Source organism: Ictidomys tridecemlineatus, chromosome 2, assembly GCF_052094955.1.
Source record: "Ictidomys tridecemlineatus isolate mIctTri1 chromosome 2, mIctTri1.hap1, whole genome shotgun sequence".
Classification (NCBI taxonomy): domain Eukaryota; kingdom Metazoa; phylum Chordata; class Mammalia; order Rodentia; family Sciuridae; genus Ictidomys; species Ictidomys tridecemlineatus.
The window spans coordinates 6,647,076-6,708,714 of NC_135478.1; the positions used below are offsets into that span (position 1 = coordinate 6,647,076).

General features: G+C 39.8%; 3 protein-coding genes and 2 non-coding genes across 5 annotated transcripts; 3 read left to right on the forward strand and 2 right to left on the reverse strand.

Moving 5' to 3' along the window:
• Positions 1 to 12,150: 12,150 nt before the first annotated feature.
• Positions 12,151 to 17,286, forward strand: LOC144370752 (olfactory receptor 7E24-like). The gene is made up of 2 exons (XM_078031810.1): positions 12,151 to 12,179; positions 16,344 to 17,286. Exons 1-2 carry the CDS (start codon positions 12,151 to 12,153, stop codon positions 17,284 to 17,286), a joined length of 972 nt encoding a protein of 323 aa, XP_077887936.1.
• LOC144375524 (U6 spliceosomal RNA) lies at positions 14,356 to 14,457 on the reverse strand. The gene has a single exon (XR_013435593.1). It is a non-coding gene; the product is annotated as a U6 spliceosomal RNA (small nuclear RNA).
• Positions 17,287 to 31,441: 14,155 nt separating the features above from the next.
• On the forward strand, positions 31,442 to 32,389 carry LOC106145474 (olfactory receptor 7E24-like). The gene has a single exon (XM_013366056.3). It carries the CDS (start codon positions 31,502 to 31,504, stop codon positions 32,387 to 32,389), a length of 888 nt encoding a protein of 295 aa, XP_013221510.4. The 5' UTR covers positions 31,442 to 31,501.
• Positions 32,390 to 39,020: 6,631 nt separating this feature from the next.
• On the reverse strand, positions 39,021 to 39,126 carry LOC120892059 (U6 spliceosomal RNA). Its single transcript, XR_005736730.1, has one exon. It is a non-coding gene; the product is annotated as a U6 spliceosomal RNA (small nuclear RNA).
• A 19,711-nt stretch (positions 39,127 to 58,837) lies between these two features.
• LOC106145475 (olfactory receptor 7E24) lies at positions 58,838 to 59,740 on the forward strand. Its single transcript, XM_013366057.2, has one exon. The coding sequence runs from the start codon at positions 58,853 to 58,855 to the stop codon at positions 59,738 to 59,740; it is 888 nt and encodes a 295-aa protein (XP_013221511.2). The 5' UTR covers positions 58,838 to 58,852.
• The last annotated feature ends 1,899 nt before the right edge of the window (positions 59,741 to 61,639 follow it).

The following is a 61,639-nucleotide window of genomic DNA, read 5'->3' on the forward strand; positions in this document are numbered from 1 at the left end:
CACCTCCACACCCCCATGTACTTCTTCCTCTCCAACCTGTCCTTGGCTGACATCGGCTTCATCTCCACCACGGTCCCAAAGATGCTCATGAACATCCAGACTCACAGCAGAGTCATCTCCTACGTGGGCTGCCTGACACAGATGTCTCTTTTTGCCATTTTTGTCTGTATGGATGACATGCTTCTGACTGTGATGGCCTATGACCGGTTTGTGGCCATTTGTCACCCTCTGCAGTATTCAGTTATTATGAGCCCTCGCCTCTGTGGCTTCTTGGTTTTGGTGTCTTTCTTGCTGAGTCTTTTGGACTCCCAGCTGCACAGTTTGATGATCTTAAAAATTACCAGCTTCAAGGATGTCAAAATTTCTAGTTTCTTCTGTGACCCTTCTCAACTTCTGAATCTTTCCTGCTTGAACACCTTCTCTGATAACATTGTGAAATATTTACTTGCTGCCATATATAGCCTTTTCCCCATCTCAGGGATCCTTTTCTCTTATTACAAAATTATTTCCTCCATTCTGAGGATCCCATCCTCAGGTGGGAAGTATAAAGCCTTCTCTACCTGTGGCTCTCACCTGGCAATTGTTTGCTTATTTTTTGGAACAGGCTCAGGAGTGTACCTTGGATCAGCTGTGTCACATTCTCCCAGAAATGGTGCGGTGGCCTCTGTGATGTACACTGTGGTCACCCCCATGCTGAATCCTTTCATCTACAGCCTGAGGAACAGGGACATTAAAAGGGTCCTGATGAGGCTGCAAGCAGGATGGTCTCATCTCACCCCTTGTGGTGTCTAGTTGCAATATGTTTTGGAAAATGCAGAAAAGCTAAATACACGGTTTTGTCAATATGCCCCTGTGTCTAATTTCTCACCAAGTTTTATAGTAGAATGGTTGGAACTCATGTTGGGAAAGGATGTTTGGAAGTTTTCATGTTGGAAACAAATTTTTAGTTTGGTGAGATAAAAAATATTGGAGATAGTTGATAGTGACTGTTTCACAACTCTGTCAATATTTAATGCCCCTGAGATATGCAATTGGCAATGGAATGGTAATTAATGATTCCAAGTATTTGTAACTTAAAATTTCCATAATGAAAGTGGACTTTTAAAAACCACTATGTTTAAAACACAATTAAAGAAATCAATAGTACAAATGGACTTTTTTTCCTATTTAAAAAATGCTTAAATGATATTAGCTGATGTTCATTTTTTACCCTTCTTCCTACCAAATCATTATTAGGACATCTTGGAGTCAGGTATAAATTACAGACCAAAGTCAGATGGTTATAATTAATATGGAAATGCTAAACTTGCAACTACTCAACTGAAATATTATTGAACTCAAGTTACTGTTTTCATATTTTTATAATTTTGCATTTTTATATATCCTTATTTAAATATATGATGTATATTTGAATGCAATGACCATCTCTCTTTCATTTCTGCTTCTCCAGAGCTTGTACCATGTTAGGCACAGAGGAAATAAAAAATAAAAATGCATTGAACACTAGCTGTGTGCACATGTCCTGGCCTTCCTTGCTCAGTGGGGTTTCAACTCCCTGGTGCTCTCCTGTCTGTACCTTCCTCCTGCTGAGGAATGTCCCACAGAGCCAGAGACTAGACTGAGCATCTCTTGTTTGGGTCTGTGTCATGGACACCAGAACCCCATACTTCCCTTAGAAGCATCTACAACCTTCAATTACTCAAGAACAATGGCAGGAATGTCCATGAACCTAGGAGAAGAAAGTAGAAACAGAGCTAAGTGACAGGAGACCCTTAGAGCTTTGCCTGAGACACATTGTACTTTCATATTATTCCAGTACAACAGTAGAATCCTTTGACAATTATTCTGAGTAGTGCATCTACTATTTTTTAATGAGTGAATGCTTAATTAAAAAAAATTAAAGACCAAAAATAGTCATTAAAATGTATACTTCAGATGGTTCAAGTAGTAATATCTTGTGATTTATACTTTAACCTAATAAAAATGGATCTTAAATGCTGGTGTAGCTATTAAAAACTCAGAAGTGAAAGAAGTAATTGAGTACACAAGGTTCTTCCCAATTTCGGCTAGGTCCAAAATCTTAAGTGATCTTCATTTTCTTTTCTTCATTTTCCTGCATTAATGTTGGGAAGTCCTTAGAGATGGCATAACATGGACCAATTAGTCTAATGTGAGCTCTGTGTACTGACCTTTCAAGGTCCTATATTAGTCCACAGTCAGCCTGTGCCTGCAGCCCTTCAGTGGATAGTTCCTATCCAGTGAGCTGTGTGGCTGTGTCTCCTGCTGTGGTTTTGCATCATCTGAAGCTCCCAGCTAACAGCATATTCCTGGGAATACTGGGCACAGAGATTGAGTCTTTGTTGGGCACCAGGTATGGGTGGGTCTTGGGATGTACACTTCTTTTTTAAAAAATATTTTTCAGTTGTAGATGAACACAATATCTTTATTTATTTTTTATGTGGTGCTGAGAATCGAACCCAGTGCCTCACACATGTGAGGCAGGCACTATACCACTGAGCTACAACCCCAGCCCAGCACGTGCACTTCTTTGTCATGAGCCAGCAGAGAACCAGCACAACCCAGTAAGTGCAGAGGGAGCCTTGGGATACAGGAAGGAACTATTGTTTCTGTATCACAAGGACAAACATCACTTTGAGTATCCAGATAGGTAATTCCAGCGTGTCAATTTTCATGTCTGTTGCTTGTGAATCTTATGATTTTATGTTAGGGAAGATATGATTTGCATCCCCCTCCCACTGGTTCTGTTTCCCATAAAAATATCACCCACAACAGCACAAAATGGGTTCTTTAAAAGGGTTCCCAAAGGTCTACAAAAGAACTATGGTGGTGGCGATATGATGATGAGAAGAATGAGAGAAGCTATAGCATCTTGATCGGAGGTGCAGGGCTTCCCAGGCTCAGGTGCTGAGCAACGTGGTCTATGCAGTCTGTTTCATTTCATGTATATCACCCTGCTCCAGTTATGCATGCCCAATTTATTATTCCTTTACAGTAATCAATGAAGAACATTATATTTATGCAACTTCCTCTTGTTTGTCAAGTAGGAAAGAGCGAAGCCTTGTGTGCACTGGGCTGTCTGGCCATGGACACAGGGCATCACAGGAGAATCCATGCAGGCTGTCCCATCAACAAGCCAAACAGCCCTTTCTCTTCCCTGTCACTGGAGAAAGAGAGCCTTGTCCTCGGTGCTCTTCCTTGTGGGATTTCTGGGGATCACAGGGGAGAACAGTGGGGGCGCCTGCTGCATGCACTATGGAGGAACAGCCACAGGGCACAGGAGAGGTCACAGTAGGGGAGGCTGATGATCATTCAGCACAGATGGTGCTTGGGCCCCTCCAGAACCTCCATGAGCTCACCACATGCCCCTCCATGCTGGAAAAGTGTCCTCTTAAAGGAAAACCTAATATTTAGTCTTGATATTATTCTCACAAACCTGGAATATTTTTAAATGTATACCCAAGGTGTAACTGTAGTTAAGACCTCATGACATAGGTAGAATCCTTTGTTGGGTGGGAAAGAAAAAAAACATGTTGTTGATGGGTCTCAGATTCTGTCAGTCCTCTGTGAAGTAGGACAGGTCACTAGTGTCTGGATTCAGAATTGTATCTGAATTGATTTCCCATTGATGCAACTGTGGTAAGGAATAAATAGGTACTAGCTGCTCTTTGGGTCAGAGTGTCTACATTATTTCCTGTACTGTTCTGTTTGCTGTTATCCAATTCAATCACAGTGAGAATTGAAAAGTAATGAACCCACGATTGGCTTAAGTGAGGAATTGGAATTCACGTTTCAGAAATGACCAGGCTGATCATGAAGTAGAAATGAGGTGGTTGGAAATGAGACCTGAGATTTGGGCCTGTCCTTGTGAGATAGTCCTATACTATGAAACTTTTGGGTTGAGATAACAAAACCATGAAGTGGTTTTCGTAAGCCAGATGGTATACAGAATTAAGAAAAAGAAAAGGAGCGAGGAGCCTTTTAATACAGCAAATATGTTAATGATATTATACAGCTTGATACAAATAAAACTGCATAAGATTAAAGTATTCAAAGTGTTTCTTATCACTTAATTTTTCAATAACATCTAATTGTGCCACAGTCGTGGTCAGTGTTACTATTGATTATATGCATTTACTCAACCATATTTATTGATATTTGGACTTTTCTAAAGACAAGGCTACTTATTTTATATTATCTGATCTTTGAACAGTAAATTTAAATCCACAGAAGAGGAAAATGAGGAAATCAAAGAATGATGGAACTCTTTGATGGTCTAATAGCCATTCTTTCTGACTGTGACTCATCACCCTCAGTTTATTTATCAGAGATTGGAGTTCAGATGGTGTCTTAGAAGGAATAAGTCAACAATATTATCTCAGTACTTAGAATTTAAAAAAAGGTAAATTGGACTGGTTCTTAATTAATTTTTATAAATATAGTTTTGTTCTCAATAGGAAAGCCATTATTTGTTCTCTATTTTCCCTCATACAGTAGACTATATTTTACTGTGATCATGAACATCTTCTTTCTAGACCTGAGTTTCTATCTTTGCTCAGTTCAATGTCTACAAATAGGTAGAAAAGAGGTGTGAAAAAAATTGTCACAACTTCTTAGAAGCAAACAAGGTAAATTGAACTGGTTTTTTAGTAACTTTTATGAAGATTATTTATTCTTCATAGGAAAATTATTACTTCTCCCCCACTTTTTTCTTAAACAGTAGACTATATTTTATTGTGATCATGAACTTCTTGTCTTTTCTCCTGGGTTTTTAACTTTGTTCAGTTCAATGTCTCCAAACAGGGTGTGGAAAGAGGAGTGAATGACGGAGAGAGCTACAGTGAGAGTGTGCAAGACTGTGTGTTTTACTACTGAGAACTATGCTGAGAGTGTGTGGATCTCTAGTGTGAGCAGCTTCCTAGTGAATACCTGAATTCAAATGGACAGAGTGAGGGGGGACTGATGATGTTTTGTTGTTGTTGTTGTTGTTTACTCTCTTTGCCTTTCCCAAAGGTGTCCAGAAACACAAAATGTAACGGGCATATCAGAATTCCATCTCCTGGGCCTCTCAGAGGATCCAGACCTGCAGTCCCTCCTCTTTGGACTGTTCCTGTGCATGTACCTACTCACAGTGCTTGGGAAACTGCTCATCATCCTGTTGGTCAGCTCTGACTCCCACCTCTACACCCCCATGTACTTCTTCCTCTCCAACCTGTCCTTGGCTGACATCGATTTCTCCTCCACCACGGTCCCAAAGATGCTCATGAACATCCAAACTCACAGCAGAGCCATCTCCTATGTGGGCTGCCTGACTCAGATCTCCCTTTTTATCTTTTTTGGATGTATGGATGATCTGTTTCTGACTGTGATGGCTTATGACAGGTTTGTGGCCATCTGTCATCCTCTGCATTATCTGGTCATTATGAGCACTCGACATTGTGGCCTCTTAAATTTGGCATCATTTTTGCTGAGTCTTTTGGACTCCCAGATGCACAGTTTCATGACCTTAAAAATTACCAGCTTCAAGGATGTGGAAATTTCTAATTTCTTCTGTGACCCTTCTCAAATTCTGAATCTCTCCTGTTCCGACACCTTCTCTGATAACATTGTCAAGTATTTTCTCGGAGCCTTCTATCGCCTTTTTCCCATCTCAGGGATCCTTTTCTCTTACTACAAAATTATTTCCTCCATTCTGAGGATCCCCTTCTTAGGTGGGAAGTACAAAGCCTTCTCCACCTGTGGGTCTCACCTGGCAGTTGTTGGCTTATTTTTAGGGACAGCCTCCGCAGTGTACCTTGGATCAGTTGCATCACATTCTCCCAGAAATGATGTGGTGGCTTCTGTGATGTACACTGTGGTCACCCCCATGCTGAACCCCTTCATCTGCAGTCTGAGGAACAGGGTCATTAAAAGTGCCCTGTGGAGGCTGTACAGCAAGTCACTCTGATCTCAGCAACTTTAGAGTCCAGTTGTAATATAAATTGCAAAAATTCTGTAAAGCTACACCTCCAGTTCTATTAATCTGCATTTTCAGTAATTATAAGGATTTTAATAATAATGGGTTTTTAGTGCAATGGGTGTAGCCAATGTTGGGAAGAAATGTTTAGGAATTCTTTATGTGGGAATAAAGTACCACTTTGGAAAAATAAAAGATTTTGATAATGATGATGAATATTTCATAAAAATACTGATGTGATTAATGCTGCTGTTGATCAATATACTTGGGAATGATGGAAATTATCATTTTAGTAACTTAATTTTACTGGAACAATAGTAATTGAAAAGTTAAAATGTTTTAAAATTTAAGTTAATATTATAGAACAGCCTCTTCATTAGTAGAGATGAATGACAAATACTCATTCATGTTCATTTTCTCCTCCTCTTCTTCATCATTAATATTAGGAATCCTTTTTAAGTATTGATTAAATTTTCTATTTTTAAATAAAAATAGGCAATTTTGGACTTTTGACCTTTGTTACCAGAAAGTAGGATAGTGTATTCATTTGGATATATATAGTTAAAATGAAAATGAATAGAGAGAAATAAAAATGAATTAGTATGGGTATAGCACTTCCTAATGATGCATGAATATCTATAATGATATAAGATGGTAAAGAATGTTACCAAAAGCAAGTTAATTTTCAAAAGGTTAACCAGGATTTGTACATATCAGAATTCAGGAGGATATAATGATTCAAGGCAGAATTAATGAAATTCAAATGAAAAGGCTTAATCTCAATATGAGTGCATGGGTTTTGCATAAAGAAGAGAAAATGAACATGATACTTCCAATTACACTGATTTTTAATAACTTTCTAAAATTTTTATTAAACCAAACTGGAAATTATTCAGTGGATATAGTTTTATATTTCAGACTTTTCTCTGATAACATTGCCAAGTATTTTCTTGGAGTCATATAGGGCCTTTCCCCATCTCAGGGATCCTTTTCTCTTATTATAAGATTGTTTCCTCCATTCTGAGGATCCCATCCTCAGGGGGGGGGGCACAAAGCCTTCTCCACCTGTGGCTCTCACCTGGCAGTTGTTGGCTTATTTTATGGGACAGCGTTTGGAGTGTACCTTGGGTCACCTTCATCACATTCTCCCAGGAAGGGCTCAGTGGCCTCAGTGATGTACAGTGTGGTCACCCCCATGCTGAACCCCTTCATCTACAGCCTGAGGAACAGGGACATTACAGTTGCTCTGAAGAAGCTGCACAGCAGAAATGTTTAGTGTTATCACATGTAGAAGCCACTTGCAATGTTTGCTCAAAAATGCATTAAAGCTAAATGTCCAGTCATGCTAATCTGCATTTTCAGTAATACTAATGGCTTTATTTCTCACATTTTTAGTGCAGTGACTCTAGCTAGTTTGGGAAGGTTTGTTTGGGAATTTTTTTACATTGGAACAAAGTATCACCTTGAAATAATGAAAAGTTTTAGAGTTGGTTGAAGGTGATTGTGTCATAGGCACATCCATGTGATTAAGGCTGCTATTCTACATAATTGAGAATGGTGAAAATATGACTTTTTAAAACTTCCATTTATTTTTTTTTGTAACAATAAGTATATGAGTGTAATAGCAATAGTGAACATTCTTAAATTTTGGAAGTCAATCAACAAACCTACACCCATATATTACAAAGTAATTCTCACTTGTGCAAAATAGGGCGACACATACAAATTTTTAATGGATTGTCACAAAAATAAACTTACCAGTTTAATTACTTCTCTCTCTGTATCTGTTAAAGCATTAAAAACAATTATTTGTCTTGCACAGATACACTGAAAAACACTATTCTACAACAAAGGAGTTTGTATCATTATCCTAGAATGTAATAAGGCATGTAAAAAACCTTCCTAATTTCTTTTTACCAGAATCAATGGATTTTTTTTAAGGAATGAAAGATATTTCTTCTCCTGTTTTTTTTTTCCTGAAAAGAACAAGCTTTATTTTACTGTGATGATGGATTAGTTTTTTCTAATTTCCATGTACTTCCAATATTCAGTAGAATGTCTCTAAACTAGGAGTGTATAGGTGGAGATAATACAGAAAAAAATAATTAAAGAGTACTAAGAAGATACAGATTGTCACAACTGTGAAATACTAAGGTATATGGAACAGAGGTGTGAATAAATTACGTTGAATATTAGAATTAACAACATAAAAAGAATTATGCTTCTTATTTGCTTCATTTCTTCCATCTTCTTTTTTTATTTCAAAGATGTCCAAGCAATGACCCAGACCTGCAACCCATCCTCTTTGGACTGTTTCTGTCCATGTACCTGGTCACGGTGCTTGGGAACCTGCTCATCATCCTGGCTGTCAGCTCTGACTCCCACCTCCACACCCCCATGTACTTCTTCCTCTCCAACCTGTCCTTGGCTGACATCTGTCTCATCTAACCATGGTCCCAAGATGATTGTGGACATCCTAGCTCATAAGAGAGCCACCCCCTATGTGGGCTGCTTGACACAGGTGTCTCTTTTTACCATTTGAAGTATGGATTATATGCTTCTAACTCTGATGGTTTATGTTCTGTTTGTGGCCATCTGTCACCCCTGAATCCTCATCTCTGTGGCCTGTTAGTTTTGGTATCATTTTGTTTGGCTTTTTGGAATACCAGTGGCACAATATGACTTTATTGCACTTTGCCTACTCCAAGGGTAGAGTAGAAATTGCTAATTTCTTCTGTGAACCTCTCAGCTTTTTATTCTTGTGTATTCTCACATCTTATCTAATAATATTGCCAGGTATTTTCTTGATACTATATATTGCCTTTTTCCCACCATAGACATCCTTTGCTCCTATTATAAAATAAGATGAGCTCCTCTATTCTGAGGAGCTCATAATCAGGTGAGAGGCACAAAGAATTCTCCATTTATGGGTCTCACTGGGCAATTGTTTGCTTATATTTAGGAAGAGGCAGTGGAGTGTACCTTGGATCAGCTGTCTCACATTCTCCCACGAAGAGTGCAGTGGCTTCAGTGATGTACACTGTGGTCACCCCCTGCTGAATCCCATCATCTACAACCTGAGGAACAGGGGCATTAAAGGTGCCCTGAGAAGGCTACACAGCAGGACCATATAATCTCAGCACCTTCAGAGTCCAGTTTCAATGTATGATTCAAAATGAAGCAAAGCTAAACATCCAGTTCTGTTAATATGACTTTCAGTATTAATGATCTATTTAATTCCTCACATGTTTTTAGTGCAATACCTGTAGCCAGTGTTGGCAAGGAATGTTTGGCAATCTTTATATTGTTAATAAACTGTCACTTTAAAATAATGAAAGATTTTAGAGATAAGGATGAGGTACATTTCATAAAAATATTTATGTGATACATGCTCCTGATCAATATATTTGGGAATGGAAAAATGATAAATTTTGTAAGTTAAATTTACCAAAATAATAGTAATATAAAACTAAAAGTTTTTTAAAAAATAAATTAAAAATTTATAGAAGAGAAGAGCCCCTTCATTAGTAGAGATGAACTGATTAAACACTTGGTGATGTTCATTTTCTACTCTTGTTCTTCATCCTTAGTATTAGGAAGCTCTTAGAGTTGCTGACATGTTCAACTACTTGGTAAATAGGAGCCCCATGCACTGAGATGCTAAGATCGTACTATAGTCAGAAACCAGCCTGTGCCTCCAGCCCTTCAGCTTGAGGACCCCAGTCCTGTGTATCTCCCTGCTGTGGATGTCTGTATCAGGAAGCTCCTAGCTGAGTCTGAGTGGATATCCTGAGGTTGATGTGGGGGCCACTGGGCCTCAGGGATTTGCGGGCTTTGGAACTGCCCTCCTTAGTCCTAAATCAGCAGAGCCCCAGTGTGAATCAGTAACTGCTGTGGAAGGCAAGGAAGGGTGGAGGAAGGACATTGCCTAGCATTATTTCTTCACCACCAGGAGGAGCATGCAGTTTGTCTACTCAGATGGGAGAACAAGGTGAAGACTATCAGTGATGGTACTGTGAGTTCATGTACCTGGTTGTGGTGAGCACAACAGAAGGCTCATGGAAAGCCCTGTTTTACTCCCACACACTGTCATCCACAAGAGAATAAAATGTGTGCTTAAAACTATGTAAAACTATGTCCTCAGCATTCCAAAAACACGAATGAAAGTGATGAGGATGAGGATCAGGATAAGATTAGCATCTAAACATTATGATCGTTTTTTGAGAGATCCCTGAGTACCACACTATGAGTTCTGCCTTATTTGTAGATAGTTTGAATTCCTTTGCAAAATATTCCCCAGGTAAAAGTGCCAGTTATTTCATTTTAGAGAATAAAGAGGACCACAGGTGTTTATGTAACTTTTAATATTGACTAGCTGAAAACACATTTGAAATGCACTACTGTGGTTTTGAGGCACATGGCACCTGGGCAGGCCAGTGCTGGCAGGTTGTCCCTTCCACAAGCACTCCTGTGTTGCACTTTCCTGTCATGTCAAGATTGGACCCTTTTCCTGGGCACTTCCCTTGGGATTTCTGGTAGATTCCAGGACACAGAAGGCGGTGGCATCAGGTGCTCCAATTCAGGAAGAACATCTGAGATGAGACAAAGATCTTGGGTCAAGTGGTCTCAAATCTTCCAGCAGAGACCCCTGGGTTTCTCTACTCCAGGACACCCTTGCAGCTGCCGTGTCTTCCTGCATTCTGGGAACCAGCCCTCTCCATCTGATGAGGAGCAAAGCAGGCCTGGGTTTCATTACTACCCAGGGCCTCGGAAATAGTTTATAAAAGCCTATAATCTGCTTCAGTTTAAAAATGTTCTGATGGATTGGAAACAGTGAAAAAGACCAGTGCATCAGAACCAGAGATTCACAATTAAATTTTGGCTGCTGTTAGCTAAACTCATTCCGTATTGAACAAAGGGCAGTTAGAGAAAGGCAGTTAGTCAGCTTCTCTGTACTCAGTAATGTTATCCAAGATGATTTCCAGTTGATATAATGACATTGAATCCAGATTAAACGGAAAACCTGTGCTCCCGATGTGACTGAGATGTGATAAAGGTGTAAAATACAGGCACAAATGGTAGAGAGTTATTATTACTATGGAAAGGCTCATCTTCATACTCTTCAACTGAAATATCTTGTGAATGACCTCACTGTGGTCATATTTCTGTAACGTTACCTTTCCATAATCCCCTGATGTAAGTATTTGCTGTATATTTGGGTGGAATAACCATCCCCCTTTCATTTTTGATTCCATACAGCCTATACTATCTTTGACACAGGAGATGAAAAAAATGTGTTAAACACTGAGTAGACCCTTGCTCTGTGCACAGATCCTGGCCTTGCTCAGTGGGGTTTCACTGGTGCTCTCCTGTCTGTACCTTCCTCCTACCCAGGTACGACCCACAGAGCCAGAGACAAGATGGAGCAGCTCTGGTTTGTGTCTGTGTCATGGACACAGGAGCCCCATACTTTACCTTAACAGCATCTACAACCTTCAATGACACAAGAACAATGGCAGAGATGTCTGTGAGCCCAGGAAAAGCAAAGTTGGAGTGAAGGGAAGTGACAGGAGACACTCAGAGCATTTTAGAGTTTCACATCAGTCCAATATTGCAAAGTCATCCTTTGAAAATCGTATTTATCAGTAGACCCACGATTATCTTGATGACTAAATGCTTAATTTTAAAAAGTGATTAAGTTAATGTCACAGAAGTATATACTTATTAAAGTTCCCACAGCAAATTTTTGCTCCTTATACTTTAATAATATTACATCTTACAAGCAGATGTATTTTTAAGTCTGAGAAGGGAAAGAAGTACATTGAATAAATACACAGGAGAGCTCCTCATTAGTGTTGGGGACCAAAATTATTTTCTTTGCCTTACCCATTGATGATAATGGAAAGTCCTTGGAGATGGGCATTTCATGGACCAATTAGTCTAATCTAATTATGAGCTCTGTGTATTGATCTTCCAAGGTCATATATAGTCCGCACTCAGAATGTGCTTGTCGTCCTTCAGTTGATGGTTCTTGTCCAGTGAGCTGCATGGCCATGCCTCCTCCTGGGGTGTCTGCATCAGGAAGCTCCTGAGCACATGATCTGTTCCTGTGGACACAGTTGCTCCTTCCCTGGGCTCCACACTTGGTAGGGTCTCAGGGTCAGCACTTTTTGGTCATGACCCTGCAGGGAAGCAGCGTAACCCAGTAAGTACAGAGTGGTCCATGGAAGTGGGAAGGACTGTTGGGTAGTGTTACCTCAGCATAGGGACACTCACCACAGAGTAGCCACATGGGAGGACAGCAGCATGCAGCTTCAACCTTGGGGTTGTGGGGTTCAAGCTTTTGTCTCCGGTGGGGAGATCAGAAATTCAAAATGTGCTCTCTACCCACACTGGTCCTAATTCACGCAGAAATCTCACCCACAATAGTACAAAATGAGTTCTTCAGAAGTGTTTCCTAAGCTCTTAAAAAGGACTAGGGATGTGATACGGGTGATGATGAGGATGACAGAAGCCAGAGCACCATGAACTGAGGTGCAGGGCTTCCCAGGCTCAGGTGCTGAGGAACTTGTTCTATATCATTTCATGTGCACCATCTCACTTTAGTTATGTATATACACTTCATCATTATTACATAGAAAAGGAAGAATTGTGTTTTACGTATGTAAATTTTACTCCTTTGCTAGATAGGAAAAGATGCAGCCTTATTTGCACTGGGCTGTCTGGCCATGGACACAGGCCATCACAGGAGAACCCTGGCAGGCTGTCCCATCAGCAAGCCCACCAGCCATTTCTCTTCCCTGTCAGTGCAGAAAGGGAGCCTTGCTCTCGGTGCTTTTCCTGTGGGATTCCTGGGGATCACAGGGCAGAGCTGTGAGTGTGTGTGTGTGTGTGTGTGTGTGTGTGTGTGTGTGTGTGTCTGCTGCATGCACAATGGAAGAACAGCCACAGGTCACAGGAGAGATCAGTAAGAGAGGCTCATGGCCATTCAGCATAGATCATGCTCCTGGCCTCCCTCCATAGCCTCCTTGAGCTCACCACATGCTCTTCCACGCATGAAAACAGCCCTCTCAATCTCAGAGGAAACCTAATATTAGGTCTTGATTTCATTCCCACTCAAAAAACTGGAAAGAGTTGTAAAATGTACCTGAGATTTACCAGTGGTTGAGATCTGTGGACTTAGGCTGAAAACTGTTAAGTGGGAAAGTTAAAATATATATATATATATATATATATATATATAAAAGATAAATAGATACTTGGTGCTATTCTGTGTATACTATGATATATGTGAGTAAACTCTGGGCAAAAATTTCTAGACATTATTGTTACTGTTAGCACACTAGGTTGATCCTCATGCCACTCAGCAGATGCATTCAGTGGTCTGAAGTGACCGTTTTTCTGTTTCTGGATGGGACACTTTACTTTTGCCCTTACAGATACATGTGCTGTGCATTTTAGAACAGTTTTCTTTTTCCTGTTTCTTACACTCCAGGTCCATGCTCTGCTTGGCACAGGAGGCATCTAGAGCAGGTCTGTTGGACATTAAACCCACCCATCCTTTCTGTCCTAAATTGACCAAATGAATATGGATGGACAGACTTGTGGCCTCCTGTCTGAACCTTCATTCCTTTTAGCAGTGCCCATGGAAGTTAAAATAGTGTCTTTCTCTGTCCATGTTTTGGACACAGGGACCATTTAGTTTTATTTAATATCATCCACAATAGAAAAAGTTTCAGAAATCATGATGGAAATCTTCATGGATTTGAAGAGTGGCAATGAGGCAGAAGCTGAAGGCACTAAACACTGGAGCCTTCCATGAGGCACAGGTCAGAGATTCACCTCATTCCAGCCTCAATGCCCTTGACTGTGGCTTTTCTCCATAATGCCGATAGTTACCTAATCATGGAATTTGTTTATTGAAATCCTAGTGACCCAATATTTATTGAGTTTCAAATTTCCCTTTGATGCTGCACATGTTGTGGAGATGGTGTTATAATCTGTGTTTCCCTTAAGCAGTGAGCAGGGAGAGGAGGAGAGATTCGCACACTGTGCGCACACTGACAGGTGGGATGTGGGTCTGAAATGCTGCCTTCCTGACTCCAGCCCAGGGCACCAGCTCTTCCGCTGCAGCCAGAGGGAAACAATGTTCCCTGCACAAGTTATATTTCTTCAGGAGTCTTCAAGGACAGCATATTACTACTTGGGCTGATGCTTCATTTTGCTGATACATATCAGGATTGAGAAGATGTAGGTGATATTGTCTGCTCTAATAGAGACACAAAAATAAGTCATGAATAGCATATTTCAACATGCATTTTTTCCCATTGTAAATCAGACTTCTGTCCCCAACCAAGACATAATGGAACATTCTTTTCTTTTTTAATATGGAAAACTTCATGAATTAGCATGTCATCCTTGAGCAGGGGCCATGCTAATCTTCTCTGTTATATTCCAATTTAATATATGTGTTGCTAAAGCAAGCATATTCTTATTTGAGTGATGAATCAATTGGCAGGAATATTTTGAAATCATTGCCATATTAATAAACTCTCCAACTAAATGACAGTGTCCTTTCTTCAGGTAGCACTTTGCATCAGATAAAACCTGAATAAGAGAAATGTACTTCACAGAGGAATTATCACCTCAGGTTAAAGTAACCTGGTATATTTTCATGGGCAATAGGTATTTTTTGCAGAAAACTTAGATGAGTATTTTAGGTACTTTTAAAGCAATTTTGTAAAGGAAATTTTATGGTATATAACCCTGGAATGAAAATACCAACAGAAAATTACATCTTCCTATTTCATGACAGTAATGTGTCTGGGAGACAGGTTTGCAGGAGAATGGAATCAGGCAGAGATACCAAAATTCAAATTTGTTATATAATGATTCAGATCTCTTGCCAATGTTAGTCCTGGCACAAGTATTATCAGATTAACATATTTTAATATAGGTAATGGGTATTATAGACAAGCAGAGTAGATAATACTCATGGAGCACGTTCTATGTCAGGATGTTGTTAGACAATGGATATCAAATCTGGTATAAGAAAGGACCGTGGAGAACTTCACATGTGGACATTGAGATACAGTTGGTGTTGGTCTGACATCACTGTGCATAGATATTCTAAGATATACACAGGGTCACTTAATAGTGGGAGAGAATTATTTACGTTATGCAACTTAAATGATTTCTTAAAGTAATTTCCTGATGAGAACCATACAAGGTTGGAAATATTACCCCAATTTACAGTTGAGAAAGTTTTGAAGAAGTTGTTTTATTATTCATTATTGTATTCTGTTTTGTGCTGTATCCAATTCAATCATGGTGAAAAATGAAAATGAACCCAAGTGAACTTCATGTAGCCTAAATAAGAGAATTGAAATCAAGGTGTCAGGAATGACTGACCAGAAAGTCCATGAAGAAATAAGAAGATTGGAAATAAAACTTGAGTTTAAGGACTTTCTTTTTTCTTAGATTATAAACAATAAACTTGATGGATTGAGATCATAAAACCATGAAGTAGTTTTGGAAGGCTAGAGGAAGTACAGGATCAAGAAAAAGAAAAAAGTTAAGTGCCATTTTATATAACAGGTGCTTTGCTGATATTGTATTGGTTGACACAATAAGCCTGCGTGAAATAAAACTACTCAAATGAGATTTTAGACACAAGGATTTAAAATTTTTTGACAGGTACACTGCACACCAGTGCAACATATGTGGTTAATGCTATTATTGATTACGTGCACTGACTCAATCATGTTTATCAAATCTGAAGCTTACCAATAGCAAGGTTTCTTATATCATGTTATATAATTTTTAAAGAGAAATATGTACAATGGAGGCAAATGAGAAGATCAACGAATGATGAGACCCCTTGCAGAAAATGGATCATACTGCTTTCTGGTTATGATGCATCCTCCTTGATTTAATTGTCAGGAAAAGCAGTCGTTACATAGTCAGAAAATTCTTGTCAAAAGAATTTGTTCCAAGGCCTTAAAGCCAAATGAGGTATATCAGCTGCTTCCTAGTTTATCTTACAGGAAAGTCATTACTTATTACCTGATTTTTCTTAAACAGTATGCTATACTTCATTGTCATCATGAACTTCTTTTCTCCTCTGCTCCTGGATTTCTAATTTGCTTATGAAAATGCTGCAAATGTGAGTATGTAAAGAGGGGTGAATAATGGAGAAAGAATTAAAGAGTATGTAAAGACTGGGTGTCTGACTACTGATAACTGTTGTTGAAGGAGTATGGACCTAAAGTGTGAGCAGCTTCCTTGTACATACTTAAATTCAAATGCTTACAGAATAAGAGGTGCCTGTATACATATTTTTTTAACACCTACTTTCTTTTTTCAAAAGGTGTTCAAGCAGTATACTAGCACAAAACGTAACACCTGTCTCTGAATTCCAACTCCTGAGCTTCTCAGAGGACCCAGACCTGCAGCCTGTCCTCTTTGGACTGTTCCTGTCCATGTACCTGGTCACAGTGCTTGGGAACCTGCTCATCATCCTGGCCATCAGCTCTGACCCCCACCTCCACACCCCCATGTACTTCTTCCTCTCCAACCTGGCCCTCACTGACATTGGTGCCATCTCCACCACAGTCCCTAACATGATTGTAAACATTCAAACTCACAATGAACTTATTTCCTATGTAGGATGCATGACACAGATGTCTCTTTTTGCCATTTTTGTTTGTATGGATTATATGCTTCTGACTGTCATGGCCTATGACAGGTTTGTGGCCATCTGTCACCCCCTGCATTATACAGTCATTATGAACCCTCGCCTCTGTGGCTTCTCAATTTTGGTGTCATTTTTGTTGAGTCTCTTGGACTCTCAGCTGCACAATTTGATGATCTTACAAATTACCAACTTCAAGAATGTGGAAATTTCCAGTTTCTTCTGTGACCCTTCTGTACTTCTGAATCTTTCCTGCACTGACACCTACTCTAATAACATTGGCAAGTATTTTCTTGTTGCTGTATATGGCTTTCTTCCCATCTCAGGAATCCTTTTCTCTTACTATAAAATTATGTCCTCTCTTCTGAGAATCCCCTCTTTAGGTGGGAAGTACAAAGCCTTCTCCACCTGTGGCTCTCACCTGGCAGGTGTTTGTTTATTTTTAGGAACAGGATCTGCAGTGTATCTTGGTTCAGCTGCATCACATTCTCCCAGAAATGGTGCAGCAGCCTCTGTAATGTACACTGTGGTCACCCCCATGCTGAACCCCTTCATCTACAGCCTTAGGAACAGGGACATTAAAAGTGCCTTGAGTAGGCTGCAGAGGTGGACAGTCTGATCTTTGTCCCTGTGGCATGTGGTTGCAATGTGTATGGGAAAATGCAGTAAAGCTAAATACCTGGCCCTGTCAATATGCCCCTTATGTGTTAATTTCCATAGAGTCCCATAGTAGAATGGTGCAGACTATGTTGGGTGGCAAATTTGGGAAGTGTTCCTTCTGGGAACAAGGATTAATATTGGTAATATGAAGAATGCTTGAGATGGATGACGGTTATTGTATCACAGCAAAGTCTGTATTTAATGCCATTAAACTATGCTCTTTGTTTAATGTCAAATATTTATAATTTTAAAATGCTATAAAGAAAATGTTCTTGGGAAGCTACTATGTTTAAAAAATAATTAAAGAATCCAAGAGTGAAAATGGAATTTTTTTTTGCAAAGAATTACTGAAAAACAACAGTTGATGTTCATTTTCTACCCTTATTCTTCCACCATTGCTGTTAGGAAGTCCTTAGTTTGTGATGTGCTCACCTATTGGCCAGTCAGGAGTTCTATTCTTTGAGCCTCCAAGGTCACACCATAGTCAATGTGCAATCTGTGCCTCCAGCATTTCAGTTTGATGGCTCCAGTCAGTGTGCCCCACACTGTGTTTCTTCTCACCCTGGTTATGTCTATTAGGAAGCCCCTACCTGAGTGTGCACAGATGTCAGCCCTAAAGATGAGGTGGGAGGCTCCTGGGTACCAGCCATGTGGAATCCAGTCTCCTTAGTCATGACCACCTGAGCCAGTGTAAATAGGTAACTGCTGAGGGAGGTGAGGATGGAGGAAGGACCAACATGCAGTGTGGCTGCAGAGAGGGAGAGCACTGCACAGTGTGTCATGGGGACTGAGAGTCGAGACACGTGTGTGACATCCACAGTGGTGATGAGCATGGCAGCAATGTCACTACAGTTTTCCTTTCCTCCCACACAGGTCCTTCTTACCACACACTGTCATCCACATGGAGGGAATGTGCTCTTTACACTGTCCTCAGCACTGAGAGATGTCTATGAGGGTGAGGAGGGGGAGGTGGACCTGGATGAGGATAGCATACAAACATATGATCCTTCAATGAGAGATCTCTGAGTGCCTGAAGTGTGAGCTATTTGCAGATTGTTTAAATTTGTCTGAAAATCTTCACCAAGTTCTAAGTGCCATGATATTTTATTTCACAGAATCGAGAGTATTAGAGTTTTTAGTAATGTGCGCTAAGTATTTAGATCAACTCACTGAGGCTATGTTTGAAATGCACTGTGGGTTTGAGGCACGTGGCATCTTGGCAGGACAGTGCTGGCAGGTTGTTCCCTCCACAATCAACCTGTGTCTTACAGTCTTGTCAGTCCAGGAGCGGACCCTGTGTTTCTGTGCACTTCCCTGTGGGTTTTCTGGTGGATTCCAGGTCAGAGCAGCCAGTGGCATCAGTTGCACCAGCTATGGAAGAATGGCTGATATAAGACAAAGATCTAAGATCAAGTGGGCACAGATAATGCAACACAGACCTCCCTGTGTCCCCCTCTCTGGGACACGCTTGCAGGTGCCACATCCTCCTGCGTGCGGATAATCATCTCACTCAATTTAAAGAGGAGACCAAGAACAGATCAGGATTTCATTACCACTCATGGGCTTTGACAGGATTAAGACTGTATTCAATACGTGCCTGCAGCTAAGACCTCTGGGTTCTGCTAAAAACACTCTGATTTGGGGAAAACAGTGAAGAGATTAGTGCATCAGATCCAGAGACTTAAAATTTAATTTTGGCTTCTGTTGTCTCAGCTGGTTCTTTCTTGAATACCTGGCAGGTTGTTAGTGTCTATGAAAATAAGCAATGTCATCCAAGGTGGTTCCTAGCTGGTATAATGCCATTGAATCCACATTAAACTGAAAATATGTATTACCTATGTGACTGATATTTGACGAAGGTGAAAATATGGACAAAATGTCAGATAGTTATTATTCCTATGGAAAGGCTAAACTTCCTACTTCAACGGAAATGTTTTTTGACATGAAATTATTATTTTGACATTTCTATGATGTTATATTTTCATACTCGCCTATGTAAGTTCGTGCTGTATATCTGGGGTGGAATGACCAACTGTCTTTCTTTTCTGATATCCAAGAACTCACAACATTTTAGGCACAGTATATATATATTATAATTATATTTTTTAATTATATATATATATATATATATTAGAAAATGTGTTAAATATTGAATAGGCCATTGCTCTACAAACAGGTTGGCTTTGCTCAGTGGTCTTTCAACACACAGGTTCTCTCCTGTCTGTATCTTCATTCTACTCAGGAATGTCCTCCAGAGTCAGAGACAAGATTGAGCAGCTCCTGTTTGTGTTTCCCTTACACAGGGCCCATACCTCCCTTTGTGAACATCTACAACCTTCAACAATGGCAGAGGTGTCCATGAGCCTAGGACAACCAAAGTAAGAACAAAGGGAAGTGACAGGAGACACTTAGAACTTGGTCTGAGATACTCTTGAGTGTTTCACATCATTCTAAGTCTACAGTGTCCTTTGACAATTTGTTGATCATTATACCCACTACATAACTGAAGACTGAATGCTTAATTTAAAAAAAAAAAAAACACAGAAAAACCATAATGACCAAGTAAATGCCACTGAAGAGTACACTTATTCAGGTTCCCCTAGCAAATTTTTGTTATTTATATTTTATTCTAATAAGAATGGATGTTAAATATATATCTTTAAAATTGTAGAAATGAAAGAAGTAAACTGAATCTGCAGCTTAGCTCCTCAATAGTGTTAGGGTCTGAAACTCATGTGGACATATATTTTCTTTGCATTCCTCATTAATGATTGGAACTCCTTATAGATGGGGAATTCTTGGACCAATTAGTTTAATTAAGAGCTCTGTGTATTGATCTTCCAAGGTCATATCATAGTTGAAAATCAGCCTGTGCCTGCTGCCCTTCCATTGAGGATTCTTGTCCAGTGAGCTGCATGGCTGTGCCTCCTCCTGGGGTGTCTGCATCAGGAAGCTCCTGAGCACATGATCTGTTCCTCTGGACACAGTTGCTCCTTCCCTGGCCTCCACACTTGGTAGGGTCTTAGGATCAGCACTTCTTGGTCATGACCCTGCAGGGAGGTAGTGTGACCCAGTAAGTGCAGAGGGGGCCTTTTATGTGGGAAGGACTGGGGAAGTAGTGTTACCTCACATGAGGTCACTCACCACAAGAGTATCCACATGGGAGGACACCAGCATGCAGCTTCAACTTGGGGTTGTGGGATTCAAGCTTTTGTTTCAGGTGGGAGATGAGAAATCTTATTCAAACTGTGCTCTCCCACCCACACTGGTTCTGATTCACACAGAAATCTCACCCACAACAGCACAGTGTTCAGTAGTGTTTCCTAAACTCTAGGAAAGGACTATGTAGTGATGATAAGGATGATGAATGGGCTGACAGGAGACTAGATCATGAACTGATGTGCCGATTTTCCCAGGCTCAAGTGCTGAGCAGCGTGCTCCGTCTTATTTCATGTGCACCATCTCATTTCGTTACATGTGTCCACATTATCATTATTATATAGAAAAGGGAAAAAACATGTTTTACTTCTGCAACTTGTACGTCATTGTTAGGTGGGAAAGGGTGCAGCCTGTTTGCACTGGGCTGTCTGAACATGGACACAGGACATCACAGGAGAACCGCGGCAGTCTATCCCATCAGCAGGCTGACCTGCCATTTATCTTCCCTGTCACTGCAGATAGAGTGTTGCTCTTCCACTTGGGATTCCTGGGGACCACAGGGCAGAGCAGTGGGGGCACCTACTTCATGCATCATGTAAGAACAGCCACAGGTCACAGGAGAGGTCACTGTATGGGAGTGATCAATTCAGCATAGATCAGGCTCTCGGGCCTCCTCCAGAACCTTCTTGGTGGACACCACATGCTCCTCCATGCTTTTAAAAAGTTTTCTCACACTCAAGAAAACTTATGGTCAGGTAGTTATTTCATTCATGAAACTGGGAAGGTTTCACAAATGTACCTGATTTGTTTGCCAGCCGTTAAGACCTCTGGACCTATGCTGAAAACTTCCTGTTGGGTGGGGAAGAATGAAATCATGTGGTGGATGGGTCTCAGAGTCTGCCAGTCCCACTTACTGTCTCTGTGAAGTTGGGCAGGTCACTAGTGTCTGGATTCACCATTGTCATCTGAGTTGATTTCTAGTTGACACCTCTGCAGTGAGTAAGGATTAAACATTAAATAAGGATTAAATTGATACTGGAGATGCATGTGTGCTGTACTGGGGGAAAACATCTCCTTCCTTCTATTCTGACTCCCGTGCCCCTGCTTTGCTTGGCACAGGGAGGCAGCAAGAGCAAGTCGGTGGAGCATTGAAACCCGCCCCTCTCCCATTTTCCTTAACTTAATTGGCCAAAATCAATTTGGATTAATGGAGTTATTGATTCCTGTCTGTGTGTTCATTCTTTAAGCCATGCCCTGTGGAAACAATGAAAACTTTAAAGTGTCTTTCTATGTCTCTATCACAGTTATAGGCCCCCCTTATTATTTTGTAATATCATTTATAATAGTCAACTTGTATGGGATCATGACACAGATCTTCATGAGTTTAAAAGGAAATGAAGCAGAAACATAAGGGGCACCTACAGCTTGAGCCTTCAACTGAGGCACAGGTCAGATTCCACATCCTTCAAGGTTCCAGTGTCACCTGAAAACAGCTTTCCTCCCTAACTTTGGTATTTCTCTAATCATGGAATTCTTAAAATTAAAATCACAATGACCAAATTTATTACCTTCCTGCCTTGTCTTTGTCGCCCCGTGTTTTGGAGATGGGTGTGATTTTCCCTATTTTTCATTAAGCAGTGAGCGAGGGAGGTGGAGAGATTCACACACTGAGCACACATTGGCAGGTCCTTGTGGTGGGACTGAGCTGTGGCCTTTCCGACCCAGCCCAGGGCACCATCTCCTCTACTGGAGCCAAGTGGAAATATTATCCTTTATGCAAGACAAATTTTTCAGGTGTTATCATGTAGAGAATAGCCATTCTTCAGGTGATACTTTGAATTCAATAGAGCCTTTGAAGTCTATGAATATACTTCACAGATGGAATTAAGACTTCATGTTAATTTAGGGGGGCAATGGGTATTGCGTTGTAGACTACACTTTCTATAGGTGGATTTTAATGAAAAACTTGATGGACGTGTAAATGAATACTGACATAGAAAACACAGGCAGAAAATTACACTTTCCCAATTCATAATAATAATTATGTTTGGGAGACAGGTTTGTAGGAGAATGGAATCAGGAAGAAATACTAAGGCTCAAGTTTCTTAGATAATTGTACAATTTCTATTCAAGGTTAGTCCTGAGACAAGTATTATCAAATTCTTATGCTTTAATATAGGTAGTGGGTATTGACAATAAGAATAGGTAATATTCAGGGAGCCTGTTCTATGTGCCAGGATGTTGTTCGACATTGGTTTCCAACTCTAGTGTAAGAAAGAACCCCTGAACTTCACATGCAGATATGTTGATTAAATTGGTATTGATCTGATGTCACATTATATGGATATACTAAAATATCCACAAGTGGATATGGTAATAAATGAGACACAACCAGTAGATATTCAATTGGAAAGGGAAAATATAATTTCTTATGAGAACCAAGATGGATATTTATTTTCTTATATTTAAAATTTTAAAATTGCAAGGAAGTGTTTACCTTATTTCCTGTACTGTCCTTTTATGAATTGTTTTCTACAATCCCAGTGAGAACTGACATAACAAACCAGCACTTTCATCATGTGACTTAAGACAGAGAACTGCAATCCACATATAAGGAATGACCAAGATATCCATAAAGTGGAAATAAGATGGTCGGAAATAAGAGAGAGCTTTAGGACTTCCCATGGTGCTCAAATGTTGAACTTTGAACTTGATGGGCTGAGATCAAAAACCCTGAAGCAGTTTTTAACAGAACAGAGGGAGAAAAACCACAAAGTGTTGTTTTATATACCAGATATTTTCCTGATATTGTATGAATGGAAAAAAAAGCCTGAATAAAATTAAGCTATTCAAAAGTATTTACTATCATTTGTAATTGTAATATTGTCTACTTTTGCCACATTAGTAATCAGTGTTACTATTGATCATGTGCATTTAATTCAATCATATTTATTGACATTCGAATTGTGCCAAAGACAAGGATATTTGTTTCATATTACATAATTTTTGAACAGCAAGCTAAAACTCACAGAGGAGGGAAGTGAGAAAAATCAATGAATGATGAAACCCTTTCAAGAGAACTGGCTCCTAACCTTCTTTGTGTCTGTAGCTCATCATCCTCAATTCAGTTGTCAGAGAATGGAGACCCAATGGTGTCTTAAATAGAATAAGTTAAAGAAGTTTTTTTTGGTACTTAGACCAAAATGAGGTAAATTGTCCTGGTTCTTAATTAACTTTTATGAAGATTTCTTTTTCTTAATAGAATGGTCATTTCTTATTCTCTGTTTTCCTTTAAACCATAGGCTATATTTTATTATCTTCTTGAACTTCTCTCTTCTGCTCCTGGGCTTCTAACTTTGCTCAGTTCAATGTCTTCAAATAGGGAATGGAAAGAGGGTGAATGATGGAGAGAGCTATAGTGAAAGAATGTGCAAGATTGAGTGTTGCACTAGTGAGAACTATGTTGAGGGTATGTGGATCTCTAGTGTGAGCAGCTTTGCGGTGCTTACTTGAACTCAAATGCACACAGAATCAGGGAGGCCTGCTGATGTGGTTTTTTTCTCACTCTCATTGCTTTCTGAAAAGATTATCTGAGACATAAAGAAGTACAAAACCTAACATGCATCCCAGAATTCCACCCCATAGGTCTCTCAGTTGACCTAGACCTTCAACTCATCTTCTTTGGACTGTTCCTGTCCATGTACCTGGTCACAGTGCTGGGGAACCTGCTCATCATCCTGGCCATCAGCTCTGAGCCCCACCTCCACACCCCCATGTACTTCTTCCTCTCCAACCTGTCCCTCACTAACTTTGGTTTCATCTCCACCAAGATCCCAAAGTTGCTGGTGAATATTCACACTCACAGGGATGTTGTCTCCTATGTGGGCTGCTTGATGCAGATGTCTCTTTTCCCTTTTTTGGATGTATTAATTATATTCTTCTAACTCTTATGGCCTATGACCAGTTTGTGGCCATCTCTCACTCTCTGCATTACCCAATTATTTTAAACTCTCACCTCTGTGGCCTCTCAATTTTGATGTCTTTTTTGCTGATTCTCTTGGACTCTCAGCTGCACAATTTGATGATCTTACAAATTACCAGCTTCAAGGATGTGAAAATTTCTAATTTTTTCTGTGACCCTTCTCAACTTTTTCATCTTTCCTGTTCTGACACCTTCTCTGATAACATATTCAAGTATTTTTTGTTGCCAAATATGGCCCTTCCAGGAACCTTTTCTTTTACTAATATTATGTCCTCCATTCTGAGGATCCCGTCCTTAGGAGGGAAGTACAAAGACTTCTGTGGCTCTCACCTGGCAGAGTTTGTTTATTTTATGGAACAGGCATTGACAAATACATTGGTTCAGCTCTGTCACATTCTCCCAAAAATTGTGCAGTGGCCTCAGTGATGTACACTGTGATCACCTTCATGCTGAACCCCTTCATCTACAGCCTGAGGAACAGGGACATTAATGGAGCACTGAGGAGTCTGCAAAGCAGATATGGTCCTATCTAGAATTCTAGATAGGGCAGAGTGGTAGGAGGGAAAGGGAGGTGTCAGGGGATTAGCAAAGATGGTGGAATGTGATGGCCATCATTATCCAAAGTACATGTATGAAGACATGAATTGGTGTCAACATACTTTGTATACAACCAGAGATATGAAAAACTGTGCTATATATATATATATATATATATATATATATATATATATATATATATGTAATAAGAATTGTAATGCTTTCCACTGTCATTTATTTTTTAAAATCAATAAAAAATAAAATAAAATTAATAATAATAAAATAGATATTGTGTCCACCCAAAACAAAAAAATAAATATTCAAAAAAATTGAAAACTTGAAATCACTGTTCTATGTTAAATAATTTCATCTATAGTAGGTTAACAATACAATTAACCAAGGCAGTAAAACTATGTTACAAATATGACTGTTACAACATTAAAAAAGAATCCATCTGGTCCTTGTCTTTACTTGGTTGATAGGTTCTTAATGACATTTTCTATTTCATTACTTGAACTTGATCTCTTTAAATCATGTATGACTTCCTCTTTCAGTTTGGGTAGATAATTTGTCTAGAAATATTTTAATGTCTTTGATATTTTCTAATTTCTTGGAATATAAATTTTCAAAATAGTTTCTAATTATCTTCTGTATTTCAGACATGACTGATTTGATGTTTTCTTCTTCATCTTGCATTTTAGTAATTTGAGTTTTCTCTCTCTTTCTGTTTGTTAGAATCACCAGTGGTTTGTCCATTTCCTTTATTTTTTTCAAAGAACCAACTTTTTTTGTCAGTGTTTTCAATTGTTTTGATTTCATTGATTTCAGCTCTGAATTTAATTATTTCCAGTCTTCTACTGCTGTTGGTGTTGATTTCTTCTTCATCTTTTTTCCCAAGGGCTTTGAGTTGTAGTTTTAGTCATTTATTTGTTAACTTTTTATTCTTTTAATGAGTGCACTCAATGCAATAAACTTTCCTCTCACTACTGCCTTCTCTGTCCCAGAGATTGTGATAAATTTGTGTCAGTGTTCTCATTTACTTGTAAGAATTTTATTTCATCCTTGATTTCTTCTACTATCCATTCGTCATTCAATAGTGTATTATTTAGTCTCCATTTATTACAGTAGCTTATATTTTTTTATTTTATCATTGATTTCTAATTTCATTCCATTCTGGTCTGATAGAATGTAGTGTATTATCTCTCTCTCTCTCTCTCTCTCTCTCTCTCTCTCTCTCTCTCTCTCACTATCTCTCTCTCTCTCTCTCTCTCTCTCTCTCTCTCTCTCTCTCTCTCTCTCTCTGTATGTATTTACTAAGAGTTGCTTTGTGGCATAAGATGTGGTCTATTTTAGAGAAAGAGTCATGCTTCTGAGAAGAAAGCATATACATTTATTGATGGATTATATATGTCAAGTCTGAATTATTGATTATATTATTTAGTTCTATAGTTTCCTTATTTAGTTTTTGTTTGGAAGATCTGTCCAGTTATGGGAGATTTGTGTTAAATTCACCCAGTATTGCTGTGCTGTACTCTATTTGACTCTTGAAATTGAGAAGGGTTTGTTTAATGTACATAGATGTTCCATTGTTTGGGGCACAACTATTTATAATTGTATGTCCTGCTTATATATACTTCCCTTAAGAAGTATGAAATGTCCTTCTTTGTTTCTTCTGATATCTTTGGTTTGAACTCTACTTTATCTGAGATGAAAATGGAAACCCCTGCTTGTATATGCAATCCATATGGGTGATAAGATTTTCCCCCATTCTTTCACCTTCAGCCTGCAAATGTCTTTGCCCATTAGCATATTGTTGGGCCTTGCTTTTTAATCCAATCTGCCAATCTATAACTTTTGATTGATGAATTTAGGCCATTGACATTCAAGGTTATTATTGTGATATGTTTTGTATTCCCTGTCATTTTGATTTATTTCTGGCTTTTAATTTGACTTAGTTTCTCCTTTGGTTGAATGTCCCTTTAGTGTAGATCCTCCCTTTGCTGGTTTTCACTGACTGAACAGGTCTTGTTTGTGTCTGGTCACTGAAACACGAGTCCTACACTTCTCCTTAACAGCATCTACAGACTTCAGTTACACAAGAACAATGGCAGACATGTCCATGAGCCTAAGAAAAGTAAAGTAGGAACAGAGGGGAGTGAGAGGAGACCCTAGAGCTTGTTCTGAGACACACTTTAGAGTTTCTCACCATTCCAATGCTGAAGAGTCCTTTGACAACTGTCCTGAGCAGGAGAACCACTATTTTTTAAATGACTGAATGCTTCATTAAAAAAAAAATCAATGAAATTTAATGTAATTTAAGCATATGCTCATTAGGTTCCAATAGCAATGTTTTGTTGTTTGTATTTATTTTGCATATTTGTACTGAGAATAGACATTAAAAGCTGATTGTCTTTAAAACACAGAAGTGAGAGCAGTAAATTGAGGACACACATTCCCTTTCAATTATAGCTAGAGTCCAAATCTTAAGTGGACCTTCATTTTTTTTTTCTTCATCTTCCTGAATTAATGTTGAGAAGTCCTTAGAGATGGCACTGCATGGACCAATTAGTTCAATAATGAGCTCTGTGCATTGAGCTTCCAAGGTCCTATATTAGTCCACAGTCAGCCTGAGCTTGGAGCCCTTCAGTGGATGGTTCTTGTCCAGTGAGCTGCGTGGCTGTGTCCCCTGCTGTGGTTCTGCATCAGGAAGCTCCCAGCTGACAGCATGTTCATGGGAATTCTGGGCACAGAGTCTGAGCCTATGTTGGGCACCAGGTATGGGTGGGTCTTGGCATGTGCACTTCTTTGTCATGAGCCAGCAGAGAAGCAGTATAACCCAGTAGGTGCAGATGGAGCCTTGGGACCCTGGAAGAAAGATGGAAAGTATTTTTCCTCTATCAGAAGGACAAACATCACACTTTGAGTATTCAGATGGGAGTCTTCAGTATGTCAATTTTCATGAATCCTGTTTGAAAAGTTTATGTTTTTATTTTTGCTAGGGTATTAGATATCTTATTTAAAATGTGCTCTCCATTCACACTGCTTCTGTTTCCCATAGAGTACAAAATGTGTCCTAAGAAGTGTTCACTAGCCTGGTGCAGTGGTGTGTGTATGTAATCCTGGTGGTTTGGGAGGCTGAAGTGGAGGTTCACAAGTTCAAGGCCAGCCTCAGCAACTTAGTAAGGCCCTAATCAACTTAGGGAGGTCCTGTCTCAAAAAATGAAAAGAGCTAAGAATATGGTTCTGTGACTAGGCACCTCTGAGTTCAATTTCTGGTACTAAAAAATAAAAAGAAAACAGAAAGAATGAATAGAAAAAAATATTTCCTAAGCACCATGAAAAGACTCTGGTGGTAATAAAAATGAGGAGGACGATGCCAGAAACCAGAGCACCAGGGACTGACGCTCAGAGCTTCCCAGGCTCAGGAAGTGAGCAACGTGTTCTCTATCATGGGTTACATTTCTTGTGCATTGTCAAACTCTGAAAATGCATGCCCCTTTTATCATTATTTTACAGTAAAAAAGGAACATTATATTTATGCCACTTTCTCTTGTTTGTTAGGTAGGAAAGACTGCAGCCTTTTTACACTGGGCTGTCTGACCGTGGAAACAGGGCATCACAGGAGAATCCTGGCAGGCTGTCCCATCAATAAGCCAAGAGCCATTCCTCTTCCCTGTCACTGCAGAAAGAGAGCGTTGCCCATGGTGCAGTTTCTTGCTGGATTCCTGGTGATCAAGGGCAGAGCAGGCAGGCGCCTGCTGTATGCACTATGGAAGAACAACCACAGGTCACAGGAGGGGTCACAGTAGGGGAGGCTGATGATCATTCAGCACAGGTCACGCTATTGGGCCCCTTCCAGGACCTCCTTGGACCTTACCATATGACCTTTCATGCTTGAAAACAGCCCTCTAATCTTAAAACAAACTTAATATTATGTCTTTATTTTAGTTTATTCTTACATCAATGGAAAGAACTCAAATGCATACCTTATATTTAAAACCTTAGGACATAGGTAGAGAACTTCATGTTGCATGGAAGAAAACAAAAACACACAGCAAATGGGTCTTAGTCTTTCAGTCCCCCTTATTGTGTCCGTGAAGGAGCAAGTCACTAGTGTCTGGATTCAGCATTGATATCTGAGTTGGTTTATGTCTGATACAACTGCATTGACTAAGGATGAAATAGATACATCGAATCTTACAGGAATAATACAGGATTTCTGAAAAATTTCTGAGCAAAATAAGATCTAGATATTATTGTTACTGTTAGTAGTGATTAGGTTAATCTTCATGCAACTCAAATAATTCATCCCCTACTCAAAGTTACAATTTTTCTATTTCTGGTTCGGATATTTTATTTTTGATGCTCCACAAATCTGTGCTGTGTATTTGGGAAGGTGTCCCTCTTTCTATTTGTGACTCGCTGGGGCCCATGCTTGTCTTGGCACAGGGAGCATCTAAAACAGATCTGTTCCCCATTGAATTCATCTGATCTTTCTTTCCCAAAATGGCCCAAATTAATTTGGATTCATGGACTTCTTGCTTCCAGTCTGTAATTTCATTCTTTGAAGCAATGCCCCATGAAAATCATGGCAAGTTAATCACTACCGTTCTGTGTCCTTGTCATGGACATAGGAACCTTTTGTTTTTATTTAATTCTCTATAACTTAGTCGAGTTTGAGCACTCATGACATAGATTTTCTAAAGTAAAAAATAGCAAAATGTGGTAGGACCTGAGGGATCCCCTGAAACCCAAGCCTTCTACTGAGGCACATGTCAGTGTTTCCCACTGTGGTGTCTCTGGGGTCTGTTGACATTTTCTTTCCTCAATACTGTTGGCATTTCCCTAATCATACACTTTTAATTTAACGTGACAATGACCAATCAGTTATCGAGTTCCAAATTCGCTTTGGTGCTGAACATGTTTTGGAGCTGGGTGTTGCTCTCCCTCTCTCCTTAAGCAGTCGAAGCCAGGAGAAGTGGAGTGATTCTCACACTGTGCACACACTGGCAGGGCTGTGAAATCAAGTAAAGTGTTGCTTTTATGACTCAAATGAAAACACTTTCTTTTCTACCTGAGCAACATGGACATATCCTATAAACCAGATAAGACTTATTTAGGTGTCATTATGCAGAAAATACGTCAAGGTCAGCAGTGTTTGGTGACCTTGATGTAGGTGAGAAGCACAGTCTCTAGGACAAGATTCCTCCGTGTTTCTTCTTTACTAGCAAACAATGATCCTTATTGTTTTCTCAAAACCCTGGTTTTAATATTGAATTGGTATTGGGGACAAGTTGAAGCTTTTGGTAACAAATTGGTAACCCACCTGGGATCCCACCCTAGTCTTCTTGGCAGCTCTGGCACCCCAGGCAACCCCCTTCCATCCTAAGAATGCAAGGTGTCTGGTGAGCTTATTAAGAAATGACTGCTGGGGAACTAGGACCTTGTGGCTTTGTCTTGTGAGGAAGCAGAGGAGATGTACCTGTGAAGGACTGAGGGACTGTTCTAGCAGCTGCTAGGGAAACTTTTCCTATGGGGAACTCCAATGTCTGTTTCTGTACCCTAAAGATTGCTATATTTTGGTCTATTGGAGGAAAAAGGAAACTTAATACAGTAAACATGCAACACATTTGGCCATCTGGTAAGTAGCCAATATGCATACCAACACCCTTTTGAGTCTACACATCTGGTTCTCCTTCATGGGCATATGATAATATTGGGATAAACACAACTAGTATGTATAACTATAATGCTCTTTAAAAATCAAAGGGAGATTGGTATGGCAGAGGAAAGGACTGTGGGAGGGAGGATAGGAGTGTAAAGAGAAATACTAGGGAATGACATTGGCCAAATTGTACCATTATATTTTGTGCATGTATGAATATGTAACAATAAATCTCACCATTATGTACAACTATAATACACTCATAATAATATGGAAAAAACCCAAATCCAACTATTAAGTATAACTATAATGATTATGATTTTTTAAATTGGTAAGTAAATGTAGCTCTTATAGAGTAAATTTTGACATGCATTGTTCTTTGGAGATCACACCCATATCCCTGCTGATATATTATATAGAAATTCTTATTTGTGTTATATGGAGAGATGAACAACAATTTTGAAATGATTGTCATACCTTAAATGGTAGGATATAATTCACTGTAATCATGAACCTCCTCTTTCTGCTCCTGAGCTTTTAACATTGATCAGTTAAATGTCTGAAATAGGGTGTGGAGAGAGGGGTGAATGATGTGGATAGCAACAGTGAAAAAATGTGCAAGCCTGGGTGACTGAGGACTGGGACCTATGTTGAGGGCGTGTGGATCTCCAGTGTGAGCAGCTTCCTAGTGAATACCTGAATCCAAATGCATGCAGAGCGAGAGGAGCCTGCTGATGGTTTTCTTTTTTTTTCTTACACTCTTTGCTTTTCAAAAGGTGTCCAAGCAACACAAAAGCACAAAATTTAACTCACATATCAGAATTCTATCTAATGGAAATCTCAGAGGATCCAGACCTGCAGCCCCTCCTCTTTGGACTGTTCCTGTGCATGTACCTGGTCACAGTTCTTGGGAACCTGCTCATCATCTTGGCAGTCAGCTCTGACCCCCACCTCCACACCCCCATGTACTTCTTCCTCTCCAACCTGTCCTTGGCTGACATTGGTTTCATCTCCACCACAGTCCCAAACATGATTGTGGGCATCCAAACTCACAGCAGAGACATCTCCTTTGTGGGCTGCCTGACACAGATGTCTGTTTTTACCATTTTTGGATGTATGGATTATATGCTTCTGAGTGTGATGGCCTATGATCGGTTTGTAGCCATCTGTCACCCCCTACACTATTTGGTCATGATGAATCCTCGTCTCTGTGGTTTCCTAACTTTGGTTTCATTTTTGTTCAGCCTTTTGGACTCCCAGATGCACAATTTCATGATCTTAAAAATTACCAACTTCAAGAGGATGGAAATTTCCAGTTTCTTCTGTGACCCTTCTCAAATTCTGAATCTCTCCTGTTCTGACACCTTCTCTAATAACATTGTCAAATATTTTCTGGGAGCATTTTATGGCCTTTTCCCCATCTCAGGGATCTTTTTCTCTTACTATAAAATTGTTTCCACCATTCTGAGGATCCCATCCTCAGGGGGGAAGTACAAAGCCTTCTCCACCTGTGGCTCTCACCTGGCAGTTGTTGGCTTATTTATAGGCACAGGCTTTGGAGTGTACCTTGGGTCAGCTGCATCACATTCTCCCAGGAAGATTGCAGTGGCCTCTGTGATGTACACTGTGGTCACCCCCATGCTGAACCCCTTCATCTACAGCCTGAGGAACAGGGACATTAAAGGTGCCCTGAGGAGGCTGCCCAGCAGGATGGCCTAAATCTCAGACCCTGTGGTGTCCAGTTGCGATGTGTGTTGGAAAATTCATTATAACTAATTATCAAGATCAGTTAATCTGCCTCTTCAGGAACATTAATGGGTTTAATACCACATTAAGTGCAATGCCTCCAGCCAATGATGGGAAAGACTGTTTTGGAGTTCTTCATATTTGGAACAAAGGATCAATTTGAAATAATGAAAGATTTTTGAGATGGTGATGATGAATATTTCTAAAAAACATCTATGTGATCAATGATGCTTATCATAATACTTGAGAATGGTTAAAAGAAAAAAATCTAACTTAATTTACTGCAACTATAGTAATATAAAGCTAATTTTTTTTAGGAAATAAAAAATTCATAGTAGAGAAGAGCCTCTTCCTTAGTAGAGATAAACTGGTAAACATTGGTAGATGCTCATTTTCTGCTCGTCTTCTCCATCATTAATATTAGGAAGCTCTTAAGAGTTGCTGATGTGCTTCAGCTACTTGGTACACTAGGAGCCTTATGCACTGAGCCACCAAAGTCACACAGTAGTCAACAACCAGCCTGTGCCTCCAGCCCCTCAGCTTGAGGACCCCAGTGCAGTGGGTGCCATTATGCATCTCTTCCTGCTGTGGATGTCAGCATCAGGAAGCACCTAACTGAGTGTGTGTTGACATCTGGAGGCTGAAGTCAGGGCCACTGGGCACCAGGGAGTCGGGGGCTTTGGACCCGCCCTCCTTAGTTCTAAGTCAGCAGAGCCCCCGTGTGAATCAGGAGCTGCTGTGGAAGGGAAGGGTGGAGGAAGGACATTGCCTAGCATTATTTCTTCACCACCAGGAGGAGCATGCACTTTATCCAGATGGGAGAATGTGGTGCACATTGTCAGGGATGAAACTGTGAGTTCATGTGCTTTGTTGTGGTGAGCACAACAGAAGGCTTATGAGGAGTCCTCTTTAACTGCCACCTGACTCTTCCTGCCACACACTGTCATCCACAAGGGGAGAAAAGGCATCCCTTTAAACTGTGTCCTCAACACTCCAGATGGTTTGTGAAGGAGATGATGAGAATGTGAATGAAGAAGAGGATGATTTTTTGTTGAGGATTCTGAATGCCAGGTGTTAAGCTATCTATTAGATTGTTTGAATTCACGTGCAAAGTCTTACCACAGCATAAGTATCACCCAATTTTATTTTAGAAAACAGAAATGAGCACAGCTGTGCATGTAACTTGGGCTAGGTATTCAGATTGGATAACTGCAGCCATGTTTGAAACACTGTGTGGATTTGAGGCATATGGCATTTGTGCAACCCACTGCTGACAGGTTGTCCCCTCCATAAAACAATCATGTGTTTCAGTTTCCCGTCACTCTAGGATGGGACCAGTTTTCTTTTGCCCTTCCTTTGGGATTTCTTGTAGATTCCAGGACAAAGGCATCAGTTGCATTATTTCTACAAGAATGGCTGAGACAAGACAAAGGTCCCCTGTATCCCCAACTCCAGGTCATACCTGCAGCTCTTACATCCACCTGTATATTATAATTAACCCTCTCCATCAAATAGGAGCAAAGTAGGTCTGGATTTCATTACTACTCAGGGACTTTAAAGGGTTAGGAATGTGCCAGAGATGTTGCTCTAACTAAGACCTCTTTATTCTGCTGAAAACTTTCTGATTGTTGCAAAACACTGAAAAAGATGAGTGCATCAGACCCAGAGTCTCACAACTTCACTTTGGCTGCTGTTGGTGGACACAGGTGCTAGTGTCTATGATACTCAGTAATGTCCTCCATGTTGATTTCTAGTTGATACAACATCATTGAACTCGGATTAAACAGAAATTGTTTCTTCCTGTGTGATTGATATGTGATGAATGTACAACATATGGGCAAAAGAAAATTAGTTATTATAAATATGAAAATGTCAATCTGTATTATTCAAATGAATTATCCTGTGACCTGTTACTATTTTCATATTTCTGTAATGGTACCGCCTCTTATTCCCTTTCATATGTATATGCTATATGTTAGTTGAAAAATGATCTCTCCATCATTTCTGATTCCCCAGAGCCTCTACCATATTAGGCACAGAGAGATAAAAATTAAAACTATGTTGTTAAACATCGAATAGACCTTTGCTACATTCACAGGTCCTGGCCTTGCTCAAGAGGGTTTCAACACAGTGGTGCTCTCCTGTCTGTACCTTCAATCTACTAAAATATGTCCTAAGAGCAGAAGATGATATTGAGCAGCTCTGGTTTGTGTCTGTGTCATGGAAACAGAAGCCCCAAACTTTCTCTCAACAGAATCTACAACATTCAATTACTCAACATCAATAGCAGAGACGTTCATGAACCTAGGAAACATGAAGCAGGAACAGAGGGAATTGAGAGGCCCTTAGAGCTTGGTCTGAGACACACTTCAGAGTTCCCCATCATTCCAATGCTGTAGAGTCCTTTGACAATCCTTCTGGGTAGTAGACCCACTGATTGTCAATCTATTTTTTCTTATTTATATTATAATCTAGTAAAAATAGAACTTAAAAAGCAGAGAAGTGGGCTGGGGATGTGGATCAAGCGGTAACATGCTTTCCTGGCATGCACAGGGCGCTGGGTTCGATCCTCAGCACCACATAAAATAAAGTTGTTGTGTCCACCAAAAACTGAAAAATAAATATTAAAACTAACTCTCTCTCTTTCTCTCTCTCTCTCAAAAAAAAAAAACAATAAAAAAAAGAAAAAAAAAACAGAGAAGTGGTTCCATTCCACTTTTTCTAAGAAATCTCCATTCTGCTTTCCAGAGTGGTGGCACCAATATGCAGTCCCATCAGCAATGTATAAGTGAGCCTTTTCCCCCCACATTCCTCTATTTGTAGATTGTTTGAATTCACATGCAAAGTCTTTCCACGGCATAAGTATCACACAATTTTATTTTAGAGAACAGTAATAAACACAGGTGTTCATGTAAACTGGGCTAGGTATTCAGATTGAATAACTGAAGCCATATTTGAAATGCTGTGTGGACTTGAGGCACATGGCTCTTCATAATTGCCATTCTGACTGGAGTGAGATGAAATCTTAGAGTACTTTTGATTTGTATTTCACTAAATGCTAGAAACGTTGAACATTTTTTTTCATATATTAGTTTATCAATTGTATATCTTCTGTGAAGTATCTGTTCAGTTCCTTAGTTCATTTATTGATTTTTTTTTTTGGTGTTAAGTTTTGGGTGTGGAACCACCATTTGACCCAGCTGCCCCACTCCTAGGTCTATATCCGAAGTACCTGAAATCAGCATACTACAGAGACACAGCCACATCAATGTTTATAGCAGCTCTATTCATAAAGTGTCTGTTCAGTTCCTTAGTCCATTTATTGATTTTTGGGGGGTGGTAGTAAGTTTTTGATGTGGAACCTTCATTTTACCCAGCTCTCCCACTCCTTTGTCTATACCCAAAGGACCTGAAATCAGCATAATACAGAAACACAGCCTCATCAATGTTTATAGCAGCTGAATTCACAATAGCTAAACTATGGAAACAATCCAGATGCCCTTCAACAGATGAATGGATAAAGAAAATGTGGTATATACACAATGAAATATTATTCAGTCTAACCAGGAGCTAGAGAATATCACGTGAAGTGAAATAAGCCAATCTCAAAAAAACCAAAGGCTGGATGCTTTCTCTGATCTGCAGAAGCTAATTCATAGTGGGTGTTGGGTAGAGAAAAATGGAGTACCTTTGAACTGGGCATAGGGGAGTAAGGGAGAAGGGTGGGAAGGATGGAGGAATGAGATGGACATTATTACCCTATATACATGTATGATTGCATGAGTTGTGTGATTCTGCATCATGTACAGCTAGAGAAATGAGAAGTTGTGCTGCATTTGTGTACAATGAATTAACTGAAATGCATTCTGCTTTCATGTATAACCAGTTAGAACAAATTTTTAAAAAAAGAAAAAAAAATAGAAGTGGTTAAGAAACATAAAATAAAAGAAGTAATTAATTATGCAAGGTTATTCCAAATTACAGCTAGGGTCCAAATCTTAAGTGGAACTTCATTTTCTCTTCTTCATCTTTCTGCATTAGTATTGGGAAGTCCTTAGAGATGGGCATTGCATGGACCAATTAGTTCAATAATGAGCTCTGTGCATAGAGCCTCCAAGGTTGTATATTAATCCACAGTCATCCTGTGCCTGCAGCCCTTTCATTGATAGTTCTTGTCCAGTGAGCTGCGTGGCTGTCTGCTGTGGTTCTGCATCAGGAAGCTCCCAGCTGACAGCATATTCCTGAGAATGCTGGGCACAGAGTCTGAGCCTTTGTTGGGCACCAGGTATGGGTGGGTCTTGGCATGTGCAGTCCTTATTATTACCCAGCATTGAAGCAGCATAACCCTGAAAGTGCACTGAGAGGCTTGGAATTGCAAGTACTGCTTCTGTATCAGAAGAACTAACATCCAAGTTGGAATTCCCAGATGAGGGGATTTCAGGAGGTCAAGTTTCATGTATGGTATTTGTGATTTTTTAAAATTACTTTTGATGGGATGTCATATATCTTATTTAAAATGTGCTCTCCACCCATGCTGTTTTTATTTCCTATTGGAAATAAAAACAATAGGAATAAAAACAATAAAAACAATTGGTCCTTCAACTATGTTTCCTAAGCGCTAGGAAAGACCTGTGGTGGTCTTGATAAGGATGATGAGGGGATGACAGAAGCCAGAGCATCATGAACTGTCACTCAGGGTTTCGAGGCTCAGGGGCTGAGGAACAGATATTGTGTTATCTCTCTCACTTTTTGTGTGTCCTACTCTGATTATGCATGCCTCATTTATTATTCTATTACAGTAAAAAAAAGAACTTTATAATTATGCAACTTGTTCTTGTTTGCTAGGAGACAGCAGCCTGGTTGCATTGGGCTCTCTGACCATGGACACAGGGCATCATGGGAGAATCCTGGCAGGCTGTTACATCAGCAAGCCCACTAGCCATTCCTCGTCCCTGTCCTGAAGAAAGAGAGCCTGGCCCATGGTGCTCTTCCTGTGGGATTCCTGGGGAATCACAGGGCAGAGCAATGGGGGCGCTTGCTGCATACACTATGGAGGAACAGCCACAAGTCACAGGAGAGGTCACAGTAGGGGAGGCTCATGATCATTCAGCATCATAAATCATGCTCCTAGCCTCCCTCTATAGCCTCCTTGAGCTCACCACATGCTCTTCCACGCATGAAAACAGTCCTCTCAATCTCAGAGGAAACCTAATGTTAGGTCTCCATTTCATTCCCACTCAAAAAACTGGAAAGTGTTATAAAATGTACCTGAGATTTACCAGTGGTTAAGATCTGTGGACGTAGGCTGAAAACTGTTAAGTGAGAAATTTAAAAAAAAAAATTATTGATCCATTTTAGAGTCTGTCATTCCCAATCTCTATGTCTGTACGGTAGTCCCTAGTTCCATGGGGGTCTAGAGTCAGCCTTGCCATCTGAGCTGATTTCCCACTGATTGCAACTGCAATGAGTAAAGATAGATAGATACTTAGTGCTATTCTCTGTATAATATGAGATATGTGAATAAAATCTGGGCAAAAAATTCTAGGCATTATTGTTACTGTTAGCATGACTAGGTTGATCTTCATGCCACTCAACTAATGCATTCAGTGGTCTAAAGTGACTTTTTTCCTATTTCTGGATGGGACACTTTACGTTTGCCCTTACAGATACATGTGCTGTGCATCTTAGAACAGTTTTCTTTTCCCTATTTCTTACATCCAGGTCCATGTTCTGCTTGGCATGGGAGGCATCTAGAGCAGGTCTGTTGGACATTAAACCCACGCTTCCTTTCTGTCCAAAATTGTCCAAATGAATATGGATGATCAGACTTGTGGCCTCCTGTCTGAACATTCATTCCTTTTAGCAGTGTCCATGGAAGTTGAAATAGTGTCTTTCTCTCTCCATGTTTTTGACATAGGGAACAGTTAGTTTTCTTTAATGTCATCCACAGTAGAAAAAGTTTCACAAATCATGATGGAAATCTTTCTGGATTTGAAGAGTGGCAATGAGGCAGAAGCTGAAGGGCACTTAACACTGCAGCCTTCCACGAGGCACGTGTCAGAGTTTCACCTTACTCCAGCCTTCATCACCCTTGACCATGGCTTTCCTCCATAATGCTGATAGTTACCTAATCATGGACTTTGTTTATTGAAATCATAGTGACCAAATATTTATTGAGTTCCACATTTCCTTTGATGCTGCACATGTTGTGGAGATGGTGTTATAATCTATATTTCCCTTAAGCCGTGAGCAGGGAGAGGAGGAGAGATTCGCACACTGTGCACACACTGGCAGGTGGGATGTGGGTCTGAAATGCTACCTTCCTGACTCCAGCCCAGGCACGAGCTCTTCTGCTGCAGCCAGAGGGAAACGTATTCCCTGCACAAGATAAAATTTCTCAGGGGTATTCAAGGACAGCATATTACTACTCAGGCTGATGCTTCATTTTACTGATACATATTAGGATTGAGAAGATGTAGGTGATATTGTCTGCTCTTATAGGGACACAAATATAGGTCAATAATAGCAAATTTCAACATGCATTTGTTTTCCATTGGAAATCAGTCTCCTATCCCCAACCAAGACATTATGGAACATTCTTTATTTTAATATGGAACACTTCATGAATTTGCATTTCATCCTTGAGCAGGAGCCATGCTAATCTTCTCTGTTATCATTCCAATTTTATATATGTGTTGCCAAAGCGAGCATATTTTATTTGAATGACAAATCATTTGGCAGGAGCATTTTGAAATCATTGCCATATTAATAAACTCTCCAACTAAATGACAGTGTCCTTTCTTCAGGTAGCACTTTGCATCAGATAAAAACTGAAGAAGAAAAATGCACTTCACAGAGGAATTATGACCTCAATAGGGATTTTTTTTTGCAGAATACTTAGATGAGTATTTTTAGGTACTTTTAAAGCAATTTTGTAAAGGAAATTGTATGTTAGATAACAATAAAATGAAAATACCAGAAAAATAACACCTCCCCATTTCAAGACAGTAGAAGTGTCTGGGAGAGAGGTTTGCAGGAGAATGGAATCAGGCAGAGATACCAAGACTCAAATTTCTTATATACTGATTCAGTTCTCTTGCCAATGTTAGTCCTGTCACAAGTATTAGCAGATTAACATATTTTAATATAGGTAATGGGTATTATGGACAATAAGAGTAGTGATACTCATGGAGCATGTTCTATGTCAGGATGTTGTTAGACAATGGATATCAGATTTGGTATAAGAAAGGACCATGGAGAACTTCACATGTGGACATGCAGATACAATTGGTGTTGGTCTGACATCACTGTGCATAGATATTCTAAGGTATACACAGGGACACTTAATAGTGGGAGAGAATTACAAGTTATGCAGTTTTAAAGATTTGTTAAAATAATTTCCTGATGAGAACCATACAAGGTTGGGAATTATCACCCCATTTTACAGATGAGAAAGTTTTGAAGAAGTTGTTTTATTATTTCTTATTATATTCTGTTTTGTGCTGTATCTAGTTCAATGAAATGAACTAGATATGAAAATGAACCCAAGTGTCCTTGATGTAGCCTAAATAAGAGAATTAAAATCAAGGTGTCAGGAATGACTGACCATAAAATCCATGAAGATATAAGAAGATTGAAAATAAAACTTGAGTTTAAGGGCAGTTTTGGCAGGCTAGAGGAAGTACAGGATCAAGAAAAAGAAAAAGAGTTAAATGCCATTTTATATAACAGATGCTTTGCTGACATTGTATTGGTTGACACAATAAACCTGCATGAAATAAAACTACTCAAAGGAGATTGTACAGTCAAGGATTTAAAAATCATTGACAGGTACACGGCACACCAGTGCCACATTTGTGGTTAGTGCTATTATTGATTACGTGCACTGAGTCAATCATGTTTATCAAAATCAGAAGTTTATCAAAGGCAAAGATTCTTATTACATGTTATATAATTTTTAAAGTGAAATATGCACAAAGGAGGAAAATGAGAAGATCAAAGAATGATGAGACCCCTTGCAGAAAATGGAGCATACTGCTTTCTGGTTATGATGCATTCCCCTTGATTTAGTTGTCAGGAAAAGCACTCATTACATAGTCACAAATATCTTGTAAAAGGAATTTGTTTCAAGGCCTAACTTAGAGGTATATCAACTGCTTTCTAATTTCTCTTACAGGGAAGTCATTACTTATTTCTTTTTTTTCCTTAAATAGTAAGCTATATTTCATTGTGATCATGAACTTTTCTCCTCTGCTCCTGGATTTCTAACTTTGCTTATGAAACTGTCGCAAATATGAGTACGGAAAGAGGGGTGAATAATGGAGAAAGAATGAAAGAGTATGTAGAGACTGGGAATCTCACTACTGACAACTGTTGTTGAAGGAGTATGGACCTAAAGTGTGAGCAGCTTCCGTGGACATACTTAAATTCAAATGCTTACAGAATAAGGGGTGTCTGTTTACATATTTTTTTTTTGTAACACTGGTTCTGTTTTTTCAAAAGGTGTTCAAGGAGTATACTAGCACAAAACGTAACCCGTGTCTCTGAATTCCAACTCCTGAGCCTCTCAGAGGACCCAGACCTGCAGCCCTTCCTCTTTGGACTGTTCCTGTCCATGTACCTGGTCACAGTGCTTGGGAACCTGCTCATCATCCTGGCCATCAGCTCTGACCCCCACCTCCACACCCCCATGTACTTCTTCCTCTCCAACCTGTCCTTGGCTGACATTTGTGTCATCTCCACCACGGTCCCAAACATGATTGTAAACATTCAAACTCACAATGAACTTGTATCCTATGAAGGATGCTTGACACAGATGTCTCTTTTTGTCATTTTTATTTGTATGGATTATATGCTTCTGACTGTGATGGCCTATGACAGGTTTGTGGCCATCTGTCACCCCCTGCATTATACAGTCATTATGAACCCTCGCCTCTGTGGCTTCTCAATTTTGGTATCATTTTTGCTGAGTCTTTTGGACTCTCAGCTGCACAATTTGCTGATCTTACAAATTACCAACTTCAAGAATGTGGAAATTTCCAGTTTCTTCTGTGACCCTTCTGTACTTCTGAATCTTTCCTGCACTGACACCTTCTCTAATATTGGCAAGTATTATCTTGCTGCTGTATATGCCTTTCTTCCCATTTCAGGAATCCTTTTCTCTTACTATAAAATTATGTCCTCTCTTCTGAGAATCCCCTCTTTAGGTGGGAAGTACAAAGCCTTCTCCACCTGTGGCTCTCACCTGGCAGTTGTTGGCTTATTTTTAGGAACAGGTTCTGCAGTGTACCTTGGTTCAGCTGCATCACATTCTCCCAGAAATGGTGCAGCGGCCTCTGTGATGTACACTGTGGTCACCCCCATGCTGAACCCCTTCATCTACAGCCTGAGGAACAGGGACATTAAAAGTGCCTTGAGAAGGCTGCAGAGGTGGACAGTCTGATCTTTGTCCCTGTGGCATGTGGTTGCAATGTGTGTGGGAATATGAAGTAAGCTAAATACCTGGCCCTGTCAATATGCCCCTTATGTGTTAATTTCCCATTGAGTTCCATAGTAGAATGGTGGAGTAGGAAAATTTGGGAAGTGTTCCTACTGGGAACAAGGATTTATATTGGTACTATGAAGAATGTTGGAGATGGATGATGGTTATTGTATCACACAAAGTCTATATTTAATGCCATTAAACTATGCTATTGATGATGACAATAATGGCAAGTATTTATAATTTTAAAATGCCAAAATGAAAATGTTCATGGGAAGCTACTGTATTTAAAAAATAATTAAAGAATCCAAGAGTGAAAATGGATATTTTTTTGCAAAGAATTACTGAAAAAAACATCAGTTGATGTTCATTTTCTACCCTTATTCTTCCACCATTGCTGTTAGGAAGTCCTTAGTTTGTGATGTGCTCACCTATTGGCCAGTCAGGAGTTCTATGCTTTGAGCCTCCAAGTTCACACCATAGTCAATGGGCAGCCTGTGCCTACAGCCTTTCAGCTTCATGGCTCTAGACAGGTGGGCCCCACACTGTGTTTCTTCTCACCTGGTTGTGTCTATTAGGAAGCCCCTATCTGAATGTGCACAGATGTCAGCCCTAAAGATGAGGTGGGAGGCTCCTGGGTACCAGCCATGTGGAATCCACTCTCCTTAGTCACCACCACCTGAGCCCTGTAAATAGGTAACTGCTGAGGGAGGTGAGGATGGAGGAAGGACCAACATGCAGTGTGGCTGCCCAGAGGGGAGAGCTCTGCACAGTGTCAGTCATGGGGACTGAGAGTCGAGACACGTGTGTGACATCCACAGTGGTGGTGAGCATGGAGGCAATGTCATTACAGTTTTCCTTTCCTCCCACACTGGTCCTTCTTATCACACACTGTCATCCACATGGAGGGAATGTGCTCTTCACACTGTCCTCAGCACTGAGAGATGTCTATGAGGGTGAGGAGGGGGAGGTGGACCTGGACAGCATACAAACATATGTTCCTTCAACGAGAGATCCCTGAGTGCCTGAAGTGTGAGCTATTTATAGATTTTTAAAATTGGTCTGAAAATCTTCACCAAGGTATAAGTGCCATGATATTTTATTTCACAAAATCCAGAGGATCAGAGTTTTTAGTAATGTGTGCTAGATGTTTAGATCAACTAACTGAGGCTACGTTTGAAATGCACTGTGGATTTGAGGCACGTGGCATCTTGGCAGGACAGTGCTGGCAGGTTGTTCCCTCCACAATCAACCTGTGTCTTACAGTCTTGTCAGTCCAGGAGCGGACCCTGTTTTTCTGTGCACTTCCCTGTGGGTTTTTTTTGGTGGATTCCAGGTCAGAGCAGCCAGTGGCATCAGTTGCACCAGCTATGGAAGAATGGCTGATATAAGACAAAGATCTAAGGTCAAGTGGGCACAGATAATGCAACACAGACCTCCCTGTGTCCCCCTCTCTGGGACACGCTTGCAGCTGCCACATCTTCCTGTGTGCTGATAATCAGCCCATTCCTTTTAATGAGGAGACCAAAAGCAGATCAGGTTTCATTTCTACTCATGGACTGGAAGGATTAAGAATGTTTTCAATATGTGCCTGAAGCTAAGACTTCTGGATTCTGTTGAAAACGCTCTGCTTTTTGGAAACAGTAAAGAGGAGATTTAAAATTTAATTTTGGTTCTGTTGTCTCCACTAGTTGTTTCTTGAATACCTGGCAGGTTGTTTGTGTTATGATTCTCAGCAATGTCATCCAAGGTTATTTCTAGCTGATATAATGCCATTGAATTCACATTAAACTGAAAATGTGTATTACCTATGTGATTGATATTTGATGAAGGTGCAAAATATCTACAAAATGTTAGATAGTTATTATTCATATGGAATATATATATGTATTCTATTATATATTACAATTATATTATATATTTTAATTATATATATTAGAAAATGTGTTAAATCTTGAATAGGCTATTGCTCTACAAACAGGTTGGCTTTGCTCAGTGGTCTTTCAACACACGGGTTCTCTCCTGTCTGTACCTTCATTCTACTCAGAATGTCCCCCAGGGTTAGAGACAAGATTGAGCAGCTCCTGTTTGTGTATCCCTTACACAGGCCCCATATGTCCCGTTTTGAACATCTGCAACCTTCAACAAAGGCAGATATGTCCATGATCCTAGGAAAACCAAAGTAAGAAAAAAGGGAAGTGACAGGAGACTCTTAGAACTTGGCCTGAGATACTCTTAAGAGTTTCACATCATTTTAATACTACAATGTCCTTTGACAATTTTGTGGATCATTAGACCCACTACATAACTGAAGTCTGAATGTTTAAAAAAATACATAAAAACCATAATGACCAAGTAAATGCCACCTAAGGGTAGACTTAGCAAATTTTTGTTATTTATATTTTATCCTATTAAGAATGGATGTTAAATATGTACCTTTAAAAATATAGAAGTGAAAGAAAAATTGAACATATATCTTAGCTCCTCATTAGTGTTAGGGTAAAAAACTCATGTGGACATACATTTTCTTTGTATTCCCCATTAGTGATGGGAACTCTGTGGAGATGCAGATTTCTTGGACCAATTAGTCTAATTATGAGCTCTGTGTATTGATCTTCCAGGGTCATATCATAGTTGATAATCAGCCTGTGCTGGCTGCCCTTCCATTGATGGTTCTTGTCTAGTGAGCTTCATGGCTGTGCCTCCTCCTGGGGTGTCTGCATCAGGAAGCTCCTGAGCACACGGCCCCTTCCACTGGACACAGTTGCTCCTTCCCGGGGCTCCACACTTTGTAGGGTCTCAGGGTCAGCACTTCTTGGTCATGACCCTGTATGGTGGTAGTGTGACCCAGTAAGTGCAGAGGGGGCCTAGGATGTGGGAAGGACTGGGGAAGTAGTGTTACCTCAGCATGAGGACAGGCACCACAGAGTACCCAGAAGGGAGGACACCAACATGCAGCTTCATCCTTGGGGTTGTGGGGTTCAAGCTTTTGTTTCAGGGGGGAGATGCGAAATCTTATTCAAACTGTGCTCTCCACCCACACTGGTTCTGATTCTCACAGAAATCTCCCCCACAACTGCATAAAATGAGTCCTTCAGAAGTGTTTCCTAAGCTCTCGGAAAGGACTAGGTAGTGATGATAAGGATGATGAAGGGGATGACAGGAGACTAGATCATGAACTCATGTGCCGGGTTTCCCAGGCTCAGGTGCTGAGCAGCTTGCTCGATCTTATTTCATGTGCACCATCTCATTTTGTTATATGTGTCCACACTATTATTATTAATAGAAAAAGGAAAAAAATGTGTTTTACTTCTGTACCTTGTACTCCATTTTTAGGTGGGAAAGGGTGCAGCCTGTTTGCACTGGGCTGTCAGACCATGGACACAGGACATCACAGGAGAACCCCGGCAGCTTGTCCCATTAGCAGGCCCTCCAGCCATTTATCTTCCCTGTCACTGCAGAAAGAGAGCCTTGCCCATGGTGCTATTCCTATTGAGATTCCTGGGGATCACAGGGCAGAGCAGTGGGTGTGCCTACTGCCTGCACCATGTAAGAACAACCACAGGAAACAGGAGAGGTCACAGTAGGGGAGTTTGGTGATCATTCAGCACTGATCAGGCTCTCTCGGCATCCTCCAGAACCTCCTTGGAGCTCACTACATGCTCCTCCATGCTTGTAAAGGTTCTTTCACTCTCAAAGCAAACCTTTGGTCAGGTTTTTATTTCATTCATGAAACTGGAAAGGTTTAACAAATGTCCCTGAGGTTTGCCAGTGGTTAAGACCTCTGGACCTAATCTTAAAACTTCCTGTTGGGTGGGGAAGAATGAAAACATGTAGTGAATAGGTCTCAGAGTCTGACAGTCCCACGTACTGTCTCTGTGAAGTCAGGCAGGTCACTAGTGTCTGGATTCACCATTGTCATCTGGGTTGATTTCTAGTTGACACCCCTGCAGTGAGTAAGGATTACATAGATCCTGGTGATGCATGTGCACTGTACTGGGGAGAACATCTCCTTCCTTCTATTCTGACTCCCGTGCCCCTGCTTTGCTTGGCACAGGGAGGCAGCAAGAGCAAGTCTGTGGAGCATTGAAACCTGCCCCTCCCCCATTCTCCTTACCTTAATTGGCCAAAATCAATTTGGATTAATGGGGTTATTGATTCCTCTCTGTATGTTCATTCTTTAAGCCATGCCCTGTGGAGACAATGACAATTTTAAAGTGTCTTTCTGTGTCCCTATCCCAGCTACAGAACTTCCTTATTATTTTGTAATATCATTTACATTAGTCAACTTGGATGGGATCATGACACAGATCTTCATGGGTTTAAAAAGGAAATGAAGCAGAAACATAAGGGGCACCTACAGCTTGAGCCTTCAACTGAGGCACAGATCAGAATTTCACATCCTTCAAGTTTCCAGTATCACCTGAACATAGCTTTCCTCCCTTTATATTTCTCTAATCATGGAATTCTTATAATTAAAATCACAATGACTAAATTTATTACTTTCCTGCCTTGTCTTTGTTGCCCCATGTTTTGGAGATGGGTGTGATTTTCCCTATTTTCAGTAAGCAGTGAGTGAGGGAGGTGGAGAGATTCACACACTGTGCACACATTGGCGGGTCATTGTGGTGGGACTGAGCTGTGGCCTTTCTGACCCAGCCCAGGGCACCATCTCCTCTCCCGGAGCCAAGTGGAAATATTATGATTTATACAAGACAAAATTTTTCAGGTGTTATCTTATAGAGAATATGTCTGGGTGCAGAAGTGTTTCAATGTTTTGATGATACATAGTAAGACTAAGGTAAACATGATAACAGTTATTTTTAATAGTGACATAAATATAGCTCATTAATAATATATTTGGACATGTGATTTTTTTCCATTGAAAATCAAACACCTGTACTGTGTCAATATCTTACACAGACGTTCTTATTTGAGTGATGCAGAGAGAGGCAGGAGCATTTTGAAATGGTTGCCATACTAATAAACTGTCCAGTTAAGCAATGTCCATTCTTCAGGTGACACTTTGCATCCAATAGAGACTTTGAAGTCTACAAATGTACTTCACAGATACAATTAAGACTTCATGTTAATTAATTCTAGTAGATTTGGGGGCAATGGGTATTTTGTGGCAAGCTACAGGTTCTTTAGGTAGATTTTAATGAAAAACTTGATGGATGTGTAGACATAGAAAACATTGGCAGAATATTACACCTTCTCAATTCATAATAATAATTATGTTTGGGAGACAGGTTTGCAGGAGAATGGAATCAGGAAGAAATACTAAGTTTCTAAGATAATTGTACAATTTCTATCCAAGGTTAGTCCTCAGACAAGTATTATCAAATTCTTTTGCTTTAATATAGGTAAAGGGTATTGACAATAAGAATAGGTAATATTCATGGAGCCTGTTCTCTGTGCCAGAATGTTGTTAGACATTGGTTTCTAACTCTAGTGTAAGAAAGGACCCCTGAACTTCACATGCAGACATGTTGATTAAATTGGTGTTGATCTGATGTCACATTATATGGATATACTAAAATATCTGTAAGTGAATATGGAAGTAAATGAGACACAACCACCAGATACACAATTGGAAAGGTAAAATATAATTTCTTATGAGAACCAAGATAGATAATTATTTTCCTATATTAAAAATTTGAAAATTGCCCAGAAGTGTTTTACCTTATTTCCTGTACTGTCCTTTTATGAATTGTTTTCTACAATCACAGTGAGATCTGACATAACAAACCAGCACTTTCATCATGTGGCTTAAGACAGAGAACTTCAATCCACATATAAGGAATGACTAGATATCCATAAAGTGGAAATAAGATGTTTGGAAATAACAGAGAGCTTTAGGGCTTCCCATGGTGCTTGAATCTCATATTTTGAATTGATGGGATGAGATCCCAAGACTCTGAAGCAGTTTTTAACAGGTCAGAGGGAAAAAAAGCACAAAGTGTTGTTTTATATACCAGATATTTTCCTGATATTCTATGAATATAAAAAAAACCTGTATAAACTTAAGCTATTCAAAACTATTTCTTATCATTTGTAATTGTAATATTGTCTACTTTTGCCACATTAGTAGTCAGTGTTACAATTGATCATGTGCATTTAATTCAATCATATTTATTGACATTTGAATTGTGCCAAAGCCTAGGATACTTGTTTCATATTACATAATTTTTGAACAGCAAGCTAAAACTCACAGAGGAGGGAAATAAGATGAATCAATGATTAATGAAACCATTTCAAGATAACTGGCTCATAACCTGCTTTCGGATTGTGACCTATCACCCTCAATTTAGTTAGAGAATGGAGCCCCAATGGTGTCTTAAATGGAATAAGTCAAAGAAGTTTGTTTTGGTGCATAGAACAAAACAAGATAATTGTACTGGTTCTTAATTAACTTTTATGAAGATTGCTTTTTTCTTAATAGAAAGATCATTACTTATCCTCTGTTTTGTTCTAAACCATAGGCTTTATTTTATTATCTTTTTTAACTTCTCTCACCTGCTCCCGAGTTTCTAACTTTCCTCAGTTCAATGTCTTCAAATAGAAAGTGAAAAAATGGGGTGAATGATGGAGAGATCTCCTGTGAAAGATTGTTCAAGGCTGCGTGTTGCACTACTGAGAACCATGTTGAGGGTATGTGGATCTCTAGTGGGAACAGCTTTGTTGTGCATACTTGAATTCAAATGCACACAGAATCAGGGATGTCTGCTGATATATTCTTTTTCTCACTTGCATTGCTTTTCAAAAGATGTCAGAGACATAAAGAAGCCCATAAAAATCTAACATACATCCCAGAATTCCACCCTTTAGGTCTCTCAGTTGACCTAGACCTTCAACCTATCTTCTTTGGACTCTTCCTGTCCCTGTACCTGGTCACAGTGCTTGAGAAGCTGCTAATCATCCTGGCCAACAGCTCAGACTCCCACCTCCACACCCCCATGTACTTCTTCCTCTCCAACTTGTCCCTCACTGACATCTGATTCATCTCCACCATGATCTCAAAGATGCTGGTGAACATTCAAACTCACAAGGAAGTTGTCTCCTATGTGGGCTGCCTGACACAGATGTCTCTTTTTTGCCATTTTGGATGTAGGAATTATATGCTTCTGACTATGATGCTTATGACCAGTTTGTGGCCATCTGTCACTCTCTGCATTACCCAGTTATAATAAACTCTCACCTCTGTGGCTTCACAATTTTCATGTCTTTTTGCTGAGTCTTTTGGACTCCCAGATGCACAATTTGATGATCTTACAAATTACCAACTTCAAAGATGTGGAAATTTCTAGTTTCTTCTGTGATCCTTCTCAACTTTTGAATCTTTTCTGTACTGACACCTTCTCTGATAACATATTCAAGTATTTTCTGGTTGCCACATATGGCCCTTCCCCCATCTCCAGGATGCTTTTCTTTTACTATAATACAGTTACTCCATTCTGAGGATCCCATTCTTAGGAGGGAAGTACTAAGATTTCTGTGGCTCTCACCTGGAAGTGTTTGTTTATTTTATGGAACAGGCATTGACGAATACATTGGTTCAGCTGTGTCACATTCTCCCAAAAATTGTGCAGTGGCCTCAGTGATGTACACTGTGGTCACCTCCATGCTGAACCCCTTCATCTTCAGCCTGAGGAAGAGGGACCTTAATGGAGCACTGAGGAGTCTGCACAGCAGATATGATCCTATCTAGAATTCTAGATAGGGCAGAGTGGTAGGAGGGAAAGGGAGGTGTCAGGGGATTAGCAAAGATGGTGGAATGTGATGGTCATCATTATCAAAAGTACATGTATGAAGACATGAATTGGTATCAACATACTTTATATACAACCAGAGATATGAAAAACTGTGCTATATATGTGTAATAAGAATTGTAATGCATTATCTGTCATTTATTTTTTTAAAAAATCAATAATAATAATAATAATAATAATAATAATAAAATATTGTGTCCACCCAAAACAAAAAATAAATATTCAAAAAAATTGAAAACTTGAAATCACTGTTCTATGTTAAATAATCTCATCTATAGTAGGTTAACAATACAATTAACCAAGGCAATAAAACTATGTTACAAATGTGACTGTTAAAACATAAAAAAATGAATCCATCTGGTCCTTGGCTTTACTTGGTTGGTAGGATCATGATGACATTTTCTATTTCATTACATGAACTTGATCTCTTTAAATCATATATGACTTCCTCTTTCAGTTTGGGTAGATAATTTGTCTAGAAATGTTTTAATGTTTTTGATGTTTTCTATTTTCTTGGAATATAAATTTTCAAAATAGTTTCTAATTATCTTCTGTATTTCAGACATGTCAGTTTTGATATTTTATTCTTCATCTTGTATTTTAGTCATTTGAGTTTTTTTCTTTCTATTTCTTTTTGTTAGAATGACCCGGTGTTTGTTTATTTTATTTATTTTTTCAAAGAACCAATATTTTGTCAGTTTTTTCAATTGTTTTGATTTCATTGATTTCAGCTCTGATTTTAATTATTTCCTGTCTTTTACTGCTGTTGATGTTGATTTCTTCTTCTTCTTTTTTTCCCTAGGGCTTTGATGTGTAGTTTTAGTCATTTATTTCTTAACTTTTTATCTTTTAATGAATGCACTCAATGCAATAAACTTTCCTCTCACTACTGCCTTCATGAAGTCCCAGAGATTGTAATGCATTGTGTCAGTGTTCTCATTTACTTGTAAGAATTTTATTTAATCCTTGATTTCTTCTACTATCCATTCATCATTCAACAGTTTATAATTTAATCCTCATTTGTTACAGTATCTTGTATTTTTTATTTTATCATTGTTTTCTAATTTTATTCCATTCTGGTCTGATAGAATGTAGTGTATTCTCTCTCTCTCTCTCTCTCTCTCTCTCTCTCTCTCTCTCTCTCTCTCTCATGTGTGTGTGTGTGTGTTTACTAAGAGTTGCTTTGTGGCATAAGATGTGGTCTATTTTAAAGAAAGAGTCATGTGCTTTTTAGAAGAAACATATACATTTTTGATGAATTAAATATGTTTGTTAAGTCTGAATTATTGATTGTATTATTTGTCTATAGTTTCCTTATTTAGTTTTTGTTTGGAAGATATGTCCAGTAGTGAGACAGGTGTGTTAAATTCACCCAGTATTGTTGTGCTGTAGTCTATTTGACTCTTGAAATTGAGAAGGGGTTGTTTGCTGTACATAGATGTTCCATTGTTTGGGGCACAACTATTTTTAATTGTATGTCCTGCTTATATATACTTCCCTTAAGAAGTATGAAATGTCCTTCTTTGTTTCTTCTGATAACTTTGGTTTGAACTCTACTTTACCTGGGATGAAAATGGAAACCCCTGCTTGTATATACAATCCATATGGGTGATAAGTTTTTCCCCCATCCTTTCACTTTCAGCCTGCAAATGTCTTTGCCCATGAGGTGAATCTCTTAAAGACAGCATACTGTTGGGTCTTGCTTTTTAATCCAATCTTCCAGTCTATATCTTTTGATTGATGAGTTTAGGCCATTGACATCCAAGGTTATTATTGTGTTATGTTTTATATTCCCTGTTACTTTTATTTCTTTCTGGTTTTTAATTTGACTTAGTTTCTCCTTTGCTTGAATGTCTCTTTAGTGTAGTGTGGGAGGCTGACCTTACGGGTGACTGAGTTACACTCCCCAGCTGGGTGCTGAGGCGCTCAGTCACAGAAATGGGTGTGTCTTGCTACAGCCCCATGGGTGAAGCTATACTCACCTGTTCCTTTGCAATATAACCCCTTTCCCTGTTTAGGATAGAATCTTCCGTGGAGTGCCTTGTATGTGTCCCCTTCTCTTACTGTACCCTTGGGTGTGACCTACCCAGGTGTCAGTCAACCTGCTAGATAGTGGACATCATGAACACAGATTCAGCCCCCTGAAACCTGACCCCTTGCCTCATTTGAATAGTTTCTCCTCAATAAAAGGGGTCAGCACGTGCTCTCTCTCTCTTTCTGCAGACCCTTAAGGTCAGAGGAGCCGTCACAACAACCCCAAAGAAAAAGGTATTTGTGTCTCTTGTGTGGTTATTTCATGCAGCCCAGTTAGCCCAGTTTAACTAGAGTGACCCCTGAGCCTTTTCGTCGCGAGAACAGAAACCTGGCAGTGTAGATCCTCCCTTTGCTGGTTTTCACTGACTGAACAGGTCTTGTTTGTGTCTGGTCACTGAAACACAAGCCCTACACTTCTCCTTAACAGCAGCTACAAACTTCAATTACTCAAGAACAATGGCAGACATTGTCCATGAGCCTAGGAAAAGTAAAGTAGGAACAGAGGGGAGTGAGAGGAGACCCTAGAGCATATTCTGAGACACACTTTAGAGTTTCTCATCATTCCAATGCTGCAGAGTCCTTTGACAACTGTCCTGAGCAGGAGAACCACTATTTTTTAAATGACTGAATGCTTCATTTTAAAAAAAAATAATGACCAAACAAATGTAACTAAAGCATATGCTCATTAGTTTCAAATAGCAGTACTTTTTAATTTACATTTATATTGTACATTTATACTAAGAATAGACATTAAAAGCTGATTATCTTTTTTAAAGGAGAGATAGAGAAAGAGAGAGAGAGAGAGAGAGAGAGAGAGAGAGAGAGAATTTTAATATTTATTCTTTAGTTTTTGGCAGACAAAACATCTTTGTTTGTATGTGGTGCTGAGGATCGAACCCAGGCCGCATGCATGCCAGGCGAGCGCGCTAACACTTGAGCCACATCCCCAGCCCCCTAAAGCTGATTATTTTTAAAACACAAAAGTGAGAGCAGTAAATTGAGTATACAATGTCCCTCCCAAATATACCTAGTGTCCAAATCTTAAGTGGACCTTCATTTTCTTCTCTTCATCTTCCTGCATTAATGTTGAGAAGTCCTTAGAGATGGCATTGCATGGACCAATTAGTTCAATAATGAGCTCTGTGCATTGAGCTTCCAAGATCCTATATTAGTCCACAGTCAGCCTGTGCCTGCAGCCCTTCAGTGGATGGTTCTTGTCCAGTGAGGTGTGTGGCTGTGTGTCTTGCTGTGGCTCTGCATCAGGAAGCTTCCACCTGTGACAGCATGTTCATGGGAATGCTGGGCACAGAGTCTGAGCCTTTGTTGGGCACCAGGTATGAGTGGGTCTTGGCATGTGGACTTTTTTGTCATGAGCCAGCAGAGAAGCAGTATAACCCAGTAGGTCTTGGGACCCTGGAAGAAAGATGGAAAGTATTGTTCCTCTATCAGAAGGACAAACATCACAGTTTGAGTATCCAGATGGGAGTCTTCAGTATGTCAATTTTCATGTATCTTGTTTGAAAAGTTTATGTTTTTATTTTTGCTAGGGTATCATATATCTTATTTAAAATGTGCTCTCCATTCACACTGATTCTGTATCCCATAGGGTACAAAATGTGTCCTAAGAAGTGTTCACTAGCCTGATGCAGTGGTGTGTGTGTTATCCTGGTGGGTTGGGAGGCTGAAGTGGAGGTTCACAAGTTCAAGGCCAGCCTCAGCAAATTAGCAAGGCCCTAATCAACTTAGGGAGGTCCTATCTCAAAAAATGAAAAGAGCTAAGAATATGGTTCTGTGGCTAGGCACCCCTGAGTTCAATTTCTGGTACCAAAAAAGGAAAAAAAACCCCAAAATACAGAAAGAATGAAAAGAAAAAAGATTTCCTAAGCATCATGAAAAGACTCTGCTGGTGAGAAGGATGAGGAGGAGGATGCCAGAAACCAGAGAAACATGGACTGAAACTCAGGGCTTCCCAGGCTCAGTGGGTGAGCAATGTGTTCCCTATCATCTGTTTCATTTCCTGTGCATTGTCCCAGTCTGAAAATGCATGCCCCATTTATTATTATTTTACAGTAAAAAAGAACTTTATAATTATGCAACTTGCTTTTGTTTGTTTGGTTGGAAACAATGCAGCATGTTTGCAATGGGCTGTCTAATCATGGACACAGGGCATCACAGGAGAATCCTGGCAGGCTGTCCCATCAGCAAGCCAACCAGCCAATCCTCGTCATGGTAACTGCAGAAAGAGAGCCTTGCCTGTGGTGCTTTTCCTTGTGGGATTCCTGGGGATCACAGGGCAGAGCAGAGCGGGTGCCTGCTGTATGCACTATGTAAGAACAGCCACATGTCTCAGGAGAGGTCACAGTAGGGGAGGCTGATGATCATTCAGCACAGATCATGGTCTTGGGCCTCTTCCAGGACCTCCTTGGACCTTACCGTATGATGTTTTATGCTAGAAAACAGCCCTCTAATCTTAAAACAAACTTAATATTATGTCTTTATTTTCTTCTTACTAACATAACTGGAAAGAGTTTAAATGTGTACCTTATATTTAAGACATAGGTAGAGAACTTTATATTGGGTGGAAGAAAATATAAACACACAGCGGATGGATCTTAGAGTCTTTCAGTCCCACTTATTGTGTTGTGAAGTAGAGCAAGTCACTAGTGTCTGGATAGAGCATTGATATCTGAGTTGGGTTTTGTTTGATACAACTGCAGTGACTAAGGATGAAATAGATATATCATGCTCTTACAAGAATAATGCAGAATTTTTTGAAAAATTTCTGTGCAAATTAAGATCTAGATATTATTGTTACTGTTAGTAATGATTAGGTTAACCCTCATGCATCTCAAAGAATTTATGCCCTACTGAAAATTACAGTTTTTCTATTTCTGGAATGAATATTTTAATTTTAATGCTCTGCATGTCTGTGCTGTGTATTTGGGAAGGTGTCCCTCTTTCTATTTGTGACTCGCTGAGGCCCATGCTTGTCTTGGCACAGGGAGGCATCTAAGACAGATCTGTTCCACATTGAATTCACCTGATCTTTCTTCCCCAAAATGGCCCAAAATAATTTGGATTCATGGACTTCTTGCTTCCAGTCTGTACTTTCATTCTTTGAAGCAATGCCCCATGAAAATCATGGCAATTTAATCACCATTGTTCTGTGTCCTTGTCATGGACATAGGAACCTTTTATTTTTATTTAATTCCCTCTAACTTAGTCAAATTTGAGCACTCATGGCATAGATTTTCTAAAGTAAAAAATAGAAAAATGTGGTAGGACCTGAAGGGATCCCTGAAAGCCGAGCCCTCTACTGAGGCACATATCAGAGTTTCCCACTGTGGAGTCTCCGGGGTCTGTTGGCAATTTCTTTCCTCAATACTGTTGTCATTTCCCTAATCATACACTTTTAATTTAAAGTGATGATGACCAATCAGTTACCAAGTTCCAAATTTCCCTTTGGTCTTGCACATGTTTTGGAGCTGGGTGTTGCTCTCCCTCTCTCCTTAAGCAGTTGGAGCCGGGAGAAGTGGAGTGATTCTCACACACTGAACACACTGAGTGTGTATTGCTCTTATGACTCAAATGCAAGCACTTTCTCTTCTATCTGAGTAAATACCCTATAAACCAGGTGAGATTTATCTTATAAGATTTCCTTAGGAGTCATTATGCAGAGAATATGTCATGGTCAGCAGTGTTTTGATGGCAAATATTAAGATGAAGATGTAGGTGAGAATCACAGTCTGTAGGACAAGATTCCTCCGTGTTTCTCCTTTACTAGCAAAACAATAATCCTTATTTTTTTCTCAAAACACTGTTTTTAATACTGAATTGATATTGGGGACAAGATGAAGCTTTTGGTAACAAATTGTAACCCACCTGGGATCCCACAGCTGCCCCAACCCTAGTCTTCGTGGGCAGCTCTGACACTCTAGGCAATCCCCTTCCATCCTAAAGATGCAAGGTGGCTGGTGAGCTTATTAAGAAATGACTGATGGAGAACTATGACCTTGTGGCTTTGTCTTGTGATGAAGAAGAGGAGCTGTACCTGTGAATAAAGTGAAGGACTGAGGGACTGTCTCAGCAACTGCTAAGGCAACTTAGGTAACTCCCATGTTCCCTCTCTGAACCCTAAAGATTGCTATATTTTGGTCTATTGGAGAAAGAGGACACTTAACCCAGTAAACTTGTGACACATTTGGCCATCTGGTAAGCAGCCCAGTATGCATGCCAAGACCGTTTTGAGTCTACACATCTGGTTCTCCTTCATGGGCATATGATAATATCGGGATAAACACAACTAGTATGTGCAACTATAATGCTCTTTAAAAGTCAAAGGGAGGGCTGGGGATGTGGCTCAAGCGGTAGCACGCTCACCTGGCATGCGTGTGACCCGAGTTCGATCCTCAGCACCACATACCAACAAAGATGTTGTGTCCGCCGAGAACTAAAAATAAATATTAAAAACTCTCTCTCTCTCTCTCTCTCTCTCTCTCTCTCTCTCTCTCTCATATCTCTCACTCTCTCTTTAAAAAAAATCAAAGGGAGATCAGTATGGCAGAGGAAAGGGACTCTGGGAGGAAGGATAGGAGGCTAAGGAGAAATACTAGGGGATGATACTGGCCAAATTATACCATTATATTGTGTGCATGTATGAATATGTAACAATGAATCTCACCATTATGTACAACTATAATACACTCATAATAATATGGAAAAACCCAAATCCAACTATTAAATATAACTATAATGATTATAATTTTTTAAATTTGTAACTAAATGTTGCTCTTAAAGAGTTAATTTGACATGGATTGTTCTTCAGAAATCACACCCCTGTCCCCTGCTGATATATTATATAGAAATACTTATTTGTGTTATATGGAGAGATGAACAACAATTTTGAAATGATTGTCATACCTTACTGGTTAAACAATGTACTTTCTTCAGGTAATGCTTTGTGTAGGATGAAGACTTTGAAGTAGAGGAATGATCTTCACAAATGGAATTAGCACCTCAATTTAATGTAAACATTTCTGGGGCAATAGGTATTCTGTTGGGCACTACTTAGATGAGATTTAGGTGCCATTTAGGTGATTTTTAATGGAAACCTTTATGGGAACATAAATTAACATTGACATAGAAACATCAACAGAAAATCACACCTGCTCATTTCGTGAAGTAGGCATGTTTGGGACACAGGTTTGCAGGAGAGTGGAATCAGGCAGAGATAGTAATGTTATGGGGGAAGAGATGCTTCTGCAGATGGGTCCAAGGGGTTCCCAGGGAAGAGGGAGAGCTCAGCTCCAGACCAGTAGGGTTCTTGGCATATTGATGGAGAAGAATCTTTAGCTGGACAGAGGCATGGACAGAGGTTTATTTTTAAAGGCAGGTACACATGCAAGGGAGAATGTGGTTTGTCTTGAGGCTGAGGGAAGCCCTGTTTGGGGCTGGGTGTTGAATGTTTATAGAAGGGCTGTATCAGGTCCTGGACAGGAGGTGGAGCCAGGGTGGAGCTGTACAATTTTGTACCACTTTTACCTGCACTTATTTATTTCCCCCATATTACAGGGGCCTGAGCCAAGGGCATGGGCCAAGGGCATGTTGCTCAAGATTTGTAGCTGTGCTTTATATATCTCAAAGGCTTGTGGATGTTTCCTTTAAGATTCAGTATTTCCCCTCTCTTTATCCTAAATCCCTAACTCATTAATAACTCAAATTTATCAAGTAATGATTGAAATCTCTCTATACAGTGTTAGTCCTGAGACAAGTGTTGTCAAATACCTATATTTTAATGTAGGTAGTGGGTATTATTGAAATATGAGAAGGTAATATTCATGGAGCTTTTTCTAAGTTCCAGGATGTTGTCAGGCAGTGGTTTCCAACTCTGGTTAAGAAAAAAACCACCTAGGATTTCACATGTAGATATCCTGGTTAAACTGGTGTTGGTCTGATTTTATAGTAAGTGCATAATCTAAAATATCCAAAGAAGATTATAACATTAACTGAGACAAAACCACTAGTTAGGTAATTGGAAAGAATTTTAAAACCCAAGTTAGGTAATTATTACCCCAAATTTAGACAAATTCAATCACAGCAAGAAGAGACAAAGAATGAACCCAAGTTACACTCACATAGCTTAAGTGAGAGAATTACAATCTGCACATCAGGAACGCTTGACCAGAGAGTCCAAAAAGGGGAAATAATGTGGTTACAAATAAAAGCTGAGCTTTGGACCTTTTTTTGGTGACAAAATCTTAAACTGCAAACTTGATGGACTGAGATCACAAAACCATAGACCCGTTTTAACAGGTCAACTGGAGGACAGAATAAAGGAAACAAAAACAGTGAAAAGCTCTTCTATATGCCAGCTATTCTGCTGATATTGTATGGATTCATACAAATAAACCAGTGTAAAATCAAATTATACAAAGTGTTTTTTATCGTTTATGTTTTTGATATCATCTCTTTCAGCCACATTTGTGATCAGGGTTACTATTGATTTTGTGCATTTAGCTCAATAATATTTATTGAAATTTGATATGTGCCAAAGAAAAGGAAATTTGCATTATATTACATGCCTTTAAAGAGCAAGCTTTAATCTTCAGAGGAGGGCAATGGGAAAATAAAAAATGATGAGTCACTTTGAAGATAAATGGCTCATAACCATGCTTTCAAACTAAGACTCATTACTCTCAACTTGTTAGAACAAAACAAAGTAAATTGAGCTGGTTCTTCATAAACTTTCTTGAACATTATTTTTTCTTAATAAAAAACATTACTTTTCCTGAATTCCCCGTTAAATGGTAGGCTATGATTTACTGTAATCATGAACCTCCTCTTTCTGCTCCTGAGCTTTTTACATTGATCAGTTAAATGTCTGAAATAGGGTGTGGAGACATGATGTGGATAGCAACAGTGAAAAAATGTGCAAGCCTGGGTGACACAGGACTGGGACCTATGTTGAGGGCGTGTGGATCTCCAGTGTGAGCAGCTTCCTAGTGAATACCTGAATCCAAATGCATGCAGAGCGAGAGGAGCCTGCTGATGGGTTTCTTTTTTTTTTCTTTCTTACACTCTTTGCTTTTCAAAAGGTGTCCAAGCAACACAAAAGCACAAAATTTAACTCACATATCAGAATTCTATCTAATGGAACTCTCACAGGATCCAGACCTGCAGCCCATCCTCTTTGGACTGTTCCTGTGCATGTACATGGTCACAGTGCTTGGGAACCTGCTCATTATCTTGGTGGTCAGCTCTGACCCCCACCTCCACACCCCCATGTACTTCTTCCTCTCCAACCTGTCCTTGGCTGACATTGGTTTCATCTCCACCACGGTCCCCAAGATGCTGGTGAACTTCCAAACTCGAAGCAGAGACATCTCCTATGTGAGCTGCCTGACACAGATGTCTATTTTTACCATTTTTGGATGTATGGATTATATGCTTCTGAGTGTGATGGCCTATGACCGGTTTGTAGCCATCTGTCACCCCCTACACTATTTGATCATGATGAATCCTCGTCTCTGTGGTTTCTTAACTTTGGTTTCATTTTTGTTCAGCCTTTTGGACTCCCAGATGCACAATTTCATGATCTTAAAAATTACCAACTTCAAGAGGATGGAAATTTCCAGTTTCTTTTGTGACCCTTCTCAACTTCTGAATCTCTCCTGTTCTGACACCTTCTCTAATAACATTGTCAAATATTTTCTGGGAGCATTTTATGGCCTTTTCCCCATCTCAGGGATTTTTTTCTCTTACTATAAAATTGTTTCCACCATTCTGAGGATTCCATCCTCAGGGGGGAAGTACAAAGCCTTCTCCACCTGTGGCTCTCACCTGGCAGTTGTTGGCTTATTTATAGGGACAGGCTTTGGAGTGTACCTTGGGTCAGCTGCATCACATTCTCCCAGGAAGATTGCAGTGGCCTCCGTGATGTACACTGTGGTCACCCCCATGCTGAACCCCTTCATCTACAGCCTGAGGAACAGGGACATTAAAGGTGCCCTGAGGAGGCTGCCCAGCAGGATGGCCTAAATCTCAGACCCTGTGTTGTCCATTTGCGATGTGTGTTGGAAAGTTCATTAAAACTAATTATCAAGATCAGTTAATCTGCCTCTTCAGGAACATTAATGGGTTTAATACCACATTAAGTGCAATGCCTCCAGCCAATGATGGGAAAGACTGTTTTGGAGTTCTTCATATTTGGAACAGAGGATCAATTTGAAATAATGAAAGATTTTTGAGATGGTGATGATGAATATTTCTAAAAAACATCTATGTAATCAATGATGCTTATCATAATACTTGAGAATGGTTAAAAGAAAAAAATTAACTTAATTTACTGAAACTACAGTAATATAAAGCTAAATTTTTTTAGGAAATAAAAAATTCATAGTAGAGAAGAGCCTCTTCCTTAGTAGAGATAAACTGATAAACATTGGTAGATGCTCATTTTCTTCTCCTCTTCTCCATCATTAATATTAGGAAGCTCTTAAGAGTTGCTGATATGCTTCAGCTACTTGGTACACTAGGAGCCTTATGCACTGAGCCACCAACGTCACCCAGTAGTGAACAACCAGCCAGTGCCTCCAGCCCCTCAGCTTGAGGACCCCAGTGCAGTGGGTGCCATTATGCATCTCTTCCTGCTGTGGATGTCAGCATCAGGAAGCACCTAACTGAGCGTGTGTTGACATCTGGAGGCTGAAGTCAGGGCCACTGGGCACCAGGGAGTCAGGGGCTTTGGAGCTTCCCTCCTTAGTTCTAAGTCAGTAGAGCCCCAGTGTGAATCAGGAGCTGCTGTGGAAGGGAAGGGTGGAGGAAGGACATTGCCAGCATTATTTCTTCACCACCAGGAGGAGCATGCACTTTATCCACCCAGATGGGAGAACGTGGTGCACATTGTCAGGGATGAAACTGTGAGTTCATGTGCTTTGTTGTGGTGAGCACAACAGAAAGCTCATGGAAAGTCCTCTTTAACTGCCCCCTGACTCTTCCGGCCACATACTATCATCCACAAGGGCAGAAAGGCATCCCTTTAAACTGTGTCCTCAACACTCCAGATGGTCTGTGAAGGTGATGATGAGGATGTGAATGAAGATGAGGATGATCTTTTGTTGGGGATTCTGAATGCCAGGTGCTAAGCTATGTACTATCTATAGATTTTTTGAATTCACGTGCAAAGTCTTCCCACAGCATAAGGATCACTCAATTTTATTTTAGAGAATAGAAATGAGAAAATTCATGTAACTTGGGCTAGGTATTCAGATTGAATAACTGAAGCCACATTTGAAATGCTGTGTGGATTTGAGGCACATGGCATTAGGGCAAGCCATTGCTGACATGCTGTCCCCTTCACAAAACAATCATGTGTTTCAGTTTCCTGTCGCTCCAGAATGGAATCAATTTCCTTGTGCACTTCCTTTGGGATTTCTTGTAGATTCCAGGACAAATCAGTCAGCGCATCAGTTGCATCATTTCTACAAGAATGGCTGAGACAAGACAAAGGTCCAGGGGGTACATCCCCCTGCATCCCCAACTCCAGGTCACACCTGCAGCTCTTACATCCACCTGTATATTATAATTAACCCTCTCCATCAAATATTAGCAAAGTAGGTCTGGATTTCATTACTACTCAGGGACTTTAAAGGGTTAGGAATGTACCAGAGATGTTGCTCTAACTAAGACCTCTTTATTCTGCCGAAAACTTTCAGATTGTTGGAAAACACTGAAAAAGATGAGTGCATCAGACCCAGAGACTCACAATTTAATTTTGGCTGCTGTTGGCTGGACTCATCCTTACTTGAACAAAATGCAGGTGCTAGTGTCTATGATATCCAGCAATGTCCTCCAAGATGACTTCTAGTTGATACAACATCATTGAACCAGATTCAACAGAAATTGTTTCTTCCTGTGTGATTGATATGTGATGAAGGT

What these genes read in the sequence shown, in the direction of transcription:
- LOC106145475 (XM_013366057.2), top strand. Translation starts at nt 58,853, where the DNA reads ATGGAACTCTCACAGGATCCAGACCTGCAGCCCATCCTCTTTGGACTG.
- LOC144370752 (XM_078031810.1), top strand. Translation starts at nt 12,151, where the DNA reads ATGACCCTGCAGGGAAGCAGCGTAACCCA. An exon ending in CAGGGAAGCAGCGTAACCCA is followed by an intron (nt 12,180 to 16,343) that starts GTAAGTACAGAG and finishes TTTTTTCAAAAG; the next exon opens with GTGTTCAAGCAGTATACTAG.
- LOC106145474 (XM_013366056.3), top strand. Translation starts at nt 31,502, where the DNA reads ATGGAAATCTCAGAGGATCCAGACCTGCAGCCCCTCCTCTTTGGACTG.